General features: G+C 40.3%; 1 protein-coding gene across 1 annotated transcript; it reads right to left on the bottom strand.

The window, feature by feature from the left end:
- Positions 1–30,785: 30,785 nt before the first annotated feature.
- Positions 30,786–32,327, bottom strand: LOC116233538 (tetraspanin-3-like). Its single transcript, XM_031600503.2, has one exon. It carries the CDS (start codon positions 32,249–32,251, stop codon positions 31,406–31,408), a length of 846 nt encoding a protein of 281 aa, XP_031456363.1. The 5' UTR covers positions 32,252–32,327; the 3' UTR covers positions 30,786–31,405.
- Positions 32,328–72,089: the final 39,762 nt, after the last annotated feature.

Genomic DNA, 72,089 nt, shown 5'->3' on the forward strand with positions numbered 1-72,089 from the left:
CCAGCTAAGGGAAAATGTCACTCAAGAAAATTCAGACATGACTGCTCAGACTGGCACAAACAATATAGTGTCTTTTATCTGTATTTGTTACTGTAGAAAGTATTTCGCTTGAAAGCAGAGACTCTGCCAGTTCTACATTACTGTACAAGATTCATTAACACGACAAACTGTGTGTGTTGAAAGAATAACAATAGTAAAACAGAAAGGTCATCTCAGATTTCTCCAAGAAAGAACAGGAGCTCCACCTCACAAGTACATCAATTAAAAGTAAGTTTTGTAGACTCAGTGGACTGTAAATAAAATCTGCTCAAGTTTCTGGGCCTTTAGAATACATGCTTCAGTGAGTTATACAGATGAGTAAATATCAAAGTAAGCTCTGAACTAGCTAAGCATCAGGCTTTCAGATTTTTTACTCAGGCATTTCTAAAGAAATTATTTGAGGGATTTTTGTATAAATCAAAAGAATTTGGAGATGAAAAGGAAAGAATTGAGCCATTTATCTTGCAAAGGACATTTGCTCAACTGGAGGTACGCTATGGAGAAAGCAGTGATGAGAAAAAAGCACCATCCTCAAACCTTTTCATGAGGCGTTCAGAAGAGGCTACAATTACCTGTTCCTCTGATGTAATGAACATCCCACTGAGAGTGGGGAGTCCTGGCCTGGACTTGTATAAAATCCCTAGCGAGGGTTAGGTTTCAGACCATTTTGAGGATTAAATTAAATATGTCACAAGCAAAACACCCAGGGACTTCCTACTTTTGCTCAGAGAACAATTAAAAAAACAAGGCAGTCTCCCAATAGTTGTGGCAAAATGAAGAGTTCAAAGGAATAAAAGAAGGGACTACTCATAACATGTATTAAAATTCCTTCATTCAGTTCTGCTGAAGATGTTATAAGGCATCAGTTTCATTGCTTTCCAAAGGTAATTCCTTAACCAAGCATAGAAGACTACACTCAGCAACACAGACCATCTTTACAGAAAAAAAAAAAAAAAAAAAAAAAAAGAATAGAAGATACAATTGTGCAGATCAGAAATGACTGAAGTTTTCAAAAACATTTACATTAGTGGAGCAATTAATTCTCATTGTCTTCGGAAACATATTTCACATAACTTCCTCTCAGCTCTTAAAGACATGACCGTATATGACCAGCTGGATTTTGGTTCAGTCATTATTATGCTACCTCAAATGAGGTAACCAATTATAGTCTACCACACAGACATCAGTATATTTTGTGTTTTCAACTTCTTTCAAGGACAGCTTTCTGTCAAGTTAATAACAATAGAAAAGATAAAAATCCAAGCTTATGAAAATATCTCTGTAGATTAGAATCTCATTTGGATTTGATAAAGAGTGGCATACAGAGTTTGCTTAAGTAGTGAGGCTTGCAGGCTTTCTGAGACTCCTCATTAAAAAATAAGTAGCTGTCAGACAAAAAAAAGAACATGTACAACATTGAGAACTTAATTAGATTCCAACTTTGAGTTAATATTTCATGATTAGGGTTTGATCCCGTTTCACAGGGAGATATATTAACCAAGCATATCACATCCAGGATAAGAAAATTAACTTATTCAGTGAAAGATGGTAATGCTTGAGAGGAGATTGAGAAGCTGGGGGATGCTCAAGCTCTATAAAAGCACTTGAGAGGATTAAAAACTGAGCCCAGTTAAAGAACTTGTAAAATAACCCCTTAGGAATGTGATAGTAATATACACAAGGGATTTTGAATTTAAGTTCAAATAAGATTTAGGTTGTTGTTATGCTGCTATTTGCAGCATGAGTAGATCCCACACTGCTGAGCCAAGAATCATTCAACGTCCAACATGTCTCTTGTCTTTTCACAAGACAAACATGTATCGTCTCTGCCAGGACATCAGCAATGTGGTGTTGTATTTCTCTGGTAGCTGGATAATTCAGACAGACCATAAGTCATCATCAGAACCATCAAAAACTCTGCCCTGCAGAGTATCCAATAAGGCCCTACTGTTCTCTTCTTCCATTTAAAGCTATTTCTTGTACTCAGCTTTCAAATATCCAGACATCTTGTACAATAACATAACCCCATTTAAAGAAATTCTTGCTTCCCTCCAATTAATTCTTGCAGCCCTCCAGTCAATCTTTGCTACCTCTGAACACCATCCAAATCGAACCCTGCATGCTATTATTATTATTATTTCTACTGCATGCTATCAGTTCACCAGGTGCCACCAGTTCCAGATTTACTCAGATATAAAGTCAGTGAAAATTCAGGTACAGAAACAGAGAAGCTAAATATTAGATCAGCACTCTCTGTCATCCCCTTCACTTCCCAAGGGCATTAAATCAAGCATCTTTCCACCCGGGTGCAGTTTGTGACTTTCCCAGGAAACTGCCCCCATCAAACACCTGGCTGCAGTGCTTCTCCACCTCTGCTCTTGCACAGAACTTTAAATATTATCCTCTGTTGGCTGATGGTGAAATAAATTCTGCACATACTTATTGAATTTTCTATGCATCAGCACCATATCAGCTATGGAAAACCATGTTTCCAGAATTGCCATACACAGTTGGAGAAATTAAATGTAAATAATACGTCTTTGCACAGGCAATAAGGAAAATAATATTTCTAGTGCCTGATCAAGAAAGACAAGGCTACCTCACATCTGCTCACATTACTGACTACATCAGCTTCAGAACATCCATGTAGTTAAGAAGTAGGTTTAGGTCTCAGGATTTGTAAAACCAGATCTCTAATTGTTATGTGGTATTATAACATTCTTACCAATTCCTGTGCTCTAGTCCCTGCTAAAAAAAAAAATGTTACCACAGAAACTTAATTAATTAACAGCACCCTGTGCACTTCAGAAAAAAAAAATTAGTTCTGTTGAACTCTAACGGTTTCAAATTAGCAAACTGTCAATCTCTCCTCAGTGGACAGTATGCTCCATGATAATGGTCAATGAACCATTTACAAATACAGAAAAAATATATGATCTTCCAGAGCTCACTCGCACTAAATTCTGTTACAGTGGAATAAAGTAGTCCTCTGGTTTCTTCTTTGGAGTTATGCATTTAGATATCTCTGCTTAAACAGATCCTCTACAAGCACAGTTCTACAGCTGCATATCACTCAGCAAAAGGAACACATGATACACATTGAAGAGAGGTGTTGGTGAGGAAAAAATACAAGCTCAGTAGTGAGAGGTTAAAACAAAAACTCCATTCACTTTTCCTTGCTTCTCTGCAGATCTTTCCACAGCTGAAGGGTAACTACAACTACTTAATGAAAAAGTATTCCTAAGATGACTTATTTAAATTTAATGATAAATGTATCTGAGCATGAACGTTTTGGTTTGAGTACGATTTAAAGTTAAAGGCTAAGTGCACTGATTTTTGAAGATATATGTAATTAAATGTAAAACAGTGCAAATTAGCAATATCACTGTCTTAGGCCAGGTTAAAAAAAGTGCTGCTTTAAGAAGTAGAAGCAAAAAAACCTTGTCAAAATCTACGCTTGTAGTAACTGTGTTAGCTCCAATAGCTATCAGTTTTAATATTGTAGATAATCAATGTATTTTATTTATCTGCTTTCACAATTCTACCTGCAGTTGGCCAAGGCACTTACCTGCATAATCTCAGCCTTTTCGGTCACTTTCTCCCTTCACAGATGATGTGTAAATAAGACCAACACCATCACTTCCTTGGAGGACAGTATAACTCCATGAAATAGACACAGAAGCAAATCATAGAATATCCTGGGTTGAAAAGGACCACAACGATCATCATGTCTCAACCCCCCTGTTCCGTGCAGTATTGCCAACCACCAGACCAGGCTGCTCAGAACCACATCCAGCCTGGCCTTGAATGCCTGCAGGGATGGGGCATCCACAACCTTCTTGGGCAACCTGTTCCAGTGTGTCACCACCTCTGTGTGAAAAACTTCCTCCTAATATCTAACCTAAACCTCCCCTGTCTCAGTTTACAACCATTCCCCTTTGTCCTATCACTACCAGCCCATATAAACAGCCATTCCCCCTCCTATTTATAAATTCCCTTCAAGTACTGGACACAATGAGGTCTCCCCAGAGCTTTCTCTTCTCCAAGCTAAACAAGTTCCATCAACCTTTCCTCACAGGAGAGGTGCTCCAGCCCTCTGATCATCTTAGTGCCCTCCTCTGGACCCTCTCCAAGAGCTCCACATCCTTCCTGTACTGGGGTCCCCAGGCCTGGACACAGTACTGCAGATGGGGCGTCACAAGAGCCGAGTAGAGGGGGACAATCACCTCCCTCTCCCTGCTGGCCACACCTTTTTTAATACAGCCTAGATTTTGGGTAACAGAGATTCACTTCTTTCTGAGTTGAACTTTACAATGGACTTCTTATTATATTTATTAGCTACCGGGGCATCTATCTTCCAGACTCATTTATTTGGGCTTTGACAACTACTACTAACAATGAAATTTTCAAGCACTGCATGGGTTGGACCAAAAAAAAAAAAAAAGAAGAAGAAGAAGAAGAAGAAGAAGAAACACCATTATTTTAAACTAGCTATTAAAAATTTTAACTGAATATTTTATGTATGTAAGGTATTGCAAGAAATAGAAGATAATCTGCTTTCTTACTAAGAGAATTAAAAACATCAAAGTTTTCATCCAAAAGGCAGATTTTATTTTTGGGTAGCAACATACAGGAAAAATGTCTGCAAGATAAACAACACACATAATACCATATCTCAAAATAGATTTTAAAGTTATTGCTGGAATTTCTTCAAATTTCTAGCTTCAGTGTATGGTGGCAGCCAGTAAAAAAGCTAATGTAATGTTGGACTTCAAGAAGACAAGTACTGAGAAGAAGACAGAAGGTGATATTTTTGTTGTCGTTCTTGCAATACCTGCAGTATTATTATTATGCCTTAATACTGTGAAAAGACTACCAGTCTTCCAATTAACTCCTGAAAAGGCTGACATCATTTGCTTTGCAGAGAAAGCTGACAGGGATGAGACTAATGTTTCTAAAATCAAAAGGTACAACCAAACTGAGAAACTGTTCCCTGTCTCCCTGCTTCAAAAATAAATAAATAAAAATAAAAAATAAAAAAATAAAGATATCACAGAATCACAGAATCGTAGGGGTTGGAAGGGACCTCCAGAGATCATCAAGTCCAACCCCCCTGCCAAAGCAGGATCCCTACACCAGGTCACACAGGTAGGCGTCCAGGCGGGTCTTGAAAATCTCCAGAGAAGGAGACTCCACAACCTCCCTGGGCAGCCTGTTCCAGTGCTCTGTCTCCCTCACCGTAAAGAAGTTCTTGCGCACATTGGTGCGGAACTTCCTATGCTCCAGCTTCTGGCCATTTCCCCTTGTCCTGTCTCCGCACACTGCTGAAAAGAGTCTGGCCTCGCCACTTTGCCCCCCACACCTTAGATATTTATAGACCTGGATCAGGTGCCCTCTCAGTCTTCTCTTCTCAAGGCTAAACAGACCCAGTTCACTTAGCCTTTCTTCATAGGGGAGATGCTTCAGGCCCTTCACCATCTTTGTGGCTCTCCGCTGGACTCTTTCCAAGAGATCCCTGTCTTTTTTGTACTGAGGAGCCCAGAACTGGACACAGTACTCCAGATGAGGCCTTACCAGGTCAGAGTAGAGGGGGAGGATCACCTCCCTCGACCTGCTGGCCACGCTCCTTTTAATGCACCCCAGAATGCCATTGGCCTTCTTGGTCACAAGTGCACACTGCTGGCTCATGGCAACCTGTCGTCCACCAGGACACCCAGGTCCCTCTCCGCAGAGCTCCTCTCCAGCAGGTCATCCCCCAACCTGTACCGGTGCATGCAATTATTCCTCCCTAGGTGCAAGACTCTACACTTGCTTTTGTTAAACCTCATCTGGTTTCTTACTGCCCAGCTCTCCAGCCTGTCTAGGTTTCGCTGAATGGCAGCACAGCCTTCGGGCGTGCCAGCCAATCCTCCCAACTTCGTATCATCAGCAAACTTGCTGAGGGTGGCCACTATCCCCTCATCAAGGTCATTGATGAAGATGTTGAACAAGACCGGACCCAGCACCGACCCCCTGGGGAACACCGCTAGTTACAGGTCTCCAACCAGACTCTGCACCGCCAATGACAACCCTCTGTGCCTTGCCAGTCAGCCAGTTCTCAACCCACCTCACTGTCCACTCATCATCTATCCCACACTTCCTCAGCTTTGTTATAAGGATGTCGTGGGAGACAGTGTCAAATGCCTTGCTGAAATCAAGGTAGACTACATCCACTGCTCTCCCCCCATCCACCCAGCCAGTGACAACATCATAGAAGGCTACCAGGTTGGTCAAGCACGACCTCCCCCTGGTGAACCCATGCTGACTACTCCTGATAACCTCCTTTTCTTCCAGTTGTCTGGAGATGGCAACCATCACAAGCTGTTCCATCACCTTTCCAGGGACAGAGGTGAGGCTGACTGGCCTGTAATTACCTGGATCTTCCTTCTTGCCCTTTTTGAAGACCGGAGTGACATTGGCTATCCTTCAGTCTTCAGGCACCTCCCCCATTCTCCAAGACCTCTCAAAGATGATAGAGAGCGGTTCAGCAATCACCTCTGCCAGCTCCCTCAGCACCCGTGGATGCACCCCATCGGGTCCCATGGATTTATGAACATTGGTGCTGCCTAGGCACTCTCGGACCACCTCTTCCCTGACTAAAGGGAAGTCTTCCATTCCCCAGACCTTCTCACTAACCACCAAGGCCTGGGATTCTCGAGGGAGAGCTTTTTCACTGAAGACAGAAGCAAAGAAGGCGTTCAGTATCTCTGCCTTCTCAGCATCCCCCGTTACCAGAACACCCCCCTCACTTAGTAGGGGACCTACATTCTCCCTAGTCTTCCTTTTACTGTTAACATACTTAAAAAAGCCTTTTTTATTATCCTTTACCACCTTTGCTAGATTCAATTCCAGGTGGGCTTTAGCCTTCCTCGTTGCATCCCTGCAGGCCCTGACAACATTTCTATACTCTTCCCGAGTGGTCAGACCCTTTTTCCACATTTCATGGAACTTCTTCTTCCCTTTGAGTTTGCGCATGAGCTCCTTGCTCATCCACACAGGTCTCCTGCCACCCTTTCCTGCTTTCTTGCTCACAGGGATGCACCGATCCTGGGCTTGGAAGAAGAGCTGTTTAAATGCCGACCAGCTCTCACAGGCCCCCTTACCTTCTAACACCCTAGCCCACGGGATAGCTCCAAGTAGGTCCCGGAAGAGATCAAAGTTGGCTCTCCTAAAGTCCAGGGCAGCAATCCTACTTTTTGCTTTGCTTCTTCCACTCAAGATCTTGAACTCCACCATCTCGTGGTCACTACAACCCAAGCTACCCCCAACTTTTACTTCCTTAACAAACCCGTCCTTATTTGTGAGAATAAGGTCCAGTAACACCCCTCCCCTCGTCAGTTCCTCCACCACCTGCATCAGAAAGTTGTCTTCGACACATTGCAGGAACCGTCTGGACCGCGTGTACCTGGCCACGTTGCTTTTCCAGCAAATATCTGGATAATTGAAGTCCCCCATAAGCACTAGCTCCTGGGATTGCGACGCTACTTCCAGTTGCTTGTGGAAGGCCTCGTCAACCTCCTGATCAGGGGGCCTGTAGTACACACCCACAATGGTGTCACCCATACCAGCCTGCCCCTTGATTCTCACCCACAAGCTCTTCACTGCTACATCACCCTCCCCCAGGTGGAGTTCAATACATTCTAGCTGCTCTCTCACATAAAGAGCAACTCCACCACCCCGCCTCGCCAGCCGATCTTTCCTAAAAAGCACATAGCCCTCCATGACAACATTCCAGTCATGCGAGCTGTCCCACCACGTCTTCGTGATGGCAGTGAGATCATGGCCTTGCGACCGCACACAGATCTCCAACTCTTCCTGTTTATTTCCCATGCTGCGCGCATTAGTGTATAGACACTTTAGGGAAGCAGCACCCCCCTGCCTCTCTCCATCCCTTTGAGCTCCATCCTTTTCACCCATCAAACTCCGTTTTGAGCCACAAACTACCTGCTCAACCCCAGTGGCCCTCATTCTGTCCCCTTCCCCCTTCATACCTAGTTTAAACACCTTTCAATGAGCCCTGCCAGTTCCTGGGCTAGGATCCTCTTACCACTTGGAGACAGGCTACTTCCATCTGCAGCCATCATGCCAGGCGCAGAGTAAATTGCCCCGTCGTCAAAAAAAACGAAGTTCCTGTGCTTGCACCAACTTCTTAGCCATTTATTTATGAGGCGGGTTTTTTGTATGCTCTCGGTATCCTTCCCTGCCACTGAAGGTAGGGAAGAAAGAACCACCTGCACACCCGTTCCTTCAACTACCCGCCCCAGTCCCCTGAATTCTTCCTTGATAGACCTCAGGCTTCCCTCAGCGACTTCATCGCTGCCAGCCTGAACTATCAATAATGGGTAATAATCAGAAGGGCCAATCAGACCAGGAAGTTTCCTAGCAATGTCCCTGACCCTTGCCCCAGGGAGGCAGCACACCTCCCTACGGGTAGGGTCGGGCTGACATATAGGGCCTTCCGTTCCTCTCAGCAGGGAGTCACCTATGACAACCACCCTTCTGTCCTTCCGGGTGGAGGCAGTCTTGAGGCGTGGGGTCGACCGCTTCGCCCGAGGCAACCTCACAGGTGGACCTCCCTCCACCCCCTCACTCACCTCTCCCTCAAGATTCAGGGCCTCAAACCTATTTTGCAGAGGCACCTGTGGAGCCGAGGATGGTCAAGATGGAGGACGCCCACTTCGCCGAGCCGGTATCCTTTTCCACTCCTCCTCCTCCCTTAGATTGCCTTGCTCTGCTCTCAAATTGCCTTGCACTGCAGCAGGAACACAGTCTACCTGCCGGTTCCCCTCTACTACCTGTTTGCAAGGCGGCAGGGGGTGACACACTCCACGCGGAGCCTCAGCTTTGTGCCAAGATCTCGGGGCTGATAGGGACTGGCACCACCAATCAATCTCCCTCTCACATTCCTTTATGGTCCTCAGCCTCTCCACCTCCTCCTTCAGGTTGACCACAAGGCAAAATAAGTCCTTTAGCTGGTCACATCTTACACAAGTGCTGCCTCCATCGCCTGGCACTGCAAGGGCCAGGCTCTGGCACTCATCGCAGCCAGTGACCTGCACACTAGCATGTTGTTTTGGGACCTCAGTCTGCGTATCTGCATTCTTCTTGGCAGTCTTTCTTTTACATGTGCAGGGGGCCTCTGTCTGGGTCCCCACATTATTTTTAGAGGCAGTAGCCTTCCGCTGGGGTGGAGCCATGGAGAACCAGAAGACTAATTAGCACAACTAGAATAGCCTTAACAGGGTGTGACCGATCAGCCCTACCCTGCTGCTGATAGTGCTGGCTCTGCCCTCGCCCCCTTACCAGGTCGTTAATGGGTGACCCCGCACTTGTCACTTACCTCACAGTAATGCTTCTCCTCTTCGTCCTGGAGGTTTTTTTCTAGGCGTTGCCCTGGCAACGCCCCCGCTGCGTCAGCCACTCTCGCGAGAGCTGCCGGGCTTCTCTGTTGTCTCGGGAACCCCCGGAAGAGGGAACCGATCGAGATGCACGTGTTCTTCGCGATCAGCCGCTGTGGCTCTGGCTGAAACAGCTCCAAAGCGGTGATCCTCGGCGATCAGATATTTAGAAATCAATGTCACAAGGTATTTGTGGAAGCAGCCAGTGTTTGTAGATTCAAAACAATGTTTAGAGAGTTTCATAAACAGACTCTACAAGTGGATAGTAGAAAAAAGCAAGGTGGAGATGTATGGAGATATAATATTGTTAATACAGTAATTGCAGACACAGAACATGAAGAGGCCAGAAACTGCCTGAGTTCTCCCTTTTTCTGGATGCACAGTAATGGGCTGCACAGACTAGCACTCTGATTTTGGCGGCAGTTCTTGTGCAGAGACTTGTGTGAGTGTCTGAGAAACACCTGTTTCCTCTTCTTCTTTTACTGTGAGTTGTCATCAGATAATTTGAAAATGTAGATTTGTCATAAGCCAGTAATACACACAGGGAAACAGAGTAGGAAGTGGAAAAATGGTTAATTTTCAGTCATGAAGAAGCAGAACTGAAAGAGTAAGAGAGATGCAGAATAGAATAAAGTTAATGGGAAGATTTGGGGGGTTTCAAAATTGAAACAGTCCAGTCATAATCAACGGTCCTATATTTCATAATGTAAAAGGAGAAACATTCAAAATTACCTCTTTCTAAGAAAATCGATGTACTTCTGACAAGAACATTGTTCCATAAAAAGTAATTTGATCAGCTCCATTCACTATACTAACTGAGTGAAATTGTACCTCATCTACCAAACAGCAGCTTTCAGCCAAGCCTACAAAAGCAAAACTGTCAAAATATGACAAATCTCAGCATTTGCTTATTGGCTTGCATTTCCAGTTTCTCAGTGCTGATACGTTCAAATACTGCAGGAGGGGAACAGACACTGTGGGTAGAAGAGTTATTGGCTTGGGGATATATTTTATAATATGATTAACCTTTTTCCACTCTCCTTTTTACAATAAAAGAAACACCTCCTTTTACAAAATTTAAGTTTTGAATCAAATTTATTCCAAAAGGTTGTTGTGATCTATTTAGGTTGGCCAAGTGCACCCATTGAATGCTATATGGGAGACAGTCAAAGTAAACGATTTGTGAATTGCCCATAGAATAACCTCTGCTGGTTGGCAAATACATAGCAATAATAAAACACCTCTGCAGAAATTAATGCCCTTCCCTCATAAAGTTAATGGGGCTCAACAGACACTATTCACGTGGGCAAAGCCTGTGAATCACTAAGGGTAAATGAAAAGGAGGCAGCTCCTGCATGAACACTGTTTGCAATGAATAATTCAGTCAACTATATTTATGACCACTCATGACTCAAATGTGCTACTAACTCTGATTCACACTAAATTGCTCTCCCTCCCTACCCCTATTAATGCTCAGAGAATATTCATTAAGTCATATAGTGCAGCATTTACTGTTTATTTAATTAGAAAATGCCCCACTTTCTAACTGCAGGCTTCTGTTTGTGAACCAAGGTAGGACATTTGTTCTTTAAGTCTTGAAGAGATGATGTAACTTCACGGGCTCATTTTAATGCACATTCACCAAATGTAGCCAACTCCACCCCAAGAGAGGAACTCCTCTCTTCAAAAAACTCCTTTAAATGGGAAACATGATAAGCAATAACACGAGTCCACTGAAGTATTTGGGAATATTTCTGCATGAGTGTCAAGTGTGGAGAAATGAAATCCAGTATACTGACAGATAAATTTGGCACTAAATTCACAGTTCATGCACTCAGCAAGAATAGATGTAATCAAACAGTGGAAAGAAGGATCACTGTGGTAACTATCAGTGAGCAAAGAAATTTTTGACCCACAAGAGGTAGGGCTTTACATATGAGTAACAGACCAAAAATACGAGTAGCAACTTTGAGGATGGAGAAGCAGGTGAAAGAACTTCAAAGTTCCAAAGTTGTGCTGTCTAGACATCTGTAACATCCTCAGGAAGGACTCATTAAAAAAAATAAAATAAAATAAAAATGCAGGAGACATATAGTTGGAAGAATATTTGAGGAAAACATTTAGGTCTATTTTTTAATTAGTTTTATGAAGACTGTAAAGAGGAATTGCTTAGCGTTTCTACTAGAATCTGCAGCTGTTCTGAGCCTTCTGAAGGGAAACAGTTTACTACTTTTATTAGAATGGTTCTGTGATCACCACAGAAAGATGTACCAAGGCAAGCTTCCATGCAATCCTTTAACTCTTGTCAACACCTTTCTAAAGGGTTATTCAGCCAGCCATTCACTCAGCATGAGCTGGCCCTCAGTGAGAAAAGCACAATGAAAATAACAGTAACAGAGATCTGGGAAAGAAATTAGGGGATAGCAAACTCCTCACTGTTGCTTTGGTGACTCTTCCTAATGTGAGAGCGTTTTGGCAAAGCAAAATGGAGCGGTTGTAACAAGTGTGCAAAACTCATTGGAATACCAAAGATTAATCAGAAATTCACAAGCTTGACATTACTAATTCAGGGCCCTTTGAGCTTATGACTTACACCGATAAGTTCCAGATTTAACTGAATCTCAAATTCAAACTGCACTGCAAGGTCACAAGTACTGTTGTCAGTATTCATAGCTACCCTACAAGAGTAACTCTCTGTAGAGTGTAGTAAAGGCAAATAGATATTTAGGAGTTATGATCTGAGGGTCACAGTCTGATCACATGAACTGAACAAAAAGGCAGAAAAAAGGCTCATTAAGTTACACTGAGTAGGCCAAAGTCAAGAAGAACTGAGTTCAGAGCTGATGCCATTCCCTGCTGCTCTGCAAGTGACATTCGTTGTTTCAGAACACAGGAGGTATAAAATGATCACTGGTCACAACAGTTTCACATTACAATTGAACTGCCTTAAATTACTGTCTCAAGGGCTGAGACACACACTGGAGGATCCCAACATTTATTTCTCATGTTAGAATACGGTAGAATTCTGTACTGCATTTAAGAGAACCACCAGGATAGTAATCTATGTACATAAAGTTAGCAAAGACTTATATGGTACATCAATGTATTTCAAGCTCATCAAGCAAAAGCCATTAGCCTGGGAGGAAAATACATGATGCTGTAAAGTTAGTTCTACTGTGATCAAAGGCTGAGGGAGGCCATGAATGGACAGTATGCATCACAGACAGCATGCCTCACAGACAGCATGCCACATACACTGGAATCTTTTTAACGCAGGTTGCAAGATAAACAAGATTTGCACCCAGATTTCTAAATTTCTATTACAATTAATGAGCTATATCATTTCAGATTTTCTGCTCTTCACAAGAATCTATAACAAATTCCCAGTGCATTTTCTATGAAGCTTTCAGTGATTTCTTTCATGCACAAATCCAGATACATCCCTCACCTAGCCATTCCAACAACAAAAAAAAAGGCAAGTGAAGCAGTGTTGCAGTTAAATGCACCATAGGCTTTCCACAGTAGCATCCTGGACAGCTGCACACAAGCGTAGCATCTGAACATTCAAATCTGTTCCACTTATTACTCCAGCTTTGCCAAAGGCAGCAAAAAAAACCCCAATGTTGCATAACTCTACAAGTCAAGGAAAGCCATTATTTCTGCTCTTTGCTGTTGCTTAAATAACTGTTTGCAGTAAACAAAGCAGAAAATAACAAAAGAGATTATTGCCTCCTTTTCCAGGCAAAAGAAATACATAGACAGCTTCCATTTATCAAGAGATATCATAGCAATGTCAGATGGATTGAAAAGAACCAGAAAAAATTTGAAAAAATCAATTGCATTCTGGGTTGGTTATGGGTGCATTTGTCTGCAAAGCATTTACCAGACTCTTTTCTGTGTGGCAAGTAGACTCACTACAAAAAAGATATCAAGGCCCTGGAGCGTGTGCAGAAAATTGCAATGAAGCTGATGAAGGGTCTGGAGCACAAGTCTAATGAGGAGCAACTGACAAAATTGAGCTTGTTCAGTGTGGAAAAAAGAAAGCTCTCTACAGTGACCTGAAAGGAGGTTGTGATAAGGTGGGGGTCAGCCTCTTCTGCCATGTAACTAGAAATAGGAAGAGAGGGAATGACCACAAGTTGTGTCTGTGGAGATTCAGGTTGTATATAAGGAAGAAATCCTCCTCTGAAAGAGTACTTTTGCACTGAAATGGGCAGCCCAGGGAGGTGGTTGGGTCATTACCCCTGGAAGTGTCCAAGATGCATTTAGACATTGTACTAAGGGACATGATTTACTGGGGAAATATTGGTGGTAGGTGGATGGTTGGAGTAGATGGCCTTGGAGGTCCTTTCAAACCTTGGTGATCCATGATTCCATGCACATCTCTCAGGCATTAGGATCACATGAGGATTTTTGAAGAGTTTCCAGTAGGAAAGAGTTCAGGTAATCACATCATGGTTGTAATAAAGGTCTGTGCACTCAGTCCATCCAAACCAGCTTGAACACTCATGCAAGATGGCAGACCTTGCACATGGACCTCTGGGTTAGCTCTCACAAGTCCTGCCAGATGGTAGCCCTTCCAAACTGGGGGCATTTTCAAGAGGAGAAGGCATCAATGAAGGCAGAAAAATGTTGTGCTATACACATAGAAAATGTAGATTTTCTCTCTATTTATTATTGTCATTGTCAGAGTTTAAGACATATAGATCTGTGTATCCTGTTTACTTCCAGGCATTGAAAGTCCAAGCATTGAAAGTCCAAGGGAGTGTACCCTCCCTAGTAGTGACACAGGCAAGCTAGTAACAACAAACAAGAAGGTTGAACAACATTTTTTGCCTTGATCTTCTCTGATAACTGCTCATCACACCACCCTCAAACATCTGGCTTTGTAGGAGGAGTTTGGGAAGCAACATCCCTCCCACTGTAAGCAAAGATCAGGTTCATGACTACCTGAGGAACATGAACAACTTGATCCACAAGTCTATGTGTCCCTACAAGATGCAGCCCAGAGTCCTGAGGGAACTGGCACATGTAGTTGCCAAGACAACTGGTGACTAGAAAAAAGGCAACATCACACTCATTTTTAAAAAGAGTAAAGACGATGACCCCAGGAACTATCAACCTTTCAGCCTCACATCTGTGCCAGGAAAGATCATGGAGCAGATCCTAGGAGGTATCCTAAGGCACCTCGAAGATAGGGAGGTGATACAGAAGAACCAGCATGGCTTCATCAAGGGCAAGTCTTGCCTGACTGTCACAGAGTTAACTAGATCAATTTATGCCCGTGACAGGGGGCAGTAGGCCCCTGCCCCCCTCACCCCCCGCCTGGCCCCACAAAATGGGAAGGAAGGAAGGAACGGTGAAAAAAAAAAAAAAACAGCAGCAACAATCTATGGAGGTAAACTTATTTTACTAACTATGATATCGGAATGCAAGATAACACAATATAATACAATCTAATTGAAATTGAGACTAATAAATCAAATAAGATAGGAGAGAGAGTTCCTGAGACCGAGTCAAACCTGAAAAGCTTGGAACGGCTAGGAAAGCACCCTCCAGCACCCACTGCCAGGCAGTAAGAGACCGCCCCACCCAGAACGGTCAGATCCCATGACTTCTGTAACGTATAGGGATAGGTACGTAGAATTAGAGCATTAACACTTTAATTCCAGTTCATGATGTTTTGATGTGAAATACTGAAAACCAAAAAAACATAAAACCATGACACTGACCAATCTAGTGGACTTCTATGATGGTGTCACTGCATCAATGGACAGGGGAAGAAGCACAGATGTCATCTATCATGACTTCAGTAAGGCTTTTGACATAGTACCCCCCAAAATCCTTCTCTCCACATTGATATATATGGATTTGATAGATGGACTATTCAGTGGTTGAAGAACTGGCTCCAGGATGGCTCCAGAATGAGCAGTGGTCAATGGCTCAATGTCTGTATGGAGATCAGTGATGAGTGGTGTCCCTCAGGTGTCGGTACTGGGACTAATACTCTCAAATACCTTCATCAGTCACACTGACAGTGAGGTTGAGTGCACTCTCAGAAAGTTATGGATGACATCAAGCTGTGGGGTGCAGGCAACACGCTGGAAGGACAGGATGCCATCCAGAGGGATGTAGACAGACTTGAGCAGTGGGCCTTGATTAGGTTCAGCAAAACTGAGTGCAAGGTCTTGCACCTAGGTTGAGGCAACTTCCACTACCAATACAAGCTCATATTGGGACTTAAAGGTACTGGTGCATGGTAGCTGGCCATGAGCCAGGTCTGCCCTCACAGCCCAGAAAGCCAACTGTATCCTGGGCTACATCAAAAGAAGCATGGCCAGTGAGTTGCAGGAGGTGATCTTGCACCTCTACTCTGCACTGATGAGGCCTCACTTGGAGTACTGCATTCAGATGTGGTATCCTCACTACGGGAGAGACATAAATCTGTTGGAAAATGTCCAGAAGAGCCACAAAAATCCAAGGGATGGAACACCTATCCTACAAGGACAGACTGAGGGTGCTGGGGCTGTTCAGCCTGGAAAAGAGAACGCTCCAAGGTGAACTGAAAGAGGCCTCTCAGTATCTGAAAGGGAGATACAGGAAAGAAGGGGACAGAATCTTTAGCATGGTTTCTGGTGACAGAACAAGGGGAAATGGCTTCAACTTAAAGAGAGGAGAACGAGGTTGGATATAAGGAAGAAAGTCTTTCACAGTGAGGGTGGTGAGGAAATGGAACAAGTGCCTCCCTTACCATGCTGGTGTTGATGTCTTACTCCAATCAGAAGAGAGAATAGAGGAACATGGTGATTTACACCATGCCTTAAGCAATATTAATGTTCATCTACCATCTCTGAAATAATCACCATATTGGTCATTGGTCATGACCAATAGCTGCAAGCCAACAGGGCAGCCAAAGCACCCCCTGTGGTAGGCAGCTGAGCTGACTGCTGGTAGTTTTACATCAGACTACTCAGTATTCTGCCTGTATGCCTTGGAAACATCCAGGTGACATTCAACTAAAGCAATCTTTGTTCTGGCATAAATTATTCTGTACATTCTATACCAGTGTATGCAGCCAAGCTGTTGAGTACACATGATAGTCACCGCAACAGGGACACATATTTCGACAGCACTGCGTTAATCCTACCTCACTGCTGACCAGCTCTTGAAACAAGCTTCTGTTTTGTTTCTATAAGCTTAAGTGGTTTAGCATTGAAGAATTAAATTAGACTGTTGCTAACATTTTCCTAATGTTTATATTTTAGGTTGTGGTTTTCTGTAAAGCATATTGGTGCCAAAATCAACAAGCTGGATGTGTTATACAGTGTACAGTGGATTCTCCTGAAGCTCTCTGCTGTTTGTTGGTGCCCTGACAGTTCTAGTTTCCATGGAATTGAGCAGAACTAAGGTTCAGTAGTACAACTGAGAGTTAACATGCTTTAACGATATTGCTTTCCCTTTCAGCATGGAAATATATACAAGCCAAAATATAAACGGGAAAAAGAAAAAAATTCACTAATTACACAATTTTTTCTTACCAAAAAATTCCCATTCTGTCTCTTCACAGCAGAATATTGTGCCTACTATATATAAATCCTTTCCCAGGATTATCAAATTTCAGCCAGACTGTAAAGCATTTCATATAGCACATAGATACATTGCCCAAGTCTGTCATGCAGTATAATTACTCTCGATTTATCAGAGGAGGGAACTGATTTTTAAGTGAATAAATACTCCCACTTCTGTTGAAATGTTTACAGTCCATAATAACATCCTTTATTATCAAGGTTCCTTCAAATGACCAAAAATGAAATGCCGTTAATCAGCTCAGAACAACTTCGGCACTTGTAAATCAGTGACAAGTACTATTCAATCTAAGCGAGTTCCTCTATCTACATTTAACCCAAAGTGAAATTTACACCAAGTACCTGGGAGGAAGAGGCTCAGATGCAAACAAATACTTCTTTTTGGAGTTGCTCTTCTTAACAAAGAATGAGATTATGAATATAATGACAAGATATTCTGCTTCATGGCTTTGGATAAGACATCAGAGTATATATTACATTCTACATCCTACTTGTAAAGGTGACAGTATTTGTTATTATTTGATGGCACCCTGCTGGCACCTAAGACATCAGAGCTACTTTATCATCCTTAGCATCCATGCAAGTGGATGTGAAGAGACAGTCGGTAATATATGAAGCACAGAGGATATATCAGAAAAATTCTTATTGTCTGCTTATAAACGTTTGTGCCACGACTGTCCCAACATTGGAAAGAAAAACTTTGTACTAAAAAGGCTGTTTCTGTCTTATATGTTATGAGTTAGCCACACTATGACCATTCTCCTGAAAACTGTACAAAATTATCACCCATCTGTGAGACTGGGATAAGATGGACAAATGTAACTGTCAGCTCACAGAGAAGAAAAAAAAAGACGAAAAAAAAATAAGATTGAGGAAACTGGAAAACTGGAACAAATAATATCTGAAACCATATTGCATATTATTTTTTTTTTAATAGTCCAATTTCAGTCCTAGGATAAGGAATTGGTTGGAAGGCCACAGACAGAGGGTTGTGTTGAATGGCACTATGTCTTTGTGGAGGCTGGTGACGAGTGGTGTCCCTCAGGGGTTTGTCTTCAACATCTTCATCAATTACATCAATGCTGGGCCTGAGTCCACCCTCAGCAAGTTTGCTGATGACACCAAGCTGGTTGACAAGTTAGGAAGAAGGGATGCAATCCCCAGGGACCTATACAAACTCAAAAGGTGGGCCCATGTGAACCTAGTGAGGTTCAACACAGTTATGGGCAAGGTTTTGCACTTGAGTCAGCCTGGAGAAAATTGCTAGAAGACCTCATTGCATCCTGCTAGTATTTAAAAGGAGATTATAAACAGGAGGGAAGTCAACTTTTTACTCAGCTAGATAGTGATAGGACAAGGGGGAATGGTTTTAAGCTCAAGGAGGGACGGTTTAGATTGGATGCCAGAGGGAATCATAGAATCATAGAATCACAAGGTTGGAAACGACCTGAAAGGTCATCTAGTCCTACTGTCTTCCCAGTACCATTTCTACAACAAGCCTCTAAACCTTATCTCGTAGCTTCTCATCCAGACACCTTTTGAACACCACTGGGGACAGCGACTCCACCACCTCCCTTGGCAGGCCATTCCAGTGCCTGACCACTCTTTGAGTGAAAAAGTTTTTCCTTATGTCTTATCTAAATCTCCCCTGGCACAACTTGTGGCCATTTCCTTGGGTCCTGTTTGTTGCCTGGGAGAAGAGACCAAACCCCTCCTCCTCACAACCTCCCTTCAGGAAGTTGTAGAGTACAGTGAGGTCTCCCCTGAGCCTCCTCTCCTTCAGACTAACAATCGCAGCTCCCTTGGCAGCTCCTCATAAAACTTGTGTTCCAGATCCCTCACCAGTTTTGTTGCCCTTCTCTGAACATGCTTCAGGGCCTCAATGTCTTTTTGTAGTGAGGGTCGAGTACTGAACACAGTACTCGAGGTGCGGCCTCACCAGTCCTGCTGGCCACACTATTTCTAATCCAGGCCAGGATGGCGTTGGTCTTCTTGGCCACCTGGGCACTCTGCTGATTCATCTTCAGCTGAGCATCAACCAACACCCCTAGGTCCCTTTCCTCTTCACAGTCATCCAGCCACTCATCCCCAAGCCTATAACACTGCATAGGGTTGTTGTGGCCAAAGTGCAGGACCTGGCACTTCGCCTTGTCGAACCTCATCCCATTCACCTCACCAGTGATCCAGCTTATCTAGATCCCTCTGAAAGGCCTCCCTAACCTCAGGCAGATCAACACCACCTCCCAGTTTGGTGTCATCTGCAAACTTACTGAGGGTACACTCAATCCCTTAATCTATGTCATCAATAAAGATATTAAACAAGATGCGCCCCAATACCAACCCCTGGGGGACACGACTCGTACCAGGTCTTAGCTCCATTAACCACTACCCATTGGGCATGGCCCTCTAACCAGTTGCTTACCCAAAGAAGAGTATACCTGTCCAGGCCATAGGCAGCCAGTTTCCCTAGGAGAATACTGTAAGAGACCACATCAAAGGCTTTTGGAAGTGCTTTATGGAGTGGTGAGGTTCTGGAAGAGGCTGTTCAGAGAGGCTGTGGATGCTGCGTATCTGGAGGTGCTGAAGAAAAGGTTGAATGAGGTCCTAGGTAACCTGGTCTAGTACCAGATCTGGAGGTTGGTGGCCATGCCTGTACAGAGAGATTGGAACTTTATGGTCCTTGGGTACCCTCCAACCCAAGCCATTCTATTATTCTGTGATTCTATGTTTCTGTGATTAAGTTTCAAAAATGCTATTTCAACTGCAAAAAAAGAATAAAAAAAAAAACAACCTCTGTAGCTGCACAAATTCTTAAAGATTGTGCAAGGTATTATCTGATGAATAACACTACTGAGCTGAACAGCAAAACCACCTGTGAGATGGTCACGGAGGCTGAATTGTTGTTGTTTCCTTCTGTTGCATTTGAATTGCTTTAACACAACAACCATGGAACTTCCAGTAAATTACACATGTAGTTTCAGTGTGGCAGCTAAAGATTTTTGCAGCTCTCTGCAGTATCCGCTCTGGAAATAAATGAAATTTGGCCACTCATCTCTTCTACAAAACCTTGCAGATCTCTTCTTTGGGGCTGCAATCAGCAGCACATTTACATGGACATGTCAACAGTACTCTGAAGGTAGATATTTAAAAAGGGAGCAGGGAAGAGATGTGATTCCTTCACTGTTAGTTTGTATTTCCTTAGCATGGACACTATTAACTGTCTCTGGTATTCCCTATGTAAAATATTGAACACTTAATTCAGATATCTTCAATTCTATATCAAACCAGTGACCAATGCAGTGCTCCTGAAGCCATGTGCAGCAACCCATCCTTGCTAACCCATCTCTCTGACATTCATCCCAGAGATCACGTGCTTTGGTTCCTCAGCAAAATCCTTTCATAATCAGTTTTGGTAAATCAAATGTCAGCCTTAGCAAAATGTAATAAACACCTAAATAGCTCATAATGCGTTAGCTGGCAATTATATAGATTAAAGAAAAGAAATGGTAAAAACTGACATTTACAGCATTTTAAAGGTTGCTTTAAGATCACTCATAATGGACTTTTCAGCTGTTGGAATGTTAAATACAAAAATTTTCACTTTATGGTCTGGTATTCACAGAAGCAAAATATAGTTCAAGGAATCAACACGTCAGTTCCGATTAAGTATTCAAGATTTCATTTTCCTTAAACAGTAACTTTCCACTTGGTAATTGCTGTATCTTGACATGGCAAAATAACTTCCTCTGGCCTGACCTAGAACATGGAGTATCCTGGGACTTCACTGGGACATTTTGTCTTCTCAAACTATAACTCTGGGAAGCAAAGTAATGGTCCACATAGTCCAATGGTGGTACAGAGCACATAACATGACTTGGCTGGGTGAGCTGGTTCAACGACGTTGATTGAATGATTTGGGCAGCATCCATGCCAATTGTTTCTTTGGCTGGGTCCCATAACGCAGACTTTCTCCCATCTCTGCAGCAGCACCACGTTCCTGTGAAGAAGTTTCTGAGGTACAGCAGTCTGGTTTGCACCATGACATAGCCACATGGATGTGGTCAGTGCCAATCCCACAGCAGTTTCTGAAGCTGTCTGCAGCTTTACTCCAGGCTTGGCCACCACCCACTGCTGCACAGAGAGCTGCTTAGAAAGCATGGAGTGAACAGCAGGCATCCTCAGCAGCTCACTTTCTTGATAAGAAATAGGACATTTTGCACTTAAATTTTCTCTTCTTTGGCTTTTAGAGAAATGTTCATTGTGCTCAATGTTCATTGACATTGCCCTCAGGATCACCAGAGAGTTAGGCTCTGGGGTGAATATCACAAATACAGTAGCTTTGTTTCCTCTGGCAAATCTCAGGCCACGCTCAGTCCAAGGCTGTGGGGACTCCTGGTTGCAGCTATTCTTACAGCTTGTCTATTTGGGCTTGCCACATCCAATATGGATCGGTAAGCTAAGCCACTCCAGAGACTGATTCCTAATCTTTTTCAGTTCAAATGAGCCAATTTCACTTATAACACTTAAAGAAAAGATTATTATCTGTCCATTTTTACTGTTGGAGATCAAGCATTTTAGCTATGTCAACCTTAAAAAAAAAAAAAAATCTCTTTAGAAAGACTGCAAATTATTCAGATGATCTTGTTCCTTCATTGGCTTTTCCTCTAATTCTTTTACTCAGTGTTTTAGTGTTACTGTAACTCACATGTGCTCCAAAATATCCGAGGGACTGACTGGTTCTCCTGTACCATACTTCCTTATGACTGCTGTTGCAACTTTTGTCTCTCAGAATAGCTGCAGGAAAAGCAGGAAAACCTCACTATCTGTGGGATTATCCCAAGTAACCCACCACTAACAGAAGTTAAAATAGCCTCCCACCTGTCTATAGAATTGAGACTGTGGGCTTCAAAGACCACTCTTAGCCCACACTGAGCCATTTTCAGAAACATCAGCTGTCAGGAAGGTTTCGGCTGCAAATCCCAGAGCCAAACACCTTGTAATCCTATCAGTTCAGTTGAGAGCAGGGTGGTGTTGACCCAGAGTCCAACAGCTCCTGCAGTTCTCTTTGCTCAGATCCTTCTACCCTCTGTACCAGAGCTGGAAATCTGAAGCTTCTAAACACCATCACTCATAACAATAGTTAATCTCATAATCACCAGCTCAGCTGGCTGTAATTGTCAATATATTGTTTTATGAGCTTTCATTGGCAGGAAATGAATGATTTCTATCTCCTAAAAATGAAATGACTCCATAGGTACAGAACAGGGATTATTTATATAGAGAAGAATTAATCATAATGAAAGTGGCAGAAAATAAATAAAAGGGCAATTCTGCTGGTTGAGTGTCTAGAGTTGAAATTTCTGTTTGAAGCAAGTTTTAAGAATCTGCTATATGATGTTAGCTGTATAAACCAAGCTCAAAGCTTGGATAGATATGTTTGAGTTGGCTGGATGCTGACTTAGATTAGTGCCAAGGCATTTGTGTGCCAAAAAGCAACTGCATAATTAGCTTGGAGAAAAGCAAACTAAAATATATATGAAAACAGTTTACTGATGGCACAATCTTCCAACAAATAGGTCATGAAGAAAAACACCTCTGGTAATTCCACACCATCAGAGTCGCATATTAGCAGCACCACTCTACCAAGAATGCATGTACAAAACCAACAGTGTGGAAGCATCATATATCTGCTATGGAATAGTCTTCACCTAAAAAAAAAAAAAAAGAAAAAAGAAAAAAGCAGTATGAGGCAAGAAAATCATCATAGTGGTAAAATGGCTTTTTAAGCTGGAAATACTTTACTATTTGCCTCAGCTCTTCTTTCAGCTCGCAAATAAAAACAACAACAACCACCTCTCTTCCCACCTAGCACCACAGCTGCTCCAAAAGTAATGCCTCCTATTTTATTATGTTGACCCACAATACCAGAGAAGGATGTTGGTGGTAAGGCAGTGTAGCTGACCCTTCCCACCAATATTCAGCTCAATTTTGTTGCCGTGTGACAGATAGGCAGCAGAGGGTCAGTCTGACAAAATGGTGTCTGACATGCTAGTGTGAATGAAGCAAAGAGGTGGAACCGAATTCCTCCATTCAGGAGACACTCGCTGATATTCACTGACACTTGGCAAACATTTCTGAAGATCAATCAGTAGTTGTTAGCACCATGAGGGTGGGTAGTGCATTTCAACAGTGGCAACAGTGATAGTGGTCTCCTCTGCTGATGCAGATTTTTACAAGTATGGCATGCAGGTTCTTGTTCATCGATGGTGAAAATGCACAGCTAATGGTAGTGAGTCTGATGAAAAATAATGTTTGTAGCTGAGACCTTGCTCTATCAAATAGTGCTGTTGTGGTCTTTGTTGTCATTTTTATGAAAATAAATAAGAGGCATTATTCTCACAGCAAGCATGGATAAGTAGAGATATATTTTTGAGCAGACAAAATGGACTGAGAGAAAAATATGATGGCCTAAAGCTGACACGTTAGCTTTCACTGGCAACAGAACTGGTATATAACTTTTTCCTTTATTACAAGTAAGTAGACTTAACACATCATTTTTACAAGAAACAGCAGTAAATTTAAGTTCTGTTTTCCATTAACTATCTTGCCTGCCGAAGTCATCCCAAGACCCTCCTAGTGACACAGTAACATGCTATTTTGATGCCAATTCAATGCAATTACACGATATATTTTTTTTTTTTTTCTGTGACTTGGAGTCTCGACACCCATTCTGCAGAGACAGCGAAAGCACATGGAGAATGAATACCAAAACAACTTCAAGCTTTGCCTCAGAGACAGAGTGGTTCCCAGAGAGGAGCTTGTACAGGATGACAGACCAGCAGATAAGCAAAGAATTGCCTCCTGGACTTCCAACCTCTCTGGGGAAGTCCTGCAGGTTCCCCTTCCCTGTGCAGGTCCTCCTGCAGAGCATCCCCAGGAGTCCTCATGGAGCTTGCCAGAGGAAAGCAGGCTGCAGTCAGACTTTGGTCAGCAAAAACTTTGCCGCTTTTGTATGAAATAGATATATATTTCTGAAGCAGTGAAACAAGCTCAGTTATAACACTGCCAAGCTTCAGAAAAGAAAGAAAAGCCACACTGATTCCAAGGAGCAGCCATATAGTCCAGGCATTAAAAAGCAGCCTGTGTGGCTCATAAAGCACAACTATTCAGAGAGGTATATTTTGGTTTGATTACTAGTACGGTCTGCCTGTTCTCCTGTCTTTATAATTAAAGCATTATTTTAAACTACATGGCATGAATTTGTCTTCCTGTGTCTTCAGTTCCTCCTTTATAGCTTTCCCTCTTATAAATAAAATGCATATTCATTCCCTTTTTTTTTGTCTTCACAGCCATGAAATCAAACAATTCCTTTCACAGCCCGCCCTTCTCACTGCTTTTCCTAATACCCATGTGCATTAAAAGCTCATCCATCATTGTTTTCTTGAATTCAGCTTTTTAATCAGGTCTGTATGTATATTGGTTTGAGCATGTGGCAGTTTAATTACCCTCTTGAATATGTGAAACACATCTTTGTCATATCTACTTATATCTGAAAAGAGCCATCCTACAATACTAATTAAAGAGGGATGATGACAATTTTTCCATACTTAAATGATATCCCATCTGTCTAGTCATCCTCATGTTCACTCTCTGGATTAATTAAGGGTAGGGAAAGGTTGCTTCCCTGGAGCTTTGCTTAACGTGGGATGAAATGTCCATATTAATGAAGAAATATACAAAATTCCTTTCTTCTCCTCCCTGAATAAAACAAATATAACAAAGTAGAACTAAGTGCTTCATTTAGCTGTTGTCAGTCTAATCAACTCCTGATATATTGTATGGCATCAGAAGTCATTTTTCTGCAACCGTTTCCTAGATCTAACAGCTGGTGTTTTGGGATACCCTACACTATTAACAAATCACAGACGGCAACTCTGCACTGGTATCTGGACCCAGATTTAAAAAACAATTGTGTTGATCTGGTGAAAGAATAAATGTACAACTGCCCTTGATCACTGTCTTTTATTAGCCTGGGAGTAGATTGCTTGTAGATACTTCAGAACCACATGCAACCAGGCAGTAGAGGGGTGGTGAACCTCAGCAGTTGAGTGTTGAATGCCACTACTGCACACAGGTCACACATGCCAGCCACCAATACATGTTGAAAAGTGAAAAATTTAGCTAGAAAAAGCAGTTTCAGCAAGGCCTGGACTTCCCTGCCCCATGCTATGCAAGTGTTAGAATTGCTCTGGTCCACTCCTAACTTAAAATGGTTTCCATTCTGTCCACTTCTTCTCCCAGCTGCCACAGATTTTTCCCAGTTGCTGAGACTAGTGGCACAATCTTTCACTTACACTGCTGCTAAAGACTTTATTTGCTCTGCTTTTATTTTGCTGGTTTTATCCTAGTAATACAAGGCACTGCAAATATTTCTGTAAATTAATTAATTTCATATAGTACAACTTCGTAGTATTAATCTAGGGTCATCAATTGCTGAGAATCTATTTCAATCCCCTGGTTAGGCCAGGAGATAATAACAGCTATAAATTTGCATGAAAAAAGAGGCAGCTAACTATTAAAATATACTTCTTTAATAGTCATCATTTTTCATTGTCATTGTTCTCATATACTATACAAACTCAGTATTCATTTCAATATTTTTTCCTGCTTAGTGTACATTGTCCTTTTTTTTAATCTATATGTCAAACTACATGATAAGAAAAATGTGCTTTGTTATATATATATAAAAAGATGATTGACGTATATTTTCTTACAGGAATGCTGAATCTTAACATTGTAAAGCCTTTAAACCAAATTTTCATAGAAAGATAATAAATTCAAACCTTACTAAATCAGAGTCAGCCTGTGGCTAGAAATTTAAGGAGCAGCTGAGGGAGCAGGGATTATTTAGTCTGGAGAAGAGGAGGTTCAGAGAAGACCTTATCCCTCTCTATAGCTCCCTGAAGGGAGTTCATGGTGAGGTGGGGGCCGGCCTTCTTTCTCAGATGACAAGTGACAGGGCACAAGGGAACAGTCATAGGTTGTGCCAGGAGAGGTTTAGGTTGGGCATAAGGAAGAATTGCTTCATAGAAATTATGACCAGGTATTAAAAAAGTGCCCATGGAGATGGAAGATTCACCACCCCCGAAGGTATTTAAGAATCATGCGGATATAATGCTTAGAGACATGGTTTAGTGGTACAATTTGGCAGATCAGGTCAATGATTAGACTTTGAGATCTTACAGATCTTTTCCAACTTAAATAATTCTATTTCAGCAGCTGCCAGGATAGTGATATTCTACATCCCGAAAATTTCATTTTCACTTTTTTTAACAGCAAATAATTAACTACATTACCAAGCCATTATTATTGAGGCATTGAAATTAAAGAAAAAAATATTTTCCTGTTATTTACTCTGCATTTTTGTCTCTCTTCTGTCCTCATTGTTGCATTTCACACTTCTCTTATTATTTTCCCAATTAGAACCCGAAAATTAAGACTTCTTAACTCTCCTACCTAATTCATTACTTTGTCTTCATGTTCCATCCCCAGCTTTAAAGAACACTTGGATAGTTGTTTATCTAGCTAAAACTGCCCTGGAAAAAAATTGCCATTTCACTCCTGAATCAAAACTTTAACAAAAAAAAAAAAGTCAGTTTTTGACTTCTATCAGCCAACGGAAATAGTCCAAGTACTCTTTCAGACAAGCTTAAATCAGATAGCTTTTTCACATGTAGCAAAAAATTTTGTGCCACTTCTGCAGTAAATCTTAACTGCAATTTGAAGTGCTGTTTTTTTCCCCCACACAGAGCTCTGCAAATAATCAGCTTCTCATATTTTATTTTTCAGACTTAAGTTGTACAATTAGATTCATTAAAAAAAAAAAAAAAAGCAAACACTATACACTCCTAAGTGTTTTGCACCTGGCTCTCTGAGTGAGAATGCATTCTTTAAGACTTAAAAATGTTCTAGCAACAAGAGTAGCTGAATTTCAACAAGAAATTGGTGTTTGAATCCATTGAGAAATATTCTCCCTATAAGCATTGCAAACAAATAAGCTGATTTAATAATGGATACCATTTATAACATTTTTCATTACCTCTGAGCCTACTCTACAACATGAATAGTTGAGTGGCAGTGCAAGGAATCTGAAGAGGTAGGAAGAAAATATTTTTCTTAGTCCAGAATGAACATAAGAAAACAGGCCAGCAGAATAGTATGTAATTTCAAACTATAAGGTCAGAATGGTTGCATACAGTGATTCTTCCTTGCAAAAATGTGAATAAAAGTTTCAACATAATGATAAAAAAAAACGTTTTCATCCCATCTGACTAAAAATGTAAAAGCAGTATGGTAGGAAAATATAACGTTGTTTTATTTTATTAAATATATTTCTTGCAAGTTTGCAATATTAAGACCCAGTTCTTGCCCTTTCCTCCCTCTACCAATCTCCTTTACTGCTGATCATGTTCTTTGTCGGCTTGCTTTCAGTAACTTAGAAGCAATGTTTGCAAGTAATATCTACAAGATTTTACCTATAAGCAATGGCTGAGAAGTTACATTAAAACTTCATCTTTCACTTTGAGAGGAATAGTAGCATTTTATCAATAGCCAGTACTGAAAAAGAAATAATGAAAGGAGTGATTTCACTGGAAAACTGTTTTTACTAGTCCATCATTATAAGCATTTCCATGAATTTAATAATAACACATCCAATATTCTGAACTTAATGTAATAAATGAAGGGTGATCACATTACTCAGTTTAAAAAATTGCTTTACATAATGTAATCACTTACTTGCTCTAATTTAATTTCACTTTACATCATTTAATAAATGGGTGCCGATCATTTGACATAATTGAATAAGTAGTTCAGCTCATTCTCTGTACTTCTTAGGTCACAAAATCGGCCACTTTTTGTCATCTTTCAGGATGGCAATGCAAGATTTAAGAGTTGAGTCTTATTTTTTTTGTCAGCTTCTTTATTATCCAGAGTATGCAGGAATTCTATTATGCAGGAAGGAACTTAGCCCTGCCATTCAGGATGAATAAAAAAAAAAATAAAAAAAATTACTTAACATTGAGAATCTAAATCCCAGAAGCTCTAGAAACTCTTCTGTTTCCTGTGAAGTCAGTGAGTATAGATATCACAATGCATTTCCCTATCTTCTCTCCAAGGAAGTGAGGAAAGTGTGTATACATCTTCTTTGAGCACAGAAGGCAGAAAACTATACTTCCTTATGTGTCCTGGGCTCTTGCCAGGATCCATTGGACTATGCAAAGGAAGTTTCACAGAATCACAGAATAGCTAGGGTTGGAAGGGACCTCAAGGATCATGAATCTCTAACCTCCCTGGCCACCATCTTCCCCATTTAATGCTAGACCAGGCTGCCCAGGGCCCCATCCAATCTGGCTTTGAACACCTCTAAGGATGGGGCATCCACACCCTCTCTGGGCAGCCTGTTCCAGCACCTCACCACTCTCATAGGAAAGAATTTCCCCCTGACATCCAACTTAAATCCCCCCTCCCCTCAACTTAAAACCATTTCCCCTTGTCCTGCAGTTATCAATCCTTTCAAAGAGTTGATTCCCCTCCCCTCTGTAGGCTCCCTTTAGGTACTGAAAGGCTGCAATGAGGTCATCCCACAGCCTTCTTTTCTCCAGGCTGAACAAGCCCAGCTCCTTCAGCCTGTCCTCATAGGGGAGGTGCTCCAGTCCCCTGATCATCTTTGTGGCCCTCCTCTGGACCCTCTCCAACAGCTCTCTGTCTTCCTTGTACTGGGGGCTCCAGACCTGGACACAGTACTCCAGATGGGGCCTCACAAGAGCAGAGTAGAGGGGGACAATCACCTCCCTGTCCCTCATGGCCATCCCTCTTCTAATGGAGCCCAGGATACCATTTGCCTTACGAACTGCAAGGGCACACTGCTGGCTTATGTTAAGCTTTTCATCTATCAAGACCCCCAGGTCCTTCTCCGCAGGGTTGCTTTCAAGGACCACTCCTTCTAGACTGTATGGGTGCCTGGGATTCCTTTGGCCCAAGTGCAAAACCTTGCACTTCGCCGTGTTGAACCTCATCAGGTTCACCCGGGCCCACCTTGCTGTTGAGGTCAAGTTTCTAGAAACATACTACAGCCCTCAGATCACACTGACCTTAACAGAAATCTCTGTGCAGCTCAACAGAGCTCTGGATATATTTGAAGGCAGACAGACTCTCAGAAAAAAATTATGGAAATCATAGAATGGCCTGGGTTGAAAAGGATCACAATGATCAGCTAGTTTCAACTATGTGCAGGGTCGCCAACCACCAGACCAGGCTGCCCAGAGCCACATCCAGCCTGGCTTTCAATGCCTCCAGCGACAGAGCATCCACAACCTCCTTGGGCAAAAATACCTGTTATTTGTGCAAGACTTTAACAAATGACGTCCCAAAAGCTACCTCTCAGTAGTACCATGCTTTTGAGTGACCAGCTTGTGATCACACTGGAGAACGTGAAGATGGCAGGATGAAGGTCTCCAAGACTAGTAGCATAGCAATATTATTCTGCTGTAAATTAAATAATTCTACACATAAATGTAGGTTAGCAATAAAATCTTATTTATCCCTGCACCATAGGTTATATGAAGGTCTGGGGTCAGGTCTCACCTAGTACAAGGTGCTTCAGCTCTGCCAGTAGTAGAGAAAGGGGGGGGGGGGGGGGGAGGGGGGGGGGAGGGGGGGGAGGGGGGGGGAGAGAGGAACCTCCAGTTCCTATCACTGTCATTTTCATTGTCTCTGTTAGTGGCATAGCAATAGACTTGCTTCGAAAAGCATTTATGTGCCATGGTACCCCAAAGCCATAAAAACCCAATTACAGGAAGAAGTCATTTCACTGCCCCATGCATCCAACATCAAGCAAAATAAAGGAGGGTTCATTCTTTGTGTTACTCAAAGATACAGCTGTTCACCTCTTGTGCTTTGGAAGATTCCCTTCTGTGAAGATTTGCTCACTGCTAATTGAATAATTACTTCCTTCATTTAAATCAAGTTTGTTTGGTTCTTATATGAAGCCCCGCAGTATATTTCAACACTTAGTTCCCACATAGTGCATACAGACATAGCTCTGATTTTTTTCCCCCTACACATACAAGCTATTGTCTTGTGATCTGGAGTCTGAAATTTGTTATAAAATACCTGCCATTTTTTATAGTATTTAAAAATGATAATGATTGAGCTGACAACTACTGAAAGCACAAAGGAAATTATCCAAAGTACTAGCTTCTAGGATTCAAAGGCTTCCCTTGTTCCCACCCTTAATAGGGCTTGGGAATTACCTACAGCAGCAGATGCAGCTGCCTCCATATGCCATCCAGCCAGCCGAGAGGCTGATAGCATTTCTTGGATACACATGTACAAGCACACACAACCATACAGTCCAGAATCACTAGTGCAGAGCCTTTACATGTGCCTCTCTAGGCTCCAGCATTACTTATACAGGAGAGAACAAAGACAGCCCCTACACAGCGGCATTTGCCCCTTTCAGCACAAGCAAAATAGATGAATATCTTAAATAAATAAATAAATAAATAAATAGGCAAGATTAGGTTTAGGTAAGAAGGTAAGACAAACTCATGTAACCTAAATGAAAAAGCAACCTATTGCTCCTGTCAGTCAAGCATGCGTAAGGCCTCCACATAACTTCTTACAGAGTGGAATTGACTCATTCCTAGCTTTGACACAGAGTAAACACAAATATTCTTTTTTCTCTTCATTAATTTCATCATGTGTAAATTCAGTTCCTGAGCTCCTATGAAGGTAGTAAGAAGAGTTACAACAGGAAACATTTATTTCGTGGCTAGCAACTATATCTTCTCTATTTAGGTTGTACCCTCATGCCACTTCACGAAACACTATTTATTTTTTCTGAAAGTTAGTGTTTGAGCTTTAAGAAATACCAAAGGATTAGCTGCACCTTGGTAAGTGGAAGAATCTGCTTTTTAATTGCACTTCAAAAATCTCACCCAGTAAGACTTATTCCAAAGTTCGGGTCATGACTTTACAACATTCTCTTACATTACTGAGAAAATGATACCTCTACCTTACAATCACCCACTTGCAGCAGTTTCAGCACATACTGAGATTCCCTCACACTTCCCGCTGGGATTTCCAGCAATGAAGTTTTTCAGGTGTTGAACAGGAACAGAGGGTGAAGACTGATCTAGCACGGCAACATTAAAGAAAAAAAAAAAACAGTGATCAGTTGGTTTGATTTATATGCAAATATATATCATAAAAAATTTTCTTTCAATGCAGTCACAACACAAGAGAGATTCAAGGAAAGCAATGCTGCCATTGCCTGTTGACCTATGAGAAGACAGACGATTCCAGAAATCGGAAGTCATAGAAAGGCTGATGGCTCATGAGGATGCCATTGCTTGCTCCAGCCAACAGCTCTAGGACACTGAGCACAACACAGCAAGAAAACAAGAACTTCATTCCATAATGCAATTGGTCTTGCAGTTTCCTCAGGCAGCCCTCCTGGAATAGCTGATCCAGCTGGTTTAAGTTACCCCCACAGTCAGCATACTTTTTACAACAGCTTCTAGGAATATGAGATTTTTCAGATGGAAAATGCCAAGAAGCAGCTGATGCCTTTAGCCAGTCTGTATAGTTTTGAAGCCCACAGCACTGGAGCTTTTTCTGAAGCATATCCACAGTCCCGCTGCCATGAGCCAGGGAATGTGTACCATTGTATTGATTGAAGGCTTGTCCCATTGTGTTCTTCAGCTCAACTGCCATCCAAATAGAGTAGAACTGTGTCAAAACTGCTAAAGACACTTGAAGACAAAGAAGAACTAGCAGCAGGTGCATGAGAGTCCCTTGGTGATAACGGGAGTTCCTTACAGAAACAGAAATAGCCAAAATACCAACAGGTAGCAGGACTAATGCAGCTACAACAGCCAGCCAGCCAGGGAGAGGAAAGAAAGACTCCTGAAAAAAATGATGGTAGTTCTTGCACAACAGGATCACAAAGCATCCACCAAAGGTCAGAACTGTTGCGCTTGCCCAGAAAATGACACCAAGGAACAGCAGTAGAATGCGAGCAAAATTCCTGAGCCAAGAGTCCTCATAGACCCACAGAGACATGCGTCCACCCCTCACTCTCCACATCTTGCTCAGACCTATTAGCTTATCCCTCACCACCACCATTTGAAAGGCCTCCACCTCACTTCAGCAGGTGCCTCAAATGACATCTCCACCCAAAAACAGCTTGCAAGAGGGCAGGGCTGATAGGCTCCCTTAGTGCAAAGATTAAGTTCTGAAACAGCTATTTATGTGTTATTACTTGTTCAGCATAGTCTGTAGATACCAGGAGGGACTGACTGCGCCTAGCTCGCTGTTGAGAGGACATTTACTCTGCTATTATTGAATGCAATTTCATCTGAAGGGGAAGAGTGGTTGAAAAAGAGCTGAACTTTTTGTTTTACTAGATTTCTGTGTTAAACATCTGAAAATAGGTAAACAATCAAGGATGTGGCCAGCAGTGCTGGGTCAGATCACTTAGACTACCGAAGTGATAGAACGGATTCAACTGTAAATCCTACAGCAGTAGCCAAAATAGCAATAAATGCACAAATCAGAGTCATTAAGGAAATAATTATTTAAGCAGAGCTATTCAATCAAGGATCTCTGTAGGTAACATGTACCCAGACTCATTATCCTTCCCAGTACGTTTACCACTCATTAGATTTGACGAGGGGCATAATGATGTTAATAATATTTTGCCCTTTTTTACTCAGCAAGATTTCTGCGTAGATAGCATAAATTACTCAAGACACCTGGATGAGAAATCCCTACTTCTGCATTTGCATGCTCTCAGTTTGCGTCACCAGTGATTGAACTGAGTGCTGTAATGACTGAATACAATCAACAGTAAAAACTGTATTAACTTTTCCTTATGTGCAAAGAAACTGAATTACACACAGGCTAAATGACTTCACAACAATCACAGAGGAAATCAACGTCACTTAGCCAGCAGAAGAGTATTATTTCTCAAAAGTTATACAGAAGAGAGAAGTAGGATGAGGAGCCGGTATAAAGCTTGCCACTGGTGCCAGGAATGCATATTTAAGGCCAAAAAAATATCTTCCTAATTTTCCTGAGGGGGGAAAAAAAAAAAAAAAAAAAAAAAAGATGATATTTCTGTTTTCTTTCTCAAGATGCAGAACAGGGCTTGCACAATAAGCCAGCATAAGGGAGAATGCAGAGAGACATAATTCATTTTCAGAAGTGGGAGCAACTGAAGAAGACCAGAGTTGGTATTCAGATATCTGGAACCATGAAAAGTCTTACAAAACTTGATGAGTGTACATCCAGAAAATGGTTGGTTTGTAAGGACCTATTGCTGTTATGTATGCTACGCATATGCCCATCTTGGACTGATCCCTGTTAAAATGTCTTTTTGTGTGCCGATCAAAGATGTCATTAAGACTAGTTATTTTGGAGTTAGATAAAGATATCCCTGAAAGACAATGACCACTTTCCTCTGAGAAGGGGCAAAGAGAATTTCCCCTCACATTTATTTATTCTCCTATGAAGAAAGGTTGAGGGAACTGCGCTTGTTTAGCTTGGAGAAGAAAAGGCTCTGAGGAGACCTCATTGTGGCCTTCCAATAATTGAAGGGAACATATAAACAGGAGGTGGAGTGGCTGTTTACAAGGGTGGATAATGATAGACAAGAGAGAATGGTTTTAAATTGAGACAGGGGAGGTTTAGGTTAGACATTATGAGGAGGTTTTTCATACAGAGGGTGGTGACGCACTGAAACAGGTTGCCCAAGGAGGTTGTGGATGCTCCATCCCTGCAGGCATTCAGGGCCAGGCTGTATGTGGTTCTGAGCAGCCTGGTCTGGTGGTTGGCGACTCTGCTCATAGCAGGGGGGTTGAAATAAGATGATCATTGTGGTCCTTTTCAACTCAGGACATTCTATAATTCTGTGATTTATACATCACAGAAGACAACACAAACTTTATGTTTTCATAGAGCAGAAAGAAACGTTAGAAAAAGAAACAGAAAAACATTGTGGAGAATAAGAGCTACTTACTGCTAGCTCACAAGCTTTGTGGAAAGAGCACACAATCCTGCTTATCCTCTTTTCTGCCTTGCCTCATGCTTATAAAACTTAATGAGATATTAAGAACTGAGTTACAACACTATTTACTTCTAGCTTATTCTGCAATCTCTGAAATACATTAGAAAGGCTCAAACTGCCTATAGGATAATTTTACTGCACCTCTTGTTCATTTCATCCAGAGTAACTGCTGGCCTTCTCTCCATACAGAGAAGAGAATTATAATGGTTATTGAAGCCTAGAGGCTCTTATCTTTCTAAATGTTCCTCAATATATAATTTCCTGTTTACTTGAATATGACTCTTTGGACTACTGTGAGGTTTTTTATTTCTTTCTTATGATTGCAGACACAAGACGGTGTGAGCAGTGAAGTGGACCTTCAGGATAGGGGTCTGTGCCACTGCAGGCTCTCCTCCATCCTTTGGTGTCTCCATCACTCCATGAGCAAGGATTTTGGTGGCAAGGTGGGCAGTCAGGAGGATCCACCTGGCTGCCCATCTCCCATGTCAACTAGAAACACCTGCACTGGATGTCCACTGTCAAGAGGAGAGTCCTCAATGCCCAATGCCAATACAAGAGGGGAGGCTGCAGCTCCTCACAGGGAGCGGACGGCAGCGCTAAGAGGGAACTGCATGGAGCTGTGTCAGGGCAGAGTAAGGGGGAGTTAGGGAAAGGCTTTGCCCCAGAGGATGGAGGGCATGGAACAGTTCTACAGGACAGTGGGTAATGCCATGAGCTGCCAGAGTTCAAGAAAAATGTGGACATAGCTCTCAAATATAAGGTTTGGATTTGGGATGGTCCTCTATGGAGACAGGAGTTGGACTCCAAAACCCTTGTGAGTGTCTTCCAACTAAGGATATACCATTATCAGAAATCCTTTCTTTTCTGCTTAGAAATTTTATCTGCATTTGCAGCTAAAATTTTGGCTGAAATAGAGGAGAGAGACTGCAGCATGACAAAGAGACTGTGTGTGAGGCAGAGTTAGGACAGCTCCTCTGTATTCTTTCCAATGATAAACAACATAACATGATAAATATCATCCCTGCTTTCTCTGGAGTTTTTTTCTGCGTATGAACTGATGAGTATTGAAATTCAAATGTGGGTTTAACAGAGAAACTACTTTCTGGTTTGTTGCTGTAAGTATAATTCTTCAAATAAATAAAAAGTCAAATGTGTACTCTTTGAATTCATTGATTCATTGTTCTAGAAAAACATGACTAATATTAAAAAGTTCAGATAAGCTAGGAAAATCAAAATGATTTGTTCCACGTGGGCCTAGGATCCAAGAGCCATCAAGTCAACAGTGTGGTTGTACAAATGCAGTGCAGGCAGGTGACTATAATCATAGAATATCCCAATCCATAAGGATCATCAAGTCTGTTGAGGTCCTCAAGTGAGGACATCTAAACTTTTGTTGCAATGTTCAAATCAAGATGAGCAGCAAGTCCATGCAGATGTGTGTTAAAAAGAAACCTAAAGGCAAACATGGGAGTCAAGGCACCAGTAGACATGCTCTTCTAATTTTCATACAAATCCCATAAAAATGAGACAGGATCTTAAAAATCAGACCCTCATCCGCTGCACACTTTGTCACAGCAAAAGAGAAAAGCCCTAAAACTGCTTCAGAAAAACAGCTGGCATTTCCCATGGAACCCACTTTCACATGAAGGTATTGTTACCTTGACCTTGTGATGAAGTTAAATTACTCTCAAAGAAATTTATCCTTAGAGATTACAACATTTTTTTAAGATCTTAATATATGAAAGCATGTTCATTTCTAAGTCCACTTTCTAAGTCATTTCTAAGAAGTATGGCTGGGATAGTTTAGTTGCAGTGACTCAATGGATTATCAGAAGAGAAAGAGGAAAGGATAGTATCTGAATGACCAAAATGCAGGCTTTATGTCAATTTTACCTACCTCAGCTTTTATATGTCCACCCTGTCCACTGCTTGGCCTCATGAGCAGGTGAAAGATGGTCTGTAACCCAGTAGGGCTAGCTGATCAGGAAAAGGTGATAAGAGGGTATCACAGGTATTGCTGCTCTCTTCACTGATCCTGACCCTAACTGCTGGCCCTGATAGTGTGTTCTCACCAAACTGAAGAGATTTCATAGGCAGTTCTTCCAGTTTCCAATCCTGGCTGGATGTGAAATGATAGCAAAGAAACTGTAATAGGGGGGGGAAAGGGTGGGGAGGGAAGCCACTTTTGAATCTTCTCAGTCAGATCATTCAAGGAATGATGGGTAGTGAAAATAGCACACAGCAGAAGGACTGAGTACCAAGCAGAAAGCTGTTTTTTAAAAATCTGAAAACTGTTAAATCTATTGGCTCACTGGGAATAAAGCACATTATCTTATGAGACATGCCGTATTACAAGATCACTCTGACAGCCCAAATGCAAAAAGGATGAACAAGCCTAGCGGACCCTGATCCTACAGTCTGTGCCTTGCACTATCAGTTGCCATGGTAACCACAGTCAAATGATGTTGCCGTGCATGGAACTAATATCTTTATGGGAAGCTTGAAGCAAGCAGAAGAGATACAATTGCCACCTTCTATTCATGGAGAAAATGTACTCTTCACAAAAACTGATTTATCATTGTGTGGGTGTTCCCACTAAAGCCAGTCAGATGTTTTTACACACATCTGTTTGTCCAACAAAAAGTGGCCTGTTCTGTAATTGAAGAACCACATCAAATTATTTCCAGGCTTTTAACTGATATTGCTTTTAATATTCCATATTTTCACTAATATTGAAAATACTGAAAAATCAGATGACGAAAGGCTTCTTTACTGAAATGAACACAGTAAAAAATCACAACATTTTTTCTTTACTTCTTTCTCTTTTTTCCTAGCTTCCTTTTGTTTGCCAGTCTGGAATTTCTGTAAAATGTCTTAGAACTGAAATGAATGCACACTAGCAAAAACTAAGAATAAGAAAAAAGCAAATAACAACACTTTCTGTATTTCTATCGCATTGGCACTTCAGAAGGTGGAGAATATTTTAAAAGACATGAAACGGAAAAAGAAAAAAAGGAAATTAAAACGAGAAGGAAACGTCTGTTCTCTTGATGTCCTTCGTTATATTGCAGTTGGTGATAAAAACAATTTGGAGGAATAGGTACTGTTTTAAAACTTGAAAAAATGAAAGCATGGAATACTGTTGAATTCACGTCCCTTTGACCTTTAAAGTGTTTTGTGAGATTTTAATTGTTTTCAACCATCACTAGCTACAATATTTTTTAAGGGAATGCAGTGTTCTCATTTGTGTTTCACACCATATGCAGGATTTCTGGGCACATTTTGATGTTATAAAAAGATTTTAGCATGAAATAGATGCTCTTTAATTGTCACTTCATGAAAATAAGTAATAGATTTCAGGGAGGAATTCAGAAGTGTCTGAATACATTATCTGGAAGTTAGTAAAGACATGACAAAAAGCTTACACTTGTCAGAACTTCCACAAATAAAGTTTCTTCTTTACTGGATCTCCCCAGAATAGGGAATCTATATCTGATGTATTTTAGTCTAGAGAACACTTTCAAGTAAAATTTGTCTGGAGCCCTGCTGGGCCTGCATTCTCCACTGCATTCCTCTGAAATGTGGGCAGACTATCACAATGCTGTGTGTGACACATGTGAAACATTCCATTTCTGGCTGCTTTTCATTGTATTGTGAATGAATCTAATTGTACAGATGTAAAGCACCCACTAGTAAATGAAAGTGTAGAAATCCTTATTGTATATAGTTTCTACAAAATCTAGATGCAGTATCTGTGACAAACTGTTCATATTATTTAGGTCGCTCCAAAGATAATGCCTCCTATTTTATTTCCTTGGAAATAACATCAGATGCAATGAGCATAGTAACACTGTCTAATAGAGCAAAGTCTCAGCTACAAAACACCATTTTTCAACAGAGTCACCACCATTATTTTGTGCCAGAGATGAACAAGAGTTTGCTGCACTCATCATGTCTGCATGAGTAAAGGTGGCAGCTGTGCATGACTAACCTGAATATGGCTTGTCTTTCATATCACTCTTGCTACTGCTGAAACACAGAACCCAACACCTTGCTGTGTTCACATTTTCACCAGCGATGGACGAGAACCCACATGCCTCACTTGTATATATTTGCACCACAGAGGTGACTCACTGTTGCTGTCACTGTAGTTGAAACTCACTGCCCACTGCCTCTCTGACAGACATCCACTGTTTAGTCTCCATAAACATTCACCAAGTGCCAATGAATGTCAGTGGCTGCCACATGGAAGAATTCTGTTCCACACTTTTGCTTCACCCACACTTCCATGCCAGACACCATTCTGTCACACTGCCTCTCTGCTGCCATCTGTCACATGGCAACGGTATGGAACACAGTATTGATGGGAAGGTTAAACCTCTACTGCCATACTTCCAACGTCTACTTCTGACATCGTGGGCCAACAAAATAATAGAAATGGCATTACTTTCAGAGTAGCCCTCATATTTTTGTGGCAAATATTAAAACCAGTTTATCTCAGGGTTTTAAATTATGTAGGTGCTTTTGCAAATTGCCAACTGGCCTCTGAATGCTTTTTGATTTCCAGATAAGTCACCCTTAAGTCATCAGGATTTACTACAGTACAGAAACCTGGATTCCACTGCTGACCTTACTATGAAAGTGAAGTCTCAGTCAAGTCAGTCTCAGTCAAGTCTCCTTGCTGCAGAGGATGTTTTGGAAGAGATTAGTTTGTTCTGAGTACATCTAGCTACTCAAAACTAAACTGAAACAAACAAAATCTTATCTATTTTCATAGAATCATAGAATCACCAAGGTTGGAAAAGATTTTGTTATCTCTGTGATAATGACACATGTAGAGTGTAGTAAGGTCTTGATCAAATTCTTCACTTGAGTATTGATTTGGGGGGGGAAAAAAAAAAGGTATTATAGCAGTTACCCTATGGTGAGTGCATGATTACTTCTGAAATATTGAGTCTGGCTCAAGACAGATTCAGCAGTTTCACTAATATGAGAGCATTGGAGTACCTTGGTGCAAACAGCTAGGACCTCTTTAGATCTGTAATGCGAGCTCAACACAAAGAATGAGATTTGTACAGCTTGTACTTCATGAACTTATCCGCAAAGATGAAGACTGGCAGGGTGAGGTTCTTCTGGCAACTAACTCATTCTGTTTTCAGTTCATTGACTGGGGAAAAAAATCAATTAATACACTCATTTGGGGTTAATCTAACAAATGATTAAATGTTCAGCTTTTCTGCCCAGGTAGATATTAGCAAAGAATATTGTTAGCATCCAAGGTAGCTGAAAATTTAGCTAGGAATAAATAAATTGAGTGTTTGAAAGTCTTTTTTTTTACTGGCATAGTACTAAGTACGTATCAAATGTAGCATTCATCTCATATCAGATTTTATAGCGACTATAGTATGGAATTTATTTTTATTATCTTTCTTATGTCATGATGGGAGCACATAAAATTTCAACTTTGTCAGAATTAGTCTTACAGCACATTTCAAAGAAATGGAACCAATTTTAATAGGATTTTATGCATTTCCATCCAGATAAAATGCAGTTTTTTAGAGAAACAAAGAAATGCAAAAAAAAAACGAAGATATTGCAATTTATTTCTATGCTTTATTTCTATCTACAATATCTCCACCAAACAATTGCCTTCAAGAGGCATTTTGTTTTTAAATATAGAAACTGTCACTGACATGGAAAGGGTCTATTAGGTTTATACTCATAGGATCATCTAAATATAAAATAAAAGCAAACAAATGAAAATGTATTTGAACATGGAATGTAACAACACATTTAAGGGAAAGAATGTGAATGCATTATACTGCCAGAAGAGGTTCCTCTGCTAACTTCTGGGTGCAGTAACAAGTAGTACAGTCTGCCTTTACCTTGATAGGAGTCTTTTATTTCAGTGTTTAATGTAGCATCAAATCCCAAATTTCCCAACCGCTGGGTACCAAAGGGTATTTCAGAAACCTTGGTGAGATTGACATAATTCTGAATTCTAGCTTAGACTAGCAAAAGTACCCCAGCAGTGCAGAAACTTTTTTTTACTTCCACAGCACTTCGACAGATGTAGTTATTGTATCAGTATCTGCTTCAGCATCTTACACCAGAACTAGGGTCTGGCACGAGAATAGCTTGAGGAAGTCCAAGGAACATGATGCACAAAGGTAATGACCTGGGAGATGCTGCTTTTTTGTCCACAGCAGACTTTGGTGCACCTTTTGTTCAGAAACCAGTTATGGTCCTGACTGAGTGCTGACTCCAGCAGGAGAATCCTTGCTCATAGACACTGATGCATGTGAGTAATCCTATTTTCAGCAGCCACATAAGAATCAGACTCAGTGTAGAGCTGAGCGACCAACAGGGAGAAAAGGATTTGGAGTGGAAATATTTACACTAATTCCACTAAATGTTACTACCTGTGAAACAGCCAGCGATGCATAACAGTGACGTGTATCAAAAATACTCAAGGAGAAAAAGCAATAGCCAATATAGTCTTCTTTAATCTAGTTCCAGTATTTGTTTTATGGCCCTGCACAACAAAACTCATTTCTGTTTCCTTGATTGGCACTATGAGAACTGCAGCCACTCAGGACCAAATAGTCTCAGAGGTAATCATGCTTTTGCTCTTTCAGGGCTACCATGAGCTTTTGCTCCACATAAAGCAGCCTCATTTCAGCCAAGTGCTTGTTCCCCCCCCACCGCACACCCACTGAACTCACTGTTGTATGGTGCCACACTGAGTCAGGCTGGGGAGACCCACAAGGGTGTCTTTGCACTCCTGAGAACTCTGTTTCTCACTACCTATGCATATCTCAGGGTGACTCAGTCCTGCAAAAGAGTAGAAATTCGTGGCTTAGCAGAAGATAACAGTCATTTTAGATAGCCATTTTGTATTAAAGTAGAAGTCTTTCTTGTGGAATTCCTCCATGCCAATTTCAGCATTCATGTGAAACATAGGCCAGAGAAATTTCCATGGGTGTCTATTCCCAAATGCATGGACCAGTGGATTCAGTATGACGTTGCCATTGCCATGTTGGGCTGCTTGAAGCCATGTAGGCCTACCTCCCTCAAACGCAAATCGTTGGGAGGCTGTTGTCCTTTTAACAGCACTCTGTGGAGGCCTAGAGGGAGGCAGAACACCTAGGTAGAACAGACGCAAATCCTACTGTACAGACACACTGTCTATTTTTTGCATCGGTTACCTTCAGCTAATTAACCCGCTTTCTTTCTAGTAAATTATTTTATAAATTACCACTCAGGAATGCATCCTGTTTAATTAAAAGTATTTTTAATATTTTGAGGACATGATTGCTTGAGTTGCCTTCCACGTAAGTGTCAACTAGGGGTTTAGGGTCATTGTATTTTAACATTGTCCTATAATGAAGTTATGCTGAAATGTTTGCTAGTGGCTAGTTGTTAAATTGCTAATAAAACAATGGTATTCTTACGAATATATAGATTTCACATATAGTGATCCATGCCCTTCTTTCTCAGTGTTCCTCTGGCTAAATTTACAAGTAGCAGTCAAGAGTAGAACTCAGTTGAACAAAACATTTGACTGCCATTGAGATGAAAGCAGCAGGGAGAGAAGGCAATAAAATGAGCTTTGATAAATGAAAATGCCTGCACCCAGAGAGAAACACGAACAAGCAACTGATGACATGCAGATAACCAAGTAGGCAAAACCAGCACATTTAAGCAGATTTACTCTTTTTCAGTCATGTCTAGAAAGGCAGATTGCAGAAAAAGAGGCAGATGAAAAGTGGAGGTCAACTTGAATCTTACCAGAAAATGAATGGCTGGAAGAAGTAACCACACAAAGATCCTTAGTCCCAAGGAATTGGCAGTGAATGAACAAATAAATAAATAAATTGAAAACCACTTGATAATCAAAATAATGAGTACGTAGAATTTTTGTATGCTGGCACATAAACATTTCACTGGTTTTTAACTAGGATCACAAATCAGTACTTGGAAATTACAGATTCTGTTGAAAATTTAGAAGAAATTTGAGAGGTATCTAAACAGTTTACTTTGAATTTATTTTATGGACAGACTCTAATTAGGAGCGGCCTTTCATTTCAAGGGCATTTATGAGTGCATTATATGTCATTTTATAATTCACAAAAAAACGTTGAAAAGACCTGAACAGTTTTTCATGACAGTGTCTCCAGGAAAATTTCAGTGTAAATTGTAGAAGGTTTGTGAGCCAAAATTAAATCAGATTTTCCAAAAGTCAGAACAGAAAGTATATATTTATTGAAAAAGGCATAACAATGCCAATAATTCTGAAAGAAAAAATGAGATTTCTGTGTTTCCCCTTTCTGACACAGAACTGATCCTGCTCCTGCAGGACCTCTTACTCACTTTAGCATTGGAGAAGTCACTTCCTGTGCCAAACTGTTCTATTTTCAGGTGAATGCACCTGAAAGCTTTGAATGCTCTTTCATCTCTACACAGATAGAAACAGGTATCTTAAACAGACCTGTACAAACAAACTCATAAAACCTCCCTGCAAATTTTGTGCTTGAAAGAGATAGCTGTTATCCACATTAACTTAGAATTTACTTTATCCACATTAAGTTAGAATTTACTTTTCATGCTCAATAATCCTGCTGCATGAACGAATACAAAGGGAGGTCTCTTCCCAGTGGTCTTCTGTGTAAGAAAGAGAAAACTCTAAAAAGCTCATTTATTGATGCAGTTGACTGCATAATTCTATTTCAGAGACTCAAGGAGAGGGGTGAGACAGCTTTCCAGAGACTGGCTATATAAGGGAAAAGAGCTGGTTCTGTTCTGCATTACAACAAAAGTGAACTATTGAGAAATACCATTTTATTGCTGGAAAAGGAATGGTGCAAGATCAAAACAAGATCTATCCTGTGCACAGTTATTTAAATACCTCACATCAATTAAACTTAAAATTTCTTCTTTTTTTATGTGTTTCTATCTATACATAGATAGGTTTATAATGCATGTATGAATACATGTATGCATACAAATGTATAAATGTATATATGCATATAAGTATACAAGTATACTTATGAATGTATGTATTCTGCCATTTTAGATACTAAACTAATAAATGAGCTAACAAAGCTAGAAAATGCATGAAAGATGCTACAAACCTGAACCATATTAAATCTTTAGTCTATCAGCAGGGATGTAAGAAATTAATATTCATGTAGTAGATAATATTTTTGTGAATAGAGTAGCAGGTGGAAATAGATGCTTGCTTTTGTATTTAATTTTCATTCTTTCTCAAATAAAAGAATAAATTCTATATCTATGCAGACAGCTCAGACTGAATTTTACTTGTATTTGAATAGCTGCAAATATTGACATGTTTAATAAAGTTTGCTTTGTTAAATGTGTGGTTAGAAATAAAAGAAACTATTAATTTGAGATAGGAGCATTAAAAACTATATAAATTAAAAGTTCTTCCAGACAGTACATTAGGTCATATTGCATTGTTTGGCATTGTTTTTTAAAATCTACTTTTCTTTCCTATATTTACAGTTCACAAAGCACACACTAATAGCAGTATAACATCAGTAATACTAATAAAAATAACAGTATGTAATTAAGTAATAATAGGCAACCTGGAATACCCGGCCTTAGCAGAATTCCAAGACTTGCAATCACATCTTGTTTTTTTTCTTTTGAAATAATTTAGGGATGACAAATAGGAAAAGGTACATGAAAAAGAAATGGAATAGAAGTGATACCACTTAGGCTATTCAAAGCAGTGCTTCTGAAGTGAGAGAAAAAGAAAGAAGTTCTGTGGTTCTGAACTCTTATGTATGCAGTAAATGTATTGGTACTTGTCACTGAATAATCCAAATACATTTAAACTGATAGTGACTGGTTTTAAATGATAGATATCACCTTAAACATGAATCTAACTCTTTAGTTGATTCCAGAGAAGCACTGGCACAATGGTTTCAATGATGATTGAGGAGTTAGGTTCAGGTATCTCAGTCTGTGAAATGTCTGCTGGGTGATGGGGGACAGAGAAGTAGGATGAAAATCTGGTAACCCAAACAAGAGGCTGGATGCAGAGGAAGTAAGATACACTTGCACATATTGAAGGAAGATTGTTTGCAAAACTTGAGCAGAAGTGCAGAACTTCAAGAATTACAGACTACAAGTGAGACTTCTTGCCATCTTTAACTTGAATTTTTGTCATGATGTGTTTTTTTGATTTGTGTCTTTCATGATGCTGCAGTCTTCTTTTGGAAAATCTGCTCATGCATAAGCTGGAAGACAGCTACCCATTTCTTCACATGTCATTGTCTTACCTTCATACCTTGCAGCAATGCAGAGCCAGAGACCCTTGAGATCCCAAGTATCCTACAAGGTAAAAGCAACTTCAGGAGAGTGATAGTGAGGCTTTCTGAATTATCATCAACATGACTTCCACACCCTCAGACCTGCCCAGCTCTCTCTGGGAGAACAGGACAATTCTCACCCCTCCAGCCACATTACCCCATGAGGAGGAACAGCTAATACTTAGAAAATCTCAGGAATAGTGGTATTGCAGTTTGAGCAAGCTATAAATTCAGATTGCTTTGAGTAAATTGCTTTGAGAAAGCATTTTAAAGATCAAGCTTACTTACCTATAAATCTGCCATTACTTTTACCTTTCAGGTCAGCATATTTAATCAGAAGCAAATTGAGAAAGCACAATGATAATATATGGCAAAAAATTAGGTGTATCACTGAGAGCACCTTTCAAAGATGCAAAGAGAATTACAGTGCTGAAACAGGCAATCTTTTAACTCTGTCTTTTGCAGAGCATGTTGTGCTCTGTTTCTGCATTTAAGACATCTAGCTTTTCCTCAAGCCATTTTAACAAGTACAGCGCCTTCTCCTTCTCTTATTAGCTGCCTTCACTTGGCACTGTGGCACAGGACTTGGAGCAACAATCCAAGCTCTGCCCCCTGGTCCATGTGTACATCTGGATGCTGCCCTCAGTTCAAGATCAAATCAAGCTACTGGTGCTTATAACTCCAAACCTGACAGGTGCCTTAGAATCATTGAATTGTAGAATGATTAAGATTGGAAAAGCCACCCAGATCATCCAGTCCAACCATTGACGCATCCCCTCCATGCCTACTAACCACATCCCTCAGTGCCACACGCACACATTCCTTGAGCAACTCTAGGGACAGACATTCCACCAGCTCCCTCGGCAGCCTGTGCCAGTGCCTCACCACTCTTCCTGAGAAGAAATATTTCCTAAGGAGACAAAATGGAATATCACCAACTTCACGTTGTGAACTGAGAAATTGAGACAGACAGGCCGTATGTCCAGCTTTCACCCACAACCATCCATCACTCCTGCAGTCTTTGCATGGGGATATTTCCAGAAGTGTTCTGAAGAACAATTAGTTATGCACTGTAATGAAACCCTGCCAGTTGCAGCGCACTTACCAGCTTCAAGAGGTAAATCAGAGTTCACAGAAAACAAAATAAAATGAACCACACACTAAAGCCAGTTCACTTAGAGAATTTGCCCACAGTCTGAAGGCATACACTAGTAGAGGCTACAGGACTGCAGTGTTAGTCTCGGATTTGTAATGAATATGCATTTAGTGGCATTAATTAGTGGCAATTTCACATTATGTAATGCCTAGTAATAATGTATTGTTTGATGGAACTGCCATGAGACTAGGCTGTGATGACCATTAAACCTGATCAGACATTATTATGGGGTTTTGTGTGTGTGTTTCTGAGAGAGTGAATTCACAGCCAAGAGCTAGTCAGTGTCATTACCAAAGGACTTTCACAAAGAATTTAATCCATTTTCTCTTCCTAAATCAGAATGCCATGTGAGAGCATGCCATATCTGAGCCATGTGCATACAACTGATGCAAGATGAACTGCTTCTACCATATGTATGCTTCACAACCTTGTCAGAAACAGTGTCATAATTTCTATTAAGAATAGTATAATTTAGAGTCCTGCAAGTAATTTAATAACCTTGAAATTTGATCCACTGCTTCCAAGATTGTTAGCTCTAGACATCAGGGCACTGGTTAAATGCTACATAGAATTGTTGAAGTTTTCCCTGTTAAGAGATACTTGTTAGTCTCAGGTTCAACTGTGAAGTATCAAAGTGCTTTTGTGTATTTGCAGGTGTTTTTGGAGATTTTTGCCTTTTGCTAGGGAAAAACAGTGGAATTCAGTAGTTTTTGAGATGATTTTAAAATTGAGCTAAGCATCTGCTGATGTGCTATGTGAGAGACAAACAGTAGAAAAAAAGTTATCTGATTTAATCTATCTACAATCTTAAATGAAAGCACAATTTTTTTTTGCTCACAAAATCACAAAAGTTTTACAAAGGGAGACCTTAAGTAGATGTTCTTTAGTCATAATATAACATGGCATTGATTTGTTTGAGTATTTTCTGTCAAATCATGACATTTTCTTCCTTTAATTGTCCAAATTCTTCAGTTGAAATCCTAGGTGAAATTTTATATTAAAAAAAAAGACAAGAAGACAACCAAGTGTTGGTTGCAAACCTGGTGTAGGTCTGTTCACCACACTGCTCATTGATAAACCAATGATGAATAAAGTTTGTACCACAGATGATAGAACAACCTTATGCTAGGAGTCTTTGCCAGATTTTGCATTTTCAAATTACTGGGTGTTTGGATTTTTTTTTGGTATGTTGGTTGTTACTGATATCACTTTGCAAAACAGAATAGTGACTCCAAGACAGGACGAAGGCAGGGGAACTGTGTTTCAAATTTGACTTCACTTACATACACCAGAGATAATTTCCAAATAACGCAATTTTAATATAAAAATATGCTATCCCACTTTTCTAGAAATTGTGCTTACATGTTTTCACACATACATTTTGGAGAAAATAAGAGGACTCTTCTGGTTTTTTTTCTAAAGATTCTTTTACCCCTATCATAAATGGGGATTCCGTTTGTCAGTTCACTATGCAGGTTAGCCTAACCTATTTTACAACAATGTTGTACACTAAACCAAGAACAATTTCCTTGTAGCTGAAGAAAATATAATGCTGGAGGTGTACTCACAAAGCAAGATTCAGTTCACATTAACAACAGAGGAGGATGCCTAAGAAATATGATCTAGCAGTTACTTACTTACATAGTATGCTAAAAAACAGCCTTAAGCATCCACTTAGCACTGCTAGCCAGACAGCAATCAGCACGCAGGCTTTCCTGGCAGCTACTCAGACCAGGTGGAGAAGTGAAATGAGTAAAGGACTGCTCACCATGGAAAGAGCAGAGTAGAGATGTGGAAACTGAAGAAGACTTGCTTGTTATTAATGCAGATAGACTGTCATCTCATTCCTCACTCTAATCACACTGCTGTTCTGCTTTCCCAAATAATGAGGAGAAATTAAGGTGATTACACTTCAGTAATTCCTTGATGAAGCAATTCCATTTCTGAAGTGGAAAAAAAAAAAAGAGAGAAAAATTGAGAAAACCAAATTCCTCTCTTTTTGTTTGTTTGTCTGTGTTTCTCTCCATTTTTCATTCTTAGAAAGCTCAATGAAAGCACAGAGCAGGGATTCATGGGTTGCAAAACCAGAAGGGACTGTTGTAATTTGGTCATATCACCTCAGACTTTCAGCAGGAGACATATCTTCATAAAGAGGGAAGCAAATGTAATCAGAGACCTTACAGCCTCACTTGCCTCACTGAATTGCACCGTCTTGAGGATCTAATCTAATTTACCCCCACTGTACAATACACAGTACAGAAATACAGGAAGAAGCCATCCACAAAGTAGGAGTTCTGAGAGTCCATTTAAAAAAAAAAACAAAACAGTCCCCACTTTTTTAAAAAGAGCATCTTACACACTCATTGTTGCATACAATGTGAGGAGAACATTTTAACCAATTTTTTTATCTCATGGACATAGAATTGATCCTGTCATGAAGTATTCTGAGAGGTCTACATTAAAGCTGTAGATCAGTCCAGGGTAGGGGAGCTGCCACAGCCCTCTCCTGGTGAGCACCTCTGGGGACCCATGTAGTGTGGGGTGGAAGGGACTTTGTCACACCCAAGGCCTGGGAGGGGATGAGCACTTGTGGGATTACACCTCCTTTGGGATTTATCTAGATGATTCCTATCTTCAGTGCATGAAAAACAACTGAAATAAAATGCAAAAATGTTTATGGAATAATCTACAAATAACATTTTGATATATTATTCAGGCAAATGACCTCCCAGTTCTTACAAAGGAATGTTAGTTTGATCAGACAGTGGAGTAGGTCATTGCAAATCTGCTCTAACCATCTTCAAAGAGACCTCACTTCCTCTCTTCTCCTCCTAAACCCCAAATGACATTGTTGGATACACACATTGGCAAAAGTAATGCTGTAATAACGTGTATAAATTTAAGATTACTTTTTCAGAACAAAGCCCTTGTCCTCCAAACCAGGCAAGGAGGGCAGTTAAGGCTCTTCAGAAGCATTTTCCAAAAGGGAAGATGCATTTCAAGGTGGATTATGTGCTGATAAAGTTCCTAAATGTGAGGCAGAGGCATTTATCCCTAAAGTGGCAAGAACTTAGGCAAGGTGCTTCACATCTGTTATCTTTTATTATAACTCTATTGTTGAAAAGAGTGGCCTTTTCAGTCATCTCCTCTGGTTAGACTCTTTTTGTTTTTCCAAACTTTTGATCACTTCTTGCTATATGAGTATGTATTTTCATTTCCAAGTGACCATTTCTGGTTTTCTTTCCCAGGCATCTGCTTTTGCTTTGTATCCAGCAAAATTCTTTTCATACCAACATTTCCAGCCATTCTGCTTCTGGGGCACATCCAACTTGTGTCTCTGCTAACATGTCTAAAAGCTCACAAAATCATATGAGGAAAAGACCTAAAAACATTGAAATATTAAGTAAAGGGAAATTCAGAAGGCCAAGAAGGAAATGACAGTGAGATGATGACAAATAATGTGTCATCATCTGAATCTAGAACTGAGGAAGAAAAGTGGGACAGTTTCAACAAATTATATAAGGTTTACTGCATGACAAAGCAGAAATTGGGGTAGAAGCAGAATTTAAAGAAATAAGTAAACTTGCATTCCTTAAAGTAATAGGGAACACATAAAGAAGAGCTGAGAAAACCTGGAGGACTTTTTCCAAACTACTTTGTTGCATAATTTGCCCACAGTAAGAAAATCCTTCTCTGAAGCTCCTGCAAGCTATGTAGCATCTGTGAGTAAGACATTAAAGCCTGCTAATTGGCAAGACCATCCATCTGAATGCTGCTCTCTAAACCTGGCATTTCATAAAACACGTAAAGACAGAACAATCAGCAGAAAAAGCAGAGGGATAGCTATGCTGCAATCCTTGCAGATTTTGTTTTAAACCATCATCTATTCAGAAGTCTCCATACTGTACCATTTTCTATGAAAAAAAGGATAGTTTTATCCCTCTGAGCACTGGAAGGCTCACCAATGTAATGGAAATAGAATTAATCAATCCAGAGCATTTTGGTTAATGTCTGATCTTTTCTTCATCACTTTCACACCAGCCTGTCCTTCACCAGACCCTCACTAGTTTCAGGCCAGATACCGTGGAGTAGCCAGAAGGGAAATGCAGCAATGATTGTGGGATTTCTTTTTGTTGTAATTCTGCTGTAAGATTAATAGAAGCTGAAACAGCCAGGATTACCTCATGGAAAATATGAGCAATTCTGATGCGATGTCTGTAGTTTGGGATAAGAAAACACAAATATGTTTTTCTCTAATTTTTTCAATATTTATTGATACTTTGTGATGTTTTACTGCATTTTGAACTCCAGAGCCTTCTGCCATGGAAAGTGGCCATCACACATGCAATTGATAGTAAACAGCTCAGTTCATTTATGTGTCAATTTCTAGTACAGAAGAGTGGGTTATGATGCAGAGACTTTCCAAGGGGGAAGTAACATCTTGTACTTCAGTTCTTTTTCTTTTTAATTATTATTATTAGCATTTAAATGCTGCATTTGCTAAACAAACTTTATTCTAAAAATCAGCTTCAGTCAAAATCCATTTAACGATGCAAAACAGTGTTTTACACAAAACTCTGAAAACTAAAAAAAGATATCAGCTAGTCAATAGGAAACAGAGACACATAATCATTTCACAGAGATTTTGGATGGAGAGAATTCTGAAAAGATGGTTTATAGTGATTTAGTAAAAATATAAATTAGGAATTCTCACTCTGACAGGTGTAACCAAGCTTGTAACACCACACACACACAAAAAAAAAAGATATATCAACTGATCTCTAACAACAAGAAGTCTTGTCCAGAGATGATATAAATTCATATGGGTCTCACTTAGCCCAAATGAGAGCCTGGGAAACCTGTCTTCCATCACCTCATAATATGGCTTGAAGGATGACTGCTGATGTTGCCTTTTGAGTAGAACAGTCAGTACTGACTCCAGCTGCATTTTCAGAGCATGGTGCCTGCTGACTTGGTGCAATACACTAATCTTCAGATGTGCTTCCTTTTAAAGGCCGGAGATTTGCAGCAATTTGTTATGCATTCCCTGGAGTTATTTATTTTACTGAATGGCAAAGGAAAATTTCAACACTGCTTTTCCGAGTTCCTCCTCCAGCTCTTTGATACATACTATCCAAAAAATCAAGTTTCTCTGATGATTCCCAATCTAATGTTTCCTTTATTCCTGCAGATAGAGCAGCTATTTTTAATTTTGGTTTAATCATCAGCTTTTGAAGCAGTTTCATTTTTACTTCATATTTGCTAATATCTGACCCCTTTAGGCTTTGCTTTTATTCCTTTGAAATCCTACTGAATTATACATTTAAGTCCTTATAATGTGTTCCTTTCCTTTCTAGTTGACATTTTTTTCAGTGCCACGCTGCTTTCCTGAAATCTCTTTGTAGTTTGCTAAATGACTTTGGTTTTCTAATGACAGGCCAATTTCAATTTCCATAAGGTCCTTTCTTAATCCATTATTTTCAGATTCCAGCCATTGATTTTTCTACTCCAAAAAAATCATCAGTTTTGTATTTTAGCATTCTCCCACCATAATCCCAGTAACAGGGGACTTGTTTTGTGAAGTTTCACTTCATATATACAATTATCTGAGTTAATATTGCAATATGAATAGCTCAATAATTAACTAATATATTGCAATATATCACCCATTCCTCTGTAATATATTACCTCATATGTGTATTGCTCTACAAGAGATTACCCATTACTCCATGATTGGGAGGGACTCTTTTCTTCTTCCATAGGGAAATGCCCAAAACCCATGTTGTCTCCTACAGCATAGCCATGTACCTTTTTTAAAATTTATCCAGCCTTTTTTTTTTTTGGTCTTGAACATGCTACATAATAATATTCACTACCAGACACATAAATTATAATCTTTCTACAAGTGAGACAGGAGTATTCAAAAAGATTGCCTCAAGAAAAATAAAAATTAAAAACTAGTCTGCTCTGTGTATCTCTACTTACCACTCTCCAGCAGAGCTTCAAAGCATTAAAAGATAGGAGAGCCTTTTAGAGATTCATGAGTCAGGACCAAGAGTTCGACAACAGACTTCTATTTGCTCAGTCCCTGCACTAAAAAATAGAAAAATTCACCCTTGGCTATTTCCTTCTGGTATTTCTCCTTTCATACCTAGATGATTCATTCATTCCTCTTGAGTATTTTAAGACAAAATCAAAACCACTCTATATAACCAAATACTGAAACATATTAGCACAGGGATAGAGACAGATAGTCGTTTTCATGTGCGGCATTCACACCTATTAAGACAGAGCAAGAAGTGGTAGATCTCAGCAGACTACCAGGGTTCTGAGAACTATCTCAACCATTTCCTTGTCCTGCAGCTCCATGGTCATGCTTCTCAGAGATCTTCCCCACTTGACTCCAACATTGTTATAGCTCTCCAACCTCACACTCAATGCTTTTCCTCTCTGCACCCTTCTCTCCTGGAAACTATTTTAACTCATTCTTAAGATGATTGGAGTTTGGAGTTGGTTTTTGTCTCTAAAATTCTTATCAGACTGAATGGTTAAACACTTGTGTGAGTACTCCAGTGGAGATACTGCTGGGCTTTTGGCACTGAGAAGACCACTCAAGTTCAGGCATTCCCAGAAACAGTTAAATTCTGGGGAATTTGCATAAAGGTCTTAGGACCTAGGGCATGAGAAGAATAAGGCACTGATGACCTAAATTCTAGCCTACACCCCCCAAGCTCTCATTAGGTTTTGAGATGTGTCTCACTTCTTTTACCTAACTATCCATTGAGTCTCTTGAACTCTAAGTGCTACATTATTTCATACTCCACTGATATTGACATCATGTATAGAAACTTGGCTTTCTGAAACTCATCAGCAACTTGCAAGAAAGTTTATTTCCCTTTTTATTCAAGCTGTTTTAAAAATGAACATCAAGTCAAGAAGGAAGAAGAATCAGTGTGTTTTTCTTTGGAGCATTACAAAATATCTTTTCTTCCTGTTTGAGCTACAGAGACCATAACTGTGCCACGGAGATAGTAATGTGCACTTCACTGTGTGAGCAAGTCATAGGAGAGACAGAAGTTAGTCTTCCCAGCTCTGTGACTATTCAGTAATAAAATAATCAGCTAACTGAAGGTTATTATTTTTTGTTTGGTCTTGAAGGAAACATTTAGATTTTTATTACTTGGGGACATTTTGGTGAGGTTACTACAAGTTTAGAAGACTTTGCAATGAAGAATTATTTTTTTTCTTTCCAGGAGCCCAAATATTATCTGCTAAAATTGTCTGACTGACAGTGCAGATAAAAATCCACAACTGTTCATGGAAACTTTATGTTGGTGTTTTGTGGCTGTATTACCTTATCTTAAATATAGAAGTTAAACTTCAGTCAGGTGATGAATTTTGGTAAAGTATGGCATTCTGCAAAAAGGAAAGCAAGAATCACTCTGCCTCCCTGCCCACAAAGAGAACACTTCTTGATGAGGCAGTCAGTTACGTATCTGAAGTCCAGAGAGTGCATGATAACACTCAGTACTATTAGAATTTTCTTAAGTTGGATCTATGTTATCAAAGAACTGTAAGAGGAAAAATTAGGAATAAAAACAACTAGGCTACAGGTGTCAGTTTTGACTTATTTATCATTTTTCAACAGAATATCAAAAATTAGAACTGTGGATAGAAAAATGTTTATGCCTGCTTAGAGTGAAATTTTTTTTTGGACACATATTTTATGTCCCTGCCAAGAACTGCAACACACAGACAAGTCTACTCCATAGCCTTCTTCCTTCCTGAGGGATCCAGAAATAGAATAAATCTTCCTTGAAGAGTCTGGTCATGTGTTCAAGTAGTTAAAAACTCAGTGAGCCTAAAATTACAATAACATTTTGTTCATGGAGGGTTGTCCCAGTTCAATATTATTAACACTGCAATATTCAAAGCATTTCTGACAAATTTTGTAATTTCTAGTAGCTTTTTAATGCATATACTCCACATCATTTATCAGCATGGATACAAATTTGGATAGTCCAGAAGTACACTAGCACATTCAGAAAAGGAAAGAATATCAAGTCATCTGTGTAATTAAGACTGATAGACTTGTAATGCAGGAGGGCTACTATTCTAGCCAGTCTGCTAAGAACAAGACTAGAAGCACAGCATTGTATTTGTTTACCCAATGAACATCTGCACACAAATCTGATGTCGTAGCTTGCCAGGAAATTCTATTGGAAGGGAGCTGAAATATTTAGCAATTTAATCAGTCTGTTTATCTGCCCAAGGAGGATATGGAAGTGTGTCAGTTCTTGTTACTTCAGCTGCAGTTCTTGTATGTCCTTATCAAAGTGCTGACTTGGCAATTCAGCAGACTGCTACACAGCTTAAGATGCTGATTTGGCAATCCATACTCACTGATATATAGCTCACGTGGGACCATGAAGCTCTGCCTGAAGTTTACTAAGAGCCTGACTGCTAGTAAAAGGTTTAGGAAAAAGTATCTTCCCTCAGAAGCTGGAACTTTTGTTGCCAAAGTCAGCATAGAAATGAATTCTGCTGCTGGAGGTTAATATTTTTGTGTGGTTTGTATTGTCTGTATCAGTGATGTTTCTTTCTGATTTAAGTCACTGATAAGGGTCTTCATACAGAAAATATTTTTTGTTTATTATTCAGAAACAAAAAGGAATAACTTGGACCTCTCCTACTGCTTTTCATGTGTGAAGCTACATTGAAATACAGGCAAGACACCTTACTGAACTGTGTTTCAGGAAGAAACATGTAAAGAGGAAAGAAGGACTCAATCCAACACCAAAACAAGAAATTATTGTCAAGCAAGAAAGCTGAGCAGATGCCCTCAGGTGCTTGTTTCCGTGTAGGAAACCCCTAGTTCCTCACGTTCCTATGGCTCGGCCAGGGTTCACGCCGTCCCCGCTGTGACCCGACCATCTCACCACGTGCACACCAATGTGATGTTAGGCAGGATGGCGTTTATTGCAAGTGAAACAGCAACTTATATACTTTACATGCTTATCTATGTTACTACGTCCACGTGCGTTTACTCATGTCTAGTACATCTACGCCTCCAAGCGCGCGTCAGTCTCTTATCACAGAGCAGGGGAGGTCCTATCGCGTCACAGCCGATACCCCGCAAACGCCTATTGCAACAGGTGCTGGGTATGTGCCTACACCTACTTCTGCCATCAGTGCGTAGGTCTCGAGTCTTTCACAATGATTTAAGTCTGCAGTAAAAGATGTCTTTGTGCTGTGGAGCTGCATGAGCTAGTAGTAATCATAGGAAAAAAATAATGCATAGGGAACTGTACAAGCTGCAGTTTCCCTGTAACGCTCTAGCTGTGGCTATTATTCATTTCTGTGATTGTTGCTTTCCTCATTTTTGAAATGTGACAATTTCTCTATTTTATTTTCAAAATATGCTTCTCTGATTAAAAAAAAGATGAAAAAGAAAAGTCCTTTAAAGCTGCATAGCAGATCCCAAATTAAAATGTAAGAACATCACAAGTAATTAAGCACTAACCAATCATCAGTTTTTGGATTAACTAAAAGATCTTTGGCTGAGGTCATGTTATGAGCTAGTAAATGCTCTTCTTAACAGAGAAGAATAAGGACTGTGTTCACCATGTGGCCATGGTGAACAAAATAAAACTATTTTGGTTGTGTATCTAAGTACAGATGTATCTCCTCTCTTCATTTTTCCAGGTTCTGACAAGTGCGACAGCATTGACTTTGCACTGTTGGCTTTTATGCCTGGAAATGTCTTTTGGTATTTATGTACCTTTTTATAAGTCAGGGTAAGTACTCTCCAACAAAAAAAAGTACACTTACAACTATAAGACACAAATAAGGTAACTTTGAGAGGAGAAAGAAATGGAGCCAAATATTTGTATTTTCAGTGCTATCGCTTCCCCCCCCCCCTCCTTTGAAGTCTTTTCCTTCCAACCTATACCAATGTATAAATAAGTTTGAGAAAAAAGAAGAAAAAAGGGGAAGCTGATAAAAACAGTCCTGAGAAATCATCCCCTCAACACATAATAGTATACCACTTAAAGAATTCTTCTCTCTTTTATTTTTATGGGAAAGGAAGATAGCAGCTGTGCAATGTCTTTCTGCTGTTCTCTCACTGTGAGACCTTGGAATAGTCTCTACCCTAAAGTCAAGAAGCTGCTCTAGACTATGAAGAAAAGCTGGCCAGGATCAGACTACTGCACATGTAAAGACTGCTTGAAAATCTCTCTTATTCTCTATACTCCTAAGTGAATGAAGAAAGGCATCCATTTCAAATCCCACAACACAAACACCTGGATTCTGAAGACACCAGCTAACTCTCTATTCACCTGTATCTGTACATTTGTACTGAATTTCAAGCAAATACCTTCTCGAATTGGATAAGAATTTGACTTCTCAGCATGTCTGCCTTGAGTGAAATATCATGAATGTCAAAGACTGTTTATTAGTTTTATTTTGCTCTTCACACTTGTAAGATACACATGACACAGCAGACTTCTGGATAGCTTTTTCCAACAATAAAGGCAGAGTTTTCTACCAAGAGGGCAACTATGTCTCTGCACACACTCTTGCTCTTAAGAACATTAAAACTTCAGGAACTTATATATTTCTGTCTACAAAACACCACCAGCAATATTGAGCAGCAAGTCTTTATAATGTTTCTTGTGTTTCAGCTATCCCCTGACAAGTTTGCCACTGCGACTGTGGTGTAAACTAGCATAGGTTTTCTGTCCTGCTCTTGCATCAGCTCAGGATCATGCTGGCAAATATTTACAATATTTACAATAACTATGCACCATAGATAGACAAGGAGACCTTCCTGTTTCCTCTTTCAGATTACATTTCTGTCTTATAACACTGACCTTGTATAGTGGGATGTCTGGGGAAACACTGAAGGGGAGGTGGTACCACCTGGAAATGTGACTTAGTCAGCCTACCTGTCCCCTTCCCTAGGAAGTCTGTGCTTATCCATGTGTGCTGGAAATGCCACCAAAGCCCAAGAAGCCATTGGGATGCAAGGGTGTTACTAGAAATTAAAAGATTCTGTCTTGCCATTTCATCTTGATTCTCACTTTCTTTTCAAATTACTCTGTCTCTTGTGCCCTGTTAAATTGATTTGTTAAGCTAAATTTGTGCCAAATAAATAATGAGCTTCCTAATTAGCTTATGCAGAAGCAAAACAAGTATGAAATTATATCCAACCATCTTAGTATCTGGGGCCCTATGAAAAAACACACTGAAGATATCAGACACTGTTCAACTCCTCAACACATTAGTTGCTACCATGTCCAGCACTTTGATGCTGTGGCAAAGCAGTTACTTAAAATGCTTTTGAGAGCTCAGAGCTACGCTCTCGTCACAGCAGTCTCACAGCTGCAAACCACAAATGAAAATTCCACTAAGTAGTAGAGAAAAAATGTGCATTTACATAAATCCTGTGAACAAATATCTGGCATACCTTTCTGAATTAATAGTTATTACTTTTTTTCACTCTAAGTAATCTATAAAATAAGCCAGTAGGCAGAAATAACTTAGGAACTCTGACAACCTTATGAGCTTTCAGCAGGACCTAAGCCCCTGTGGCTGGTCTGCGGTAGAATCTCAGGCTCACACAGCATATATAAGGGAACTGGAAAAAATTGTCTTAAAGATCCAGAGGGAATCTTTGCCTCTATGTACATTAAAAGCAAAATATTCATTGACCTCAGGTAGCTCAGCCTGTAGTCCTGAGTTAACCTGATGGAAAGAACCAAAATCTTTGTATGATTGGTTGTATGTTATGTGTATATTTGTTCACTTCCCTAAGCAAAAGAATACATATCATATCTGTTTCTGTTATTATTCGTGCTAATGCTAATGCTAATAGTATGCTATTATGGACTTTGTCTAACATTACTGATTTGCCCAGACAACTTTTATATGGTCATACTTCTGACCAGATGGACATACATCTGCTGCTGCTCTTTTCAAACATTGTTTTTAATGAGAAATTCAGGAACAACATACATTTTTGTCAGGATTTAAATGATGAAAAAAGTGCAGATGAAGCAGAATAAGTAACAGAAACATTAATAACTAACCAAAGAACACAGCTTATCTATCAGCCATGACAAGTAGTTTCTGCTTGGGAGAAGTCTCATGGAAATACATTACAAAATGTAATTAGACACATGTATTAACACTTTTGTCAAGAAAGAGAACTACTTCTTAGATACCGTTGTTCACAATGAGATAAATAACCATATGGTGTAGTTAGAAGCAGAACGAGTCATAGAAAAGGAGAGCTGTTCTCCAGATTTTACTTGAAGCTAGTCATGTTTCACTAGTAGGAAAAAAAGGACCTTATATTTAAACAACATCTTTATTTGCATCAGGTAAGATACAGAGAAAAACATGGATTGTATGCCCAGAAGTTAAATAATTTAGGATATGACTAAAAACCTAAGAATTGGTCTGTCTAGTCCAATGCTAAGTCTCCACTACAGGCGAGGATCAGACAGTTAGGGAGGAGGAAAAAAACTGAAGCATTTATATTTTCTAGGAGCAAGGAACTTCTTTTCCCCGTCATAGTGAGGCACTTTGCCTTGAAGAACAATGATGATTTGGCTTACCCTCTCATTCAGTGAGATTAAGGATGTCCATTTGAAAATATGTTGCTGACACTTCTTGCAATTAAATTTACTGTATTCTAAAATATATAAATGTATGGATAAAATCACATACACAAATATATATATCTGTGCATAAAACTATATATAGGTAAAGAGCAAAGGTAGTATTAGTCATCTGAAATATCTCGAACAACTTCCAGTTTCCTCTTAAGTACCTCACCTTAACAGGGAAGATGGAAACATGCTTTGAAACTCAATTAAACAGAGCATTTAATGCTTTGTTAAGTCAGACAAGTGCTACAGAGCATGAACAAAATACAGCAGGTGCAATAACAAACTGCAAATTTATAATATATATGTTACTGACATGAAACAAAAGTTCTCTCTGGCACCCATTTCACTAGTTGATTTATTATCTGTTTTAAAGAAAATATGACTAGATGGACAAATTTTTGTTCTCAACGTGAAAGCATAAAAGCAGTAGGAAAAAAATAGATCACATCTGAAAAATACAAATAACATCACAACACATGACAACTATACAGCATGTGATTTTGAGAAATTAGATCATTCTGGGAATCATTTTGTGTTCAGTTGAAGAACTATTATCTTCAAATCTATATAAGCTCATTTATTTTAAGTCATGTGTGCATATGATTTGCTGTAATGTTGATATGTAAGGTCACTCTGAAACAAAATTAGTGTATGTAAACAATCCAGTTTAGATTGTTTAGATTAGATCCAAGTTAGATCTAAGTATCTTTGCTGTCACCAGACTGACGAAAAAGGAGTTCATTTCTCTCAAGGAATTTGGTCACAACCAGTCAGACTCTGACTTTTATTTGATATCTGTCTCTAATGACATAACTTGGACAAGGGGGAAAGGGTGGGAAATAGACAATGATAGGGAGAGTAGCTTAAGACTGAGAAACCAACTGTACAGAAGTTAAGCTGTCCCTGAGTGCTGGAAGGGAAGAAGACTGGTGTGGATGAACAGGGAACTTTTTCTGAAACTCTAGGAGAAAAAGAGTGTCTGTCTTCTGTGGAAGAAGGGACAGGAAACTCAGGGAGAGTGTAAGGAAGATGTAGGGAGAAAATTAAACAGGAAAAAGCCCAGCTTGAACTCAACCTGGCCACTGCAATAAAAAAGACTTTTTACAAATATATTAACAGTGAGAGAAGGGCTAAGGAGAATCTCCAGCCTTTGCTAGAGGCAATGGAGAATGTGACCACTGAGGATAAGGAAGAGATGGTTTCTTTACATCTGTCTTTAAAAGTCAAACCATTTATCCTCGGTGCACTCTATCCTCCGACCTGGAAGTCTGGGATGGGGAGCAAAATAACCTCCCCATGACTCTGTTGGAAACAGTGAATGACCTTCTACTCCACCTGGACTGCCACAAGTCCATGGGGCCAGATGGGATCCACCTGAGAGTTCTAAGGGAGCTGGCAGAGTTGACAGCCTAGGCTCCTTCACCATCTATCAGTGTTCCTGGCGAACCAAAGAGATCCCAGGGGATCAGCACCTCGAGTACTGTGTTCAGCTTTGGGCCCCTCACTACAAAAAAGACATTGAGGCCTTGGAACATGTCCAGAGAAAGGCAACGAAAGGAGAGGGGTCTGGAGCACAAGTCTTATGAGGAGAGGCTGAGAGAGCTGGGATTGTTTAGTGTGGAGAAGAGGAGGCTCAGGGAAGACCTCATTGAACTCTACAACTTCCTGAAGGGAGGTTGTGATGAGGAGAGGTTTGGCCTCTTCTCCCAGGCTATGAACAGGACCTGAGGAAATGGCAGCAAGTTGTGCCAGGGGAGATTAAAGTAAGATATAAGGAAAAACTTTTTCACTCAAAGAGTGGTCAGGCACTGGAATGGTTCGCCAGGGACGTGGTGAAGTTGCTGTCCCTGGCAATGTTAAAGAGGCATCTGGATGGGAGCTACGATATGGTTTAGTAGTTTGTGGTAATAGTGGTTATTTCTGGGTGGAAGATAAGGAGGCTTGCTAATGTGAAAGCTGACAGAAACCAGTGTGCTTGTCTTTTGCAGGGATAGACCAGATATGTTCTGCTAGTTGAAGGTGAGTATGTTTAAGAAAATAATTAACATCCACACAGTGGATATCTTGAAATGAGAGGAAGAAAAAGCTAGACAGGGGAAGGAAGTCTGCGTGTTTGTGCAGCCCATTTGTTTTCCACCCATCACTTTCTGAACAGCCTGTGTACTCTCCCATGCAATAATCAGGAGCACCTCTGGTAAGGACTGGGGTGACACAGTTTTGCAACGTAGAGTGAGGGAAGCTATGTGAATACACCATACCCTCCCTACCACTTGTTTTTGCTGCCTCCAGAACCTCTCTCAGATTCATCTTCAGCATGAGCTCTTCCCTCTCCATGGTCACAGAAATATATTATGTGAGACAGAATTTGGAGGTATGGGCTGTGATGAGAATTTTTATCAGAATAATCACATGTTCTTACTTGAAATGGTGGCAAACTGAGTAGCCCAAAGAGCGTTATGTCCTTTTGGTAAATTGAATACCAGACAGACTGAAAAAATTCTTTAAGACTTTGCAGAACATTAGTAAAAATAATTTCATGATTAATGAATTATCATGAATCATTTCATGATAATTTGAATCTCACTCAAGCTCTTTGCTCCCAAGATCTTACAATGACAGAGTGGGACAAAATTTGGCATGCTAAAATCTGTTAGCAAAAATGCCAGGGGAAGAGCTAGCTTTTCAAATCCCTGTTTCTCCCCCTTATCTTGTGAGATAATCAACCTTCCAAATGAAGACTTGGAATTTGGATGATTAGCATTCACATACAACAGCAGTCATTAAAAAGGGTTAATGTTTATGCTGTATTCAGTAAGTTGTGAGACTTACCTGGTCCTGGAGTGTTTCCTCTCCAGTGCTTCCTTCTTTTCCTTTCATTAAGTGCCCCTATTATTTTATTTTCTAAGTCCCAGGAAAAGGCGTACAGAATTAAAGTGTTAGATGAAAAGCTTTCATTCTGGTAAGTGCTTAAGGGTAAGCTCACATAAACACTGGGAGAAAATAGAAATAACTCATTTCCATTCCTTTATTTCTGAGGAGTGACTGATTTCTCTGTCAACAGCTTAACAAAGCCGGACCAAAAGTTGTTTCTCAAGTGAATAATAATGAGAAAAGAATGTGAATTGAGGAATCTTGTGCAATATATTGGCCTTTTCTTCAGATCAGGTAGCTTCTACACTAAAATGAAAGAGAGGCTTGGCCCAAATAAGTCAGTGAAAATCTCCTGGCTTTGTGTTGGGTCTTAAAAGGGCCATTCTTTTACTGGAAGTGGAGGAAAGAAGCTGCTGTTTTTTTCTATCTCATTAACTCTTCTTATAAATCACCATTTTCACTGTGGCCCCACAAAATGGGAAGGAAGGGAGGGAGGAAAAAAAAGCCAGCAGCAACAATCTATGGAGGTAAACTTATTTTACTAACTATGATATCGGAATGCAAGATAACACAATATAATACAATGTAATTGAAATTGAGACTAATAAATCAAATAAGATAGGAGAGAGAGTTCCCGAGACTGAGTCAAACCTGAAAAACTTGGAATGGCTAGGAAAGCACCCTCCAACACCCACTGCCAGGCAGTAAGAGACCGTCCCACCCGGAAGAGTCAGATCCCATGACTTCGGTAATGTATAGGGATAGGTACGTAGAATTGGAGCATTAACACTTTAATTCCAGTTCATGATGTTTTGATGTGGAATACTGAAAACCAAAAAAACATAAAACCATGATATCCAGCCAGCCAGACCACCTGAACACATACATTTTGATACCCGAGAATGTGAGAGCCTGAGGGGCAGAATTATTCTGCTCAAGGCTTTTGTATAATAAAATCAGCTTCCTCCTCCATAAGAACATGCATTAAGTTTTGTGTTAAATTTTGTAACATTGATTTTGAGCTGAAATTCTGTGGCACTTAGGGACGTGGTTTAATGGTGAATGTAGTAGTGTCAGGTTGGTTATGGGCAGACGATCTTTAGAGACTTTTCCATCCTAACTGATTCTTCAGTTTTATGGCAGGAAGGAACGTACAGGACTTTGTGAAGATATCCAAGGGATCACTGGGAACCTCTGGTAAAAATGACTTTACAGTGGTGAATATAAATCGCAGAAACTCAAGCCTCAAAATCCCAGACAAGGGTAGCCAGAGGAACCCGTGACAGCCACTGAAGCTGTCAGAGTCTTGACCTAGAAATAAAAGAGTCAGTTCCCTGGGACACAAAACAGGGTGGAAAAAGAAACTCTCCCAGTCACCTGTGGGGACAAAAACTATGCACAGCTTACTTCTGTCAGGAAAAGCTATTTGGCTGTAAAGATGATCAGTGTCTAGAGGGTTACCCTGGGCCAGCAGTACCTTCTCTTAGTCTCAGCAAGAGGCTCCAGTTCTTCTTTTGATCTTAACTACCCAAATCCAAAGAGCAGACCTCAACAACAGTGCAACATGAGGTACAGCAGGAAGCCCTCCGTGGAAGTACAGTTCTCCCTCAAATCCAGGGGAAAATTTAAAAATATCACAGCATTTTTTCCAAAAAATGAATTATAGCTTCTTTTTGTCTACTTAGAAATAATGTATCAGATTACTCAAGCTAAAATATCCAAAAAAAAAAAAAAAAAGATGCGTATGTCATCATTAAAATAATCAAATTAGCTGACTGAAGTGACAACCAGCCTGAATCAGTGAAATGGCACCACTAGCCCTGTCTGCTCTTCTTCTTCATGTCTCTTCAACTATTTCTGTTTTGTTCTTTGCATTTTTTTCTCTAGAATTATTTATTTTAAGGTAAAATACATCATATATCGATTTGTTTATGGGTTTATGTTTGTTTATTATATTTTTTTACAATCCATTAGGCTTATAAACTCTCTTTCATCTGTCTGTTTCATTTATTTGAACTACAATATATCAGACAGGATTAGTTGCTTAGCAACTTTTCAGTGGCAGAATCTATTTAGGAGAATTTGCAACGCTCCTACTAGAGGTCAGAAAAATTTATAATAACGTAAGCCAACCAAAAAATGTGTTTCAGCAACAAAGATTTCTCACAAGGCTTCTGTTTCAGTAGGAGAGGATTGCAGATTTCCACTAGAATATTCTTCATGTAAAGGGATAAGGTACATGTAATATGGAGGAAGAAATAGGAAAGCAGGGAAATAAGATTTGGAGAAAGTAGTATTATACATTTCTTAAGCATATTCCATTTCTTCCTGCTTTACTGCATTACTCTTTTCCTCTGCATAGGCTGCACTCCTGTATTTGTGGAAATGATAAACAGAACTAAATTTTAAGATTTAAGTGAAGGTCTTATACTGTTTGTGTCCTACCAAGTAGTAATGCCAAAAACACCTAAAATACAATGGCACAATTAAACAAATTGAATGTATTCAGGGCATCTGCCATAAAATATTTCACACTGTGCTGAGGATGCTGCAGATTGCTTGAAAACAAATTCCCTCAGATGGCAAAGTAATTGGTGTCATTTCTGTCATCTTCCCAAATGTACAAAACATTCTCAAACATACATTTCAGCACAACACTTGCACTACTGTACTGTGGCACATATGAATCTCATTCAACTCTAATCTTGCTTCAGACATATTCCTAACTCCCATACTGTGATTACAAAACACAGCGTGTCCTGTCTGTAACTGCCAAATCTGCAGATGAATGGCAGCATCTCTGAGTTGTTTTGTTTTGCTTTGTGGTTGGGTTTTTTTTTAGTTTTTATTTTCAACACCTACATCAATATCCTTGGACTCTGTATACTTGAGAGTTAATACTTTACTTGGATCTCAGCAGCAACCACGATATTGCTGCATACATACGCAAAGTACTAAGTGCACCAGCATATTAAGTACCTCTTTTATAAATATGCTATTCCTCCCCTACTTTACACACCCTTGTGGAAAAGATATGTGATTCTTCCCTTTTAGGACTGTAAGAAAGTACTGAACACTGTGATCAGAAAACCACAAGATTTGTTTTAGAATTTTTCCCTGCTGAAAATAACAAAACCCACCCAAGATTTTTCTGTGACCTTTTCTCCTGGATATATCAAAAGTAGTCTGCATTCTAGAGCCTGTGGGGATTAATGTGTTTGACACCACTCTTAGCCTTTCCCTCTACACTTCACACCAAGTGCAAGTCTTCACCCTCTAACAACATGCATTAATCCACACAAAATGTTCTCAGGCACAAGCTCTCCTCACTCTTAACGTTTGCAAGAAGCTGCTTTACCCAGACTTTATGTTTCAGCAAATGAATGGTGGTGTTTTTCTGGGGGGAGGAAGCTTTGAATTGGAGATCTGACAATGACTCGCCAGTTGCAGGAAGATTGTTGGTGAAACTAGACATGTTCAGAACAAACTAAAAATATTTCATGTTTTTTTTTGTTTTTGTTTTTTTTTTTAAAAATTCCATACGTTACTTTTCAGTATTTCTTAGTGTTTACCTACTGGAGCCAACTTTAAAAACACTGCTCTTTTTCACTGCTCCCTGCTTTATATAAACATTTCCTTCAGACCAGACAATTTAATGCCTTTTTTGGACTAACAGGAATGACTACAGAATACCTTAAGTAATGGAGGAGACAATCAGTCCTACTCCTTATTCTTACAATACTATGTGAGAACTTGTTTTAAAGAAGGAGAGGGTACATTACAGTTTGGATACAATGATCAAATAAAGCTGCCAGGCACTGTTTATTTGCTAGTAGGGTATTGAATAGCAATAGAGAACTGGAGGGATGTGGATTTGATGGGTGGACCACTCGATGGATAAGAAACTGGTTGAAAGGCCGCAGACAGAGGGTGGTCATCAATGGCTCTATGTCCAGGTGGAGGTCGGTAACGAGCGGCATCCCCCAAGGGTCTGTCTTGGGACCGGTGCTCTTTAACATCTTCATCAATGACATCGATGACGGAATCGAGTGCACCCTCAGCAAGTTTGCTGACGACACCAAGATGAGTGGTGTGGTTGACACGGTTGAAGGACGGGATGCCATTCAGAGGGACCTCGAGAGGCTGGAAAGGTGGGCCCAGGTGAACCTGATGAGGTTCAACATGGCAAAGTGCAGAGTTTTGCACTTGGGCCGGAGGAATCCCAGGCATCCCTACAGACTGGAAGGAGCGGTCCTTGAGAGCAGCCCTGTGGACAAGGACCTGGGGGTCCTGATAGACGAAAAACTTAACATGAGCCAGCAGTGTGCCCTTGCAGCTCGGAAGGCAAATGGTATCCTGGGCTCCATTAGAAGAGGGATGGCCATGAGGGACAGAGAGGTGATTGTTCCCCTCTACTCTGCTCTTGTGAGGCCCCATCTGGAATACTGCGTCCAGGTCTGGAGCCCCCAGTACAAGAAAGACAGGGAGCTGTTGGAGAGGGTCCAGAGGAGGGCCACGAAGATGATCAGGGGACTGGAGCACCTCCCCTGTGAGGACAGGCTGAAAGAGCTGGGCTTGTTCAGCCTGGAGAAAAGAAGGCTGCGGGATGACCTCATTGCAGCCTTTCAGTACCTAAAGGGAGCCTACAAACAGGAGAGGAATCAACTCTTTGAAAGGGTGAGTGACAGCAGGACAAGGGGAAATGGTTTTAAGCTGAGGGAAGGGAGATTTAGGTTGGACGTCAGGGGGAAGTTCTTTACAGAGAGAGTGGTGAGGTGCTGGAACAGGCTGCCCAGAGAGGTTGTGGATGCCCATCCCTGGAGGTGTTCAAGGCCAGACTGGATGGGGCCCTGGGCAGTCTGGTCTAGCATTAAATGAGATTGGTGGCCCTGCATGTGGCAGGGAGGTTGGAGATTCATGATCCTTGAGGTCCCTTCCAACCCTGGCAATTCTGTGATTCTGTGATTCTGTGATTTAGAGATAATTAATTTCCAGGGATAGCACACTCATAATGAATAACCCTAACCCTAACCCCATGTTTCTCAGACAGCATTTTAGATTGAGATTTACATTATGCAGTTTTTTGAGAGGGAGTTCATAGTAATTTTTCACTGTGAAAACCAGTAAGTTCTTCAAAGTAATCGTTCATAAGAATAAAATCCCCACTTTGAAGTTTCACCGTTTTAAATTTAGCTGGCTTTCTGATGACTGTTATAACAAACTACAATAATATGACTGTTGCACGGTATCTGTGCATTGGCTAGATAGCAAATGATTTAGTTAATGTGTCAGTGCACTTTTACGTCCTTAAAAATTAATGAAACATTCATCTTTGCAATTGGAGGTTCCCATGCAGGCTGTCACAATTACAGTTTTTGAAAACTGAGCCAGTATTATTATTATTATATATTCCTTCCAGGTCTGCTAAAGGTAAGTATTACATTTCCTTCCAATACAGAAGAAAAATTTAGGTACACAGTGGAGGTCTTAATGGTGGGAAGATGCCCTCAAAAGTTCTGGCAGCAGAAATGCATTTCAGCTGCAGATTTCATATGCTGGTCGCGTGCAGGGTGGATGGGCCTTGGGGAGTACATCAGGGAAATGAGTACTTTCTACAAGGAACTAGGAAAAGATAAACTATGCTGTAAGCTGAAAAACAATTCAGAACATGCAAAATCCACCTGATGTGGCTGATAGAGAGCTCACTCTGCAGAGCCTCAGGTCCAGCTGTCTTCCAATCAGCATAAATTGTACTTGAGCAGAGCAGTTGCACAACGAGATTCAGGGCCTCCTTTAGGTCATCTCCACCAAACCATATAGAGCTTCAAGAAGCTCAAACACAAAGCATGTCTTCAGAAACATACAGGTTTAGGAAGAGCTGTAAAAAGACAGTGAGAGACCTGATTTTTATATAAAATACCTATAATATCTTCAATTTCTGCCCAATGCAGTAGGTTGCCAATGAAAATGGAAGGTTCCTGGTGTATTTCTTGGCTATACTGGTGAACACTCACTTTTTCCCTGTCCATAGTGCCCTGACAGCACAAAACTTTCTTTCATGCTATCAGATAATCACACTTGATCATAATATAGTGGTGAGTTTCTTCATTCATTTCCCAGAAATACTGAAAGTAAAATAATACATTAAAATACTGCACACTGTTAAGATGACACACTTCTTCTGTACTCAAATCAAAGCCCAAGTGAGCCTAAAACCAGAAGAGCTTTCTAATATCCAATGAGCTAAGTGCTTGCTCTCAAGCTTCCAGAAGAATACTTTCAACATGGAGCTACATATTCATTCCACCGCCTGGAGGTGGGTTTATAAACACTGAATGATCTAGTAAAGCAACTAACACACACACTCACACTGAGAAAACATCTCCAATAGTTCTCACAGCTCAGCCCACTGACTCATTGAAATCACAAAAAATCTACTTCAGAAATTAGTCCCCTAACCTTTTCCAGATACTGCTTTTATTATTTAGTTCTTGTTTTGACTACATTCATTAAATTTGGTCTGACTTAACAAGTGGGTTTTTTTACCTGTGTTTTCAGGACATGGCCAGACACACTATCAAAACAAAACAAGGAGAACTGTATCATTGTAGATGTATAAATGAAGGAGAAAATGTCTTCAAGTCTACCAGCAAGCTGCCTTATATGTGTAGGGAGACAACATTTTTTGCCTGATTCACAGTCATTCCTGAATTTTACCAGAGTAGTAGTCACCTATAGATTGTTTCTACTCACTAGTTTGATATAAATCAGCATGAGTTCATGGAAACACACTGGAACAGGTTGCCCAAGGAGGTTGTGGATGCTCCATCCCTGGAGGCACTCAAGGCCAGGCTGGATGTGGCTCTGGGCAGCCTGGTCTGGTGGTTGGTGACCCTGCACATAGGAGGGGGTTTGAAACTAAATGATCTCTGTGGTCCTTTTCAACCCAAGACATTCTATGATATGATATGATGTTCTAGGAAATGAGTGAAACAACGTATATTCTCTGGGAAATTACTAGCTTCTGAATTGCTTCTGAATTGCACCTTCAATTCTGGAAATTAATGGCACTGTGTACTCATGAGTTACTAACATGTTGCATTCATACAAGAAAGGCTTTAGAATGAGAGAAGAATGAGTTAGAGGGACAATATTAAGTCAATAAAATGGAGACTTGCTTTCACATCAGTGGCACTTGTCCCAGACAATAGAAGGGCGAAAGGATGAAAACACTGTGTAAGCAAATGGCAGGAAATGGTTGTGGCAGCAGTGCTTCCACTTGGAAAACATGATCACATCTTGTACACACTCATCAAACATATGGGTCAAAGCATGCTGCCTGACTCTCAGTATGAGTCTGTATTCCATTTGGTGTACTGAGGAGATGCATTAAAACAGAGGCACAAGACAAAAACAGGCACAAAGATGAGCTTTCAGAAATAAGATCACATCCAGGACTGCTCAGGGCAAGGTCAGACTTTGTCTGGTGTTCTCTGTGTGGTGTACAACACCAGTCTATGCCTGTGTCACTGATGTTGTAAGATTCATTTGTAGGTCCCAGAGGAAGAGTACTCGGAATATTTTTTATCTCATGCTGGCACAGGGCAAGCATGGAGACAGGGTTTAATCCCATTTGGCATTAGTTGATTTCCCAACAGAAATGAAATCAGAACCTGTCCCATGGTCATTTATCCAAAATTAATTTATCGTGGCAAACTTCAGATTTTATTTATAGGTGTGTAAACATCAGGATAATTCTGGAGTGTAATTAAGGCAAATCTGACCAAGACCATTTTTATCATAGTTCTTATCATAGTATCTATTTTGTTTAACTTTTCCAAATGAACTGCAGCAATCAATGAGGAAAAGTATTTCCCAACAGACTGGCTGGCTTAAGAAGCACTCACAGTCCTAGATTTGCTACAGACATCTTACAGGACGCAGCCTTAACTTCACTCTCCAATATTGCTACTGACAATAGAAGCACACTGTCTCCTTGGAGCCTAAACATAGTACATGATGTGTGGAAGAAACACAATTAAGATATGTCATCTTCATGTTGGATAGCAGGAAAAGGTTCTCCACCAGAGGGTGGCTGGGCCCTGAGACAGGCTCCTCAGGGCAGTGGTCATGGTCCCAAGCTGCCAGAGTTCAAGGAGCATCCAGACAACACACTGAGACATAGAGCTTGATTTTTGGGTGGTTCCATGTGGAGCCAGGAGTTGGACATGATAATCCTTATTGGTCGCCTCCAACTCTATGATCCTTACCACCGGTGGAGGTGTAAATAAGAAATGGGTGAACGAAGTGGTTGAGATTAGCACTGCAAAGTAAAACAGCACTTCATGCAGTGAGGTCTTGTGCTCTGCCTCCTTGGAAAATCTAGTGCTGTTAACAAAAATCTTATAAGTGCAGCCTTTGGGAATTTCCATTTGTCTGGGAGGTGCTGAGAAAGTGGGGGGGGAGGGAAGTAAATTGACAATTGACAACTATGCCATTCATTCATCAGGAGATGGCACATTCTGCATGGCCTGTAAGCAGCATTGCTGGCCTCTGGAAGGACAGAGCCTTCCTGCACAGCTGGAGCAGGAGAGTGGCTCTGGGACCCCCAGACACACATGGAGCCACTGGGCTGAACTAACTGAAGCAGGAGACATGATGGTGGAATGTGATCCCCTACTGAAAGCAAAAAGCTGTGCAAAGACTAAGGGTTAAACTGGAAACTGACACAGGCTGATGGCACAGCCATCTACATCTTCTAATGGAATATATATTTCCTTTCAAGATCTATTACGTTTTTCATGTCTGAAAGATTTTGGCAGCTATACTGCATTCCTACAAGCCTGCATTTCCCACTCAGACAAAATTTCCCATTTAATAAAGGTGAAGGACATAATATTTGACTCAATGTAAACAAGTAAAAATAGGCTTCCACCTGTTCAAAGGTATGTCTGCATTTTTGCAAAAGTGTTACTGAGGTGCAAAACAGCTAAAAGTCATCACATTGTCATAGAAAACTATATTTTCTGTGCAGTGAAGGAGAGGGAAGCAGTGCAGTAATTATTAGCCATCTGTGGTGGGAGCTAGGGACTCTTGCACTCTCTCTTCCCTTCCTGCTTTCATACTTAGATAGATTCAGATTGATATCCCTTGAGCATCAACGAAGAGATAAAAGCACATGAAGACAGTCCCCGTTGTGAACTGATATGCATCCCATGAGTGAACATAAAAAAAAGAATCAGATAATCACCAGTTTTATTTTGATTATTAAGGATAAGGAAAGAGAAAAGCCCTTCTGACTGATCCTATGATGCTTCTGCTGAGCAAACAGTATGGTCCAGCCCTGGACTCATATGCCCCCATGCAGGGGCTGCCATGTCTGCAGGAACCAAGGAGGGTTGCACAGTGTTGCAGACTACCTGACACTTCTGGCATTGTGCTGACTGTGGGATACAGCCAGTGGAGCACACAGATGTTTGGAATGGGCAGAGATGGGCTGTTCTGTTCAGACAGCCCTTGTCACCAAAACAGAGTCTGTGTCTGGTAAGGATGCAGAAATCAGGAGGAACACAAAACAGAACCCAGGTGATTTTTTCTATCATTAGGAGCATCCCTTTGCCAGATGCTGCTCAGTGTGAGACCTCTAGAGATTAAGAGGTATAAATTTTCTAGGACTCATGAGTCACACACTGAACATTACAGCATGAGCAGACAAAAGCCAAAAACAGAAATTATCTTCTGGAAAATGTCAGAGTCTTCAGTTACATAATGATATCTAACAACCTGTAGCCTTTGGAAGAACTACTGTGAACTCTGTGAACTCTCTTACCCCTGTGGCCCCTTATCTTTAGGAAAAAAATGGAGCTAACCTTTTGGACATTGTTTCCAATGCAGTTCTACAGTATTTGAACTTAATGCATCACTGGCTATATGATACATTCAGCAACTTTCTGACTTTCCCAGCTTGAATAATCTAAAATAGTTAATTCAATTCTACAAGATGCAGCATGAATTGTAACATAAATTGTTTCAATAAAATACTTCTTGACTAAGATTTCAATAAATATAAAGCTCCCCAAAAATGGTGTAAGAATAGAAGGCATTAGTGATCAGTAACTTTAGGAAATGGGAGAGAAAGACAATAGATAGCATTAATTTTCTAAATATGACTCCATAGAAAAGACAAAAAAAGAAAAACCCTCAAACATTCTTCAAAAAAGCACCAAAAAATCATCAAAGCTTTTTTTTCTTTTTTTTTTCTTCTTTTTTTCTTTTTCTTTTTTTTTTTTTTTTTCCCCACCAATATGTTGGCTACTAGGAAGTTTGAGGAGTCTAGATTAGTATCAAGTTAAAGGAAAGCAGCCTTTCCAACACAGATTTATCAGATGCTGCAAGGCACCATCTGCACCTGTCCACATCAGCTCTAACAAGATGAACTCCTGATCCCTAGCAAGATGAATACACACACACACACAAGCTCACGCTTCTTTCTGCTTCATCTGCTCTGCTCACTCTGGATTCCACTGGAAAAAATGAAGATTTTACATGGGAAACAGGTGAGAATAGGTCCACTGTGTTTCTGCAAGGCAGATGGGACATTGGGCCCCAAGGCTCTATGTTTTGATACTGCAGTGCTGGACAAAAGCAAGGAATTTTGGAAAGCGTAAACAAAACATGGAAGCCCTCTGCATTGCTGTAACCTGAAAAATAAGCTCTTGGGGAGTTGTGAGGGATGAAAAGACATAGAGATCTTCTCTCATTTTTCCCTAACCTAATTACTCCTCAGTAGTAGAAGTCAAGTGGTGTTGAGATGTGTAATTGCTATCTCTTAAATAGATCTTGCTGTGGATATAAT

Source organism: Phasianus colchicus, chromosome Z, assembly GCF_987193195.1.
Source record: "Phasianus colchicus chromosome Z, bPhaCol1.hap1.1, whole genome shotgun sequence".
Classification (NCBI taxonomy): domain Eukaryota; kingdom Metazoa; phylum Chordata; class Aves; order Galliformes; family Phasianidae; genus Phasianus; species Phasianus colchicus.

Coding starts and splice junctions, on each gene's coding strand:
- LOC116233538 (XM_031600503.2), bottom strand. CDS start 32,251: ATGGTGGTGGTGAGGGATAAGCTAATAGGTCTGAGCAAGATGTGGAGA.